The sequence below is a fragment of the Pogoniulus pusillus genome, chromosome 22, assembly GCF_015220805.1.
Source record: "Pogoniulus pusillus isolate bPogPus1 chromosome 22, bPogPus1.pri, whole genome shotgun sequence".
Lineage (NCBI taxonomy): Eukaryota > Metazoa > Chordata > Aves > Piciformes > Lybiidae > Pogoniulus > Pogoniulus pusillus.
In genome coordinates this window covers 10,751,189-10,820,223 of record NC_087285.1, presented here as the reverse complement: position 1 = coordinate 10,820,223, position 69,035 = coordinate 10,751,189, and the positions used below count along the sequence as shown (strand labels likewise).

At 48.2% G+C, this 69,035-nt stretch overlaps 2 long non-coding RNA genes across 2 annotated transcripts; one reads left to right on the top strand and one right to left on the bottom strand.

Annotated features, from left to right (window-relative positions):
* The first annotated feature begins 10,032 nt into the window (after positions 1 to 10,032).
* LOC135184993 (uncharacterized) lies at positions 10,033 to 25,881 on the top strand. Its single transcript, XR_010306314.1, has 4 exons — positions 10,033 to 10,101; positions 10,250 to 10,414; positions 11,486 to 11,682; positions 25,829 to 25,881. It is a non-coding gene; the product is annotated as an uncharacterized LOC135184993 (long non-coding RNA).
* An 8,651-nt stretch (positions 25,882 to 34,532) lies between these two features.
* LOC135184992 (uncharacterized) lies at positions 34,533 to 37,174 on the bottom strand. Its single transcript, XR_010306313.1, has 3 exons — positions 36,543 to 37,174; positions 35,788 to 35,892; positions 34,533 to 34,848 (listed from the first exon to the last, which is right to left on the bottom strand). It is a non-coding gene; the product is annotated as an uncharacterized LOC135184992 (long non-coding RNA).
* Between the last annotated feature and the right edge of the window lie 31,861 nt (positions 37,175 to 69,035).

Sequence of the window (69,035 nt, the reverse complement as noted above, 5' to 3'; positions counted from 1 at the left end):
TTGGGATGCTGTGAGGAATTGTTTGTGACTGTAGATGGCACTTTCTTCTGTGAGCTAGGGTAGAGCAAATACCCCAGCATGGAGCCAGGCTGCTGGAACCCCAGGGCCCTATCTGCAGAGGTTGTGTGAGGTGCATCCATACCATTTGGCTTCCATGAACCCCATGGATGTCCTAGTCGAACTCAAATGTGAGTAATTAATTCTGTGCTCAGGTCTGTCAGAGAATGCACTGGTGGTGAAGCACTCAAATAGCAACAAAATCCAGACCAAAGTGTTTGTAAATCCATCTGGCACAGCTTTTCTGAAGCCACACTTGTTTATTTTGGTAGCTATGATGGGATGCTGTTTTCATCTGTTTCCCCCTTTTATTCCTACTCTTAAACACATAGTAAGAGCTTTCCTAAGGGGGGAAATAGAAGTTTCCAAGAGAAGACCATTTCATAGAACCATAGTATTTTTGGGGGGTTGGAAAAGACCTCCAAGACTGACTCCAACCATCAATCTAACACCACCATGGCTTTCAAACCAACACAGAAGGTTAGGGGCTGGAAGGGACCTCTAAAAATCATCCAGTCCAACTCCCCTGCCAGAGCAGGATGACCGATACCAGATCACCCAGGAATGCATCCAGATGGGTCTTGAATATTTCCAGAGCGGGAGACTCCAATGTCCCAAACCATGTCCCAAGCTCATTTCCTTGTCAAGATGCTCTCCACCCTTGAAAAATGGATGCATTGTTGGTAAATCCCCAGTTTTTAAGGCAAAATTTGGACTCCAGCTGCTTAGTCTCCCGAGCAGGGCAGCTGGTTTAAAAAGACATCTCTGTGGTAGCACAGGGAGAAAACCAAGCTGATAACTCCTGGCAGATTGATGGCTTCTGCCTTCCTCTCAATCTTTATAGATTAACATGTCTATTTTCTCTCCATGGGTAGGTTTGTTAGCTCGGTGTCACCTCACCTCAGCTGGATGGGAAGTGCATTTCTGCCAGAGCTGGGGGGCATCTAACCGCTCGCTTGTCACCAAGAATAATGGAGAGGACAGGTAAGAGAATTTCAGCTGCATTAAGGGTTGGGAGAGGGCTGCATACACTTTGGTAGCAGTACACCCAGGGTGAGGGAGCTGAGAGCTTCTTGTTACCTATCTGCTAAAAATACTTGTAATGGTCTTTTTTTTTTTCTCCTCTTCTTTAGCTGTGATTTTCCTCTGTTTCACTACTAAATGAGAGCACCTTGGGATGCTCCAAGATAAGCAAACTTCAACAACCACTTTGGTTCGACCCATGGGAATCACAGAATCCTAAAATGGTTTGAGTTGGATAAGACCTTAATGATCAGCCAGTTCCAATCCCCATGCCATGGGCAGGGACACTTTCCATTAGACCAGGCATCCAACCTGGCTTTGAACACTGCTAGGTTTGGATCCTCCACAGATACTCTGGGCAATCTCTTCCAGTGCCTCAGCACCAAGGGCAACAAGTAGGGTGCATGAGAGCCCTTGGATCACAGGCAGTGGTTTGCTTAGAGCCATCCCAAATTGCTGGTTCTCCACTTCTCCCCTCTTGTAAACAGAAACCAGTGCTGAGCACTGGGGAGATGCCTTTGGGCACAGTCAGTACTGGGCAACATTTTCAGTCATGAAGATATTTCATCTGGGTGACAGCCAATCAAAGACTGTCACAGAATCACAAAACCATCCAGGTTGGAAAAGCCCCTCAGGATCACCAAGACCAAGCTATAACCCTTCTCTACAAGATTCACTTTAAACCATATCCCTAAGCAATACCTCCACATTTCCACACCTATTGCAGCACCTGGTCTCTAGAAGCCACCTCCTAGTCTTGATCCTGTGATGAGACTTTGTTAGTTAACTCTTGTTAACAGAGGCATCAAAGGATCTTTTCCTGCTGTGCTGCTGCTTTGCCAGATGCTCTCCATTTCTGTGTGTTTGGTTCCTCCTTTGCAAGCACAGCTCTTTGTAACCACTTTTGCTACACCTCATCTCACTGATCTCACCGTGCCTCTGCCATCATCAAGAGCAGGTTGAATTCAGATCTTGTTCTCCAGAGCTTTTTAAACTGCTCCCAGCTTTTGTCATCTACAAACTACCTCAGTATCTTCTCTTCTCCATCTCCTGAGCACAAGCACCCCATGGATCTCCTCTTGTGTTTACAGGGGACACTCATAACTGCTTCTTGCCTGGAGATTTTCAACACACATCAGACTCATATGATATTAATTTTCTTTAGGCTGTGCTTGTTTAGTTCTCCTAGTGAGGCCATGGTATGGAATTGTGCATGCAGCTGTTCTCATGGGACACAATATCTTGTACTGCCTTTGTGATGATGGCATTTGCCCTGTTGTCATTTGTCTCCTTTGTGCCTTCCCTCCCTCCCTCCTGTGCTCTCCCCTTCCCTGACTTTTAGTTTTATTTTACTTTTATTATTTATTCCTGAGAAATTTATAAACTTCTATTGGCTGTCTCTTGGGTCACCATCTAATCTTTGAGGTGATGACAGCTTGATTGATGAATAATAGATTCCAATATCTTTCAGCTGCCAAAGGGAGCTATGATGTCTAAATGCATCCCTTAAGCTAGAAGCAGGGTTTGTCCTCCTCCAGGAGTTGGGTGTTAATCAGACTGCTTGTCTTTGCATTATTGAAATCTTCTTTTCATTGGAATATTCAACAGAAACGACTGGAAAGAAGCTATTTATGTTGGAATAGTGTGGAGATTAGAGGCTGAGGTTTTGGGTGCTGCAGAAATCCTACAAGTAATATTTCTTGCTCTGGAAAACTTCATTATTAAGCAGAGAACAGAGAAGGAGATGATTTGAAGTGCTGAGAAATAGATCATCAGTGCAAGGGAGATTAGAAGTCAGCCTGTGTGAAATCCAGAACAAAACTTGGCCACTGCCCTGATGGTGTTTCTTTGATGGACTGTGGAAAATGGAGGAAAAATGAAACTGCTCCCTGGAAAACATTTCAAAATGAAGGATAAGATGAAAAGTGATTTTATCATTTCAAAGATGGGGATTTAAAAGAAGTCACTAAAATCCCAATAACTCTGGAAGGTGATTGTCTGGGGTTGTGCTGTATTTATGCTCTGGGTGCAGGAAGGAGCCACTGATGCTCTTGCCTCATAATGCTAGCAAAAAACTCCTTGGCAAAAGCTGAATTTCATCTTCTTCCATTGCTGTGGCTACAAACACAGGGTGCTTATGAATCACTTCTCATTGATAGAAGGAATTTATTTGTCCATTTATTTCACCAGAGTGTCTGTTGAAATTGAAGTCCTTGATTAATGATCTGCAGGAGGTAATGCCAAGGAAACCTGCTTTTAGCTCAGGGAAACTCTGCAAGGATGTGGTGTGATGAGAATCACCCCAAGCAGGGCTAGGGATAGAAACTACCCCAGCACAGCTGGCAGGACTTGGTGGAGGGGACAAAGAGCACTCACTGCTGAGCCAAAACGTTGCTTCTGCCACAGGCTGGTCTGGAAAAGTGTTGGGTGAAGTTGTTCAACCACTTTATTGACAGAATAGTCAGAAAGTTATTCTTCTTGAAGCACAAACAGCTCCAGCTTGGGTAGCTCATTATTACCATTGTTTCCCAGAGGCTTCTCTCTCTAAAGAAATAAAGGAGGTAGTACAGTGCAAAACACTTAGCAGTATTAATCTGGAACAGGGTAGATTTAAGCTGGACATTGGGAGGAAATTCAGGAGGGTGCTGGAGCCTTGGAGCAGACTGCTCAGATAGTTTGTGGAGTCTCCTTCTGTGGATGCATTCCTGTGCGACCTGCCCTGGGTGATCCTGCTTTGGCAAGGGCTTTGGACTGGATGATCTTCAGAGGTACCTTTCATCCCCTAACATTCTCTGATTCTGTGATCTGAAAATAGATTGCTGCTTGCACTGATAGTTGAAAATGTACCCTGCTCAAGCCCACTTGGGTCTGCCTGCAAGAAGATCCTTGCAGCTCAGCTCTCAATGTGTCCCTCAGGCGTGGGCTCCAGCATGCAGCCTCTCGCTGCAGCTGAAGGCAAGAGACTGACCCAGAAAGCAGAGACACAGCTATGGAAAATGTGTACATTGTCCAAAAAGATGCTAAAGTCTCACCTTTGAAGGCTGAGTGAGGGAGTCTGTCTGCAAACTTACCTGCTGGAGGACAGGGCTGGGGAAGTCTGAGACGGAGGCACCAGCACTGGTATCAGGCATTCAAACTACTTCCCAGGAGGAACTTCCACTGCAGCATTTCTGGCTCTAGAAACTCCCTTTCCACACTGCCACCCTTTCTGCAGAGTCTTTCTTTCACTTGAAAAGCCAATTAGCTATTGAAAAAGTCTTCAAGCTAAAAATGTATTTAGTCCTGTTTAAGAGGCTTGCTGGAAATTGTTCACTAGGTCCTGGGCCAGCTGAGTCCTTTGGGCTCCTTCCTTTGCCTTGAGCAGGAATCCAAGCAAATCTTTGGTCAGAAAACTAACTGGAATCAACACTGAGACTTCATCCTGGAGCATGGTGAGCATGTGAACGTCTTAACTGCAATTTTGGCTCTTTTACATCATCAGAACTGATGAAGCGTTTTATGGGAGAAAAGAGAAAAACCAACAAATCAGGGAGTGTTCCCCCAGGCTGCTGGTACGTGTGGTGTGACAAAATGCTGCTATTCATCTCAGCTGGGGATAAGTAATGGGCTCAGAGCAGGAGAAAAAAGTCCATGCAAACAAACCCCAACCACTGGGAAACAGAACCGTCTGGAACATCAAAGGCACAAGCAGCTGTTGCATGGATTGTGTCTAATGGCCCACATTATTGCCGAGCACTGCACAAAGCCTGGCGTGCAGTTGCCTCTCTATGTTAAAAACACGACCCGAAGGTGTGTGGAGCATGGAACAAGCTGCTTATTTACAGGTCTGCAGCCAGGGGCTGGCTGCAGGGGTGGGGACGGCTCTACAGAGCAGGCACTGCAGGAGGGCTGGCCGGGAGAGCTGCTGATGGGAGGCTGCAGGAGCTTTTGGTTGAGCATGTATAATTAATTTAATCTTAAATCAATTCACAGTATCAATAATGAAGCACCTCTTAATGGGCTTTCCACTGGTCAGGTGTCAAGGCAGATTGTGTAGTATGGAGAGAAAGGAAAGGAACAACTTCCCTTGTTGCAGAGCATCAATAAATCATTCTCTTGTTTCCTTCTGCACCAAGACTTCTGAAGGTAAGTTCCTTCTGATTCAACCTCTGCTTGAGTTTCACGGCAGCCTCATCCTCTGAAGAGGAAGCTCCTAATGTCTGTGCTGCTTTGAACTTGCAGTGACAGAACAGAGGGTGACTTCTGGGAAGGAAACCAGCTGAGATTGAAGATGATTCCTTATGCCAGGTCTGAGCTGAGCAGCTACCAGAAGAGGCTGCTGGGAGTTAATTGCATCTCCAAACTGTGGTGAGCCCTCAGTGCTGCTTTGAGCTTTTTATTGAACTATGTGGCTAGTTCTAGAGGTTCTCTTTGAAGACGAGGAGAAGATTCTTTGGTGAGAAGAGCCTGGAGCTCTTAAGCAAGCTGTCTAGAGAGATGGTGGATTCTCCTCTGGAGAGCTTCCGAAGCCACCTGGCCATTGTGATGCTGGGCAAGCTCTGTGGGTGCCCCTGCTTTAGAAAGGGGGTTGAACTGGCTGATCTCCAGAGGTCCCTTCCAACCCCTACTATGCTGGGGTTCTGTTAAAGCTACAGAAGTGCACCCTGGAAAGGTTCAGGGCCTTCACTGAATCTTGCTTGTTGGATATGACACCAGTGCATTGTTCTGATTGGGAGGATCTCCCCTAAGTAGTGCATCCAATATTTCACATCATCTTTTGAGGTACCAATAAATCAGAGAATCGTAGAATGCCTTAAGTTGGAAGGGACCTCAAAGATCATCCAGTTCCAATCCCCTGCCATAGGCAGAGACACCTCCCATAATGACCCTTGACATCTGTTGAGTTGCTCTTAGTGGAAAGCTTCTCTGTTCACCATGACTGCAACCAGCACAGATGATTGCCCCTAGCAGCTGTGGAGGCTCCAACCCTGGTAGTGTTCAAAACCAGATTGGATGGAGCCTTGAGCAAACTAGTTTAGTAAGAGGTGTCTCTCATAACAGAAGGCTTGGAACTAAATAATCTTCAAGTCCCTTCCAACCCAAACCAGTCTGGGATTCTACATCACAGGAGAGGGAAAAACATCCCACAACATTCTTGGGCATTTCAGCTTGAGGATGATGATTTGTTTTTTGTCTATATGGGGTGGTTTCTGGTCTGGATTACAGCTGTCACTCGAGAAATCACACTAAATCTCCTCCTTTTGGTCAGTGCCCAGACCTGGATGGAGGTTGGTGGTGTCACCTGAGATACCTCATGCACCCTTTCAGTTCAGCTTTCATTTCAAGGCTGCGGACTTCTGCTGCTCCTTCCGCTTCGTATTCATTCATCATTTACATGTGGTACCTCTGCACAGCTTGTCATGTGTTATTCAGCTCAGCCACACAAACACTGCCAAAGCTAAAATTCAGAGGGCTTTTTTTCTCAGAACTAGCAACTGGGAGCTGTTTCTTGTCACGCTTCAAGAGAGTGAGAAGCAGCAGTGGCTCAGAAGCTGTGGGTTGTAGCTCTCCCATTCCTCATCTGTCCTGGAGATTTCAGAAAGTTTTCTTGCTCCTCTTGGATTGAAACCATGAGCTTTTGGAGATTTGCTTGGAAAAACAAACCAAAAGTGGTGTTTGATGCAGAGCTGGTAACAATGTGAGGCCATAGACATGCTTCTGTAAATGGATTGGATCTGGGGATTAGCAGTGGCCAGCCTGGGTAGAAGGAGAGCTGTATGAACCTGGGGACCAAATGGTGGAGATGTGACCTGGATCTGGACTTTTCCCGTTGTCTTCTGTTGCTCAGTGAGAATGAGCTGGGTGCTTTGCTGCCCTGTCGTCTGTAGCTGGTGATGCAGATGACAGTGAAGACCTTTATTGATCTGTGTCTGCTGTTCTCACCAATAAGCAGGTATCTTTTTGAATTGCATGTTCTCCTCCTGCTCAGATGGAAAGTGATTGTGATTGAAAGCCCTCGTGACCTCTAAACACCATAGTTTTGATCACTTTATAGATACACAGAATGGTTTGGGTTGGAAGAGACCTTAAGCATTGTCTAGTTCCAAATCCCTGCCATGAGCAGGGACACCTTCCACCAGACCAGGTCCCATCCAGCCTGCCCTTGAACACCTCCAGGGAGGGGGCATCCACAATCTCCCTGGGAAACCTGTTCCAGTGTCTCCCCAACCTCACTGTGAATAAATTCTTCCTAATCTCCAGCCTTCTCTCTGGGCTGGCAGAGTCAAACCTGACTCTGGATCCGTTTCTGCTCTCCTGCATGAGCTGCAGCACAGTGCTGCCTCCAGAGCAGTTGCTCAGTGTAGTTTGGGTTTGTCTAGGGCAGCATTGTCACTGCCCAACCAAGTGTGGTGTTTCCAGTCCCAACTATGTTGATTTGGGGTGCACCTATGGTGTTCTGCTTGCTCCCATGGTATCTGGAGAAGCAAGCCTCCATCCAGTGTTCTGCCTGAGCAGGAAAGTTTGTCTACACAGGTCTCAGAGGTGTTCTGTCAGGGGATGCTTTGGAGACCTGCAATAATTTAAACTGTCTTTTCAGAGCTGACACCAAATCCAAGGTAATAAATCATTTCAGGAAGCCCATTAGCTGTTAATTGCAAGACATGTGAGTGGTCAGCCTCAGAGGGGCCTGGTAGGATACAAGATCCTGCAGCTGAAGGGAAGCTTTCCCTGCAGCAGAGGCAGAGCAACTGCCAAAGTGGGGCTAGGGCAGCTGTCCAGCTCAGACACCAGCCCACACTGGAGGAATCATGGTGACACTGATGGTGCTGGAATCCAGGGACAGGTCTGGTCTAAAAAAGGATTGGAGAGAAGCCTGAGCTGGCTGCAGAGGCTGCTGTGGTGCTGTAGTTCCCCATCTCGGTGAGGCTCCTACAAGACTGGCTGGAGGGAAAAGTCATTTTGCTTCTTTGGAAGAGACGAAGGGAAGGAAGGTAGGGAGTGATGGTGACAAAAGGTGAGTGGCCAGTGTTTTCCATGAGCTCCAAACATCCCAGCTCCTCCCTGCATCACCCTGATCTGGGATTCCAGTTCTGCATTTGCAGTTGAAATTGGTGCCAAGGACAAGGAGGAGAAAGAGGAGTAAAGGGGTTGCCCTATGCCCAGAGCACAGGCTGGCAGCACCAGGTGCTTGCTTTCCAAACCAGGAACTAGAACAAGTTGCTCAAGGCTACATCCAACCTGGCCTTGAACACTTTCAGGGAGGGGACATCCACAACCTCCCTGGGCAACCTCTTCCAGTGTCTCACCACCTTGACTGGGAAAAATTTCTTCCTAATGTCCAGTCTCAGTCTCCCTTCTTTCAGTTCAAGGCCATTTCTTCTCATCCTGTCACTACAAGCTCTTGTAAAAGTCCCTCCCCTGCTCTCCTGTGGCCCCCTTCAGGTACTATAAAGCTGTTTCAAGGTCTCTCTGAAGCCTTCTCTTTTCCAGGCTGAACAGCCCTAACTGTCTCAGCCTGTTCTCACAGCGGAGGTTCTCCAGCCTTCTGATCATCTTTGTAGCCTCCTCTAGACCCTCTCCAAGAGTTCCATGTTATCCAGAGTATCTGGAGATGGCACATAGTGGAGCTGTTGGCTCCTTCCCAGAAGAGCTGGGACCACAGCTTGATGCCAAGCTGCTCTGCAAAGCACAGAGAAGCCAAGACAGAAGTTGTAGGGGGTTAAAAGAAAAAGGCATTTAGGTTTTTTTGCCTTGGAGGAGTAAAATAAACATGGGAAGGTTTCCCAGGAGAAGAGCTTGCTCTGGGTCTGTGTCACACTGCAGAGGGTGCAGCTCTGGTGTTTGCAGAAACATGTCATTCAGGAGCTGCTGCCTCTGAGCAGGCTGCCAGGAGTACACCAAGAGAATCTATCCCCAACTGGTGAAGAATGTAACCCTTTCTTGACATTTTATGCTCAAGAAAGATCAAACCAGGGGAGATGGTAGTCAGCTGTTTGATTATCAGCAGAACTGATACTCCAGCCACAAAGTGAGCATCACTGAGGAAGCCATTTATGATGTTTCTACAGCAGAATTGAGGGCAGCTTTGCTGCACAGGAGTGGGTAATGGTTTCTTTAAGGTGTCCACGTTGCTATGGCAACACAACAGGGATGGGCTGGAGAGCTGGTCCATACTATCCCCGGGTAAGTAAACTCCTGCAATGCAGGACTCTGCCTGGAGATCATAGAATCACAGAATGAGAGTGGTTGGAAGGGACCTCTGGAGAACTCAGAGTCCAATCCCCCTGCCAAAGCAGGGTCACCTAAGGCAGCTCACACAGGAACACATCCAGATGGGTCTTGATGGTCTCTAGAGAGGGAGACTCCACAACCTCTCTGGAAGTAAGATGTCTTTCCCTAGTCCTCATTTAATTTAGTGCAGCCATTTAATAAAGGTAATTATGAGAATAACCAACTGGGCAAGGTCCAGCTAGATGAACTGTGGGTGCTTGCTACTTGTGGTGTTGAGCTGATGAAGAATTTGCAGCTACTTATTGGTAAGAAGCTTGCAGGTGCAGCACTTTTCAATACAAAGCACATCCAGCCTCCTCACAGCCATTGGAACCTGGAGCTCAAATAATTGCACCAATGGTGAGCATGGGGTAAGGACACACATGGCTGTAAGGACACACGTGGGTATGAGTAAGGATACATGAGTGTGAATAAGGACAAAGACAGAGGCAAGGAGGAAGGAGGAGGGTGAGTGAAAGACCTGCCTGGGATTCCTTGGGAGGGCTCAAGGCCAGCTGGCATTTGGTCACCTCATTTCCCAGCTAGTGAAGAAGACTCCAGAAAGTGGAGACCTTTATGCATAAGGCCAAGAAGAAAGACAAGACAGCTGGCAGCAAGAACTTAACACATGCCTGCTGCCTCCTTGCTGTGGACTGAACTGTGAGACATCTCCATGTGAAAGGTTTCATCTTCCCTGGCTGGTTGGATACCCATCGAATGTCCTTCTGGCTTCTCTCTCCGACTCACCTGGCTGCCCAGGCTCTGCCACAGGTATTTAAATCAAGCATTTGTAACTTCCAATCAGGACAATAAACCCCACTTGTTCTTGGAATCATCTCAGCATTTACACTGCTAAATGCCCATTGCTAACCTGGTGATTACAGATTGTTTTTCCTCGCACTGGATTTTCTTCATGCAGAAATGTGGCTGATGTCCTGATTGCACTTCCCTAAACAGCCTCTTGGAGATGATTATTGAGCACACGGGCTGGGCTTTTCCAGAGGGTTACAAAATGAAGCCAGACGTTTTGGAGCAAGATGCCTGTTAGGGACTTGATTTCAGCCTTTCCTGATGTGCTCCCAAGGTGAGTTCTGGTGATGTGGGATACTCAGGGCTCTGTGTTTGATCCATCTTAAACCCCTCCCAGTCCATGTTGCAGCTCAAAGATGCTGAAGTGCCAGGGGCTGGTGAAAGTAGTGCTAGATCTGATGTATTCTTTGAGGCACAGACGTGATGAGGTGGTTGTGTTTGCCATCCTTTGGTACTTGCCTGACTAAACACAAAGCAAGACCTGGCAGAAACAAGAGACCCAATCCTGACTCCTTTACAGATCTTCTCACTCTGCCTGAGTGGCAGCACTGCAACCTTGGAATGCAATGTGATTGTCCTTACCTCGAAGAGCAGAGGTGATCCCATCTCTAGCTGGGAGAAAACACTACATTGAGGCTGGCCTTTGGGTGATATTTTCAGGCCAGGAGATGCACAGTAATTAAGAGGTGGCAGGGAGTAGCCCTCCTTATCCACACATCTCTATGTGCCTCATGAAAGTGACAGAATAAGAGGACACAGTCTCAAACAGTGCCAGGGCAGGTTTAGGCTGGATGTTAGGAAGTTCTTCACAGAAGAAGTGAATTGGCATTGGAATGGGCTGCCCAGGGAGGTGGTGGAGTCATCGTCCCTGGAGGGGTTTAAAAAGAGGCTGGATGAGGCACTTTGTGCCTTGGTTTAGTCAATTAGATGGGTTAGGCAATAGGTTGGATTTGATGATCTCAGAGGTCTTTTCCAATCTGGTTAATTCTGTGATTCTGGTAAGTGTAGGAGATGTGTTGTCACTTCCTGATAGAGAAATGGATTGGCAGAGCTGGGAAGGTCACTGGCCACCTTCAGTTGTGTTTTGCCTGCTTGGTGGGAAGCAACCAAGCAACAAACTGTGGGACGTTGTCTTCTGCCCAACCTTTTGCTGCTCAGAGCTGAGCCCGAGCAGGAGCAACAGGAGTGCTGCTTGGAGGCAGGGTCATGGCCAGACAAAACATAGGTGGGAGAGTAGTGAGGAGACCTATGAGGTGCCAGTGTGCTCAGTCCTGTGTCATCAATGGAACATTAGTTTCTTTCAAGTGTTTGTTTTTTCACTGCTCCTTCCTCCCTCCCCTCCTAGGGTATGAGAACATGAAAAGTGATGAAACCTGAGAGATCTTCTACGTGCCCTTTGTGATGAGAAAACTGGATAAAGATCTGGGCTGCAGAGAGTATCAGGAGGGTTATGAAGATGATAAGAGGACTGGAACATCTCTCTGATGAGGAAAGACTGAGAGAACTGGGACCTTTTTAGTCCAGAGAAGAGCAGACTGAGAGGTGAGCTCATCAATGCTGATCAGTACTTCAAGGGTGGGTGTCAGGAGGATGGGACTAGGTTCTGTTCAGTGGTGTCCAGCGACAAGATAAGGGGCAACAGGCACAAATTTGAACATGAGAAGTTCCATCTAAACGTGAGGGGGAGCTTCTTTAATTGAAGGGTGGTGGAGCACTGGAGTAGGCTTCCCAGAGAGGTGGAGTCTCCATCTCTGGAGACATTCAAACCTCACCTGGACACCTTTCTATGTGACCTTCTCTAGGAGACTGTGTCATGTCGGGGAAGGGGGTTGCACTTGATGATCTCTAGAGGTCCCCTCTAGCCCCTACCATTCTGTGAGTACATCTCCCCATGTATTTGGGAGAACAAACCCAAACTCTTGGTTCTTCCCAGCAATGGTGCTTAGGTGCAGGAGCTGCACAACTTGTGTTTGATCTCCTCTGACACAGGCCTGTGGAGAGCTGCTCTGGGAAGAGATGAGCAGCACAAACCATGACTAATATGAAATAACTAATTGGAGCAAACCTCTGGAGAGAGAGGCATGGATTAGAGATAAGAGAAGCACAAATCTTTCTGTTTGTTCTTTTGAAATGAAAGACTGCTCTTGTTGAAGCATCTCCTCATTGCTATGCCAGGAGAGTGTGGGCAGGTTCTCTCCCCCCCTTCTCTTCGCAAACATTTAACAGGGTGACCTTTCAAGTTGCTTAATGGATTTGTCAAATACCTAAATATCACTCGTTTCTTTCAATAAAAACCTTGCTCCTGCTCTGCCTTGCCTGATGGAGAGAAGATTCTCCAGCCCTCAATCTGAGGCTGGGCTCATGAGGAGCACAATTGGATGTGAGGTGCAGCATTGCTAGGAAAAAGGCAGCGGAATGGAAGAACTCAACCACAAACCACAACAAAAAGAGGGAATAACTGCAGTTATTTTGGAGCAATGAGAAAGCCAGGAAGAGAAATCTCTTTCCCTCTCCCATTTTAAGCACAAAGTCCAGTTGTGTTCAGCCTGGCTTAACTTCAAACTCTTGTTTTCCATACCTAAGGAGCTTTCTGACTGGAAACACAGTGAAAGAAAACCAAATCCACAACCATTTTTCATTTCTGTGTGCAGCCAGATCTGCACAGGAAGTTGAACAAGGCTGAAATTCTGTTGCTTTACCTCTTTCCCAGCAACAACAGCCATTTCTGTCATAGAATCATAGAACTGCTTGGGTTGGAAAATCCCTTTAAGATTGTTGAGTCCAACTTTCAACCTAAGACCAGAGTCTGGAATGGAAGGCAAAAAATGGAAGGGAACAAAGCTCCTTGAGTGCCTGCCAGTGATGTCTGCTTGCTCCCAGACACTGCTTCTTCCACCTTATTTCCTTAGAAAAATGACTGTTATTTTCCCCTCTGGTTTCATGAAACCAATTTGCATCTGAGATGCATCTTCTGGGAGCTCAGCAGTGATGATACCAGCATTGCCTCTCTGACCAGAGCACCATGTGTTTCCTTTTGGGTCTGTTTGCTGCCCTCAAAACACTCCCAGACAGTCTCACTTGCTGAGGAGAAGAGAGAAAGAACCAGAAAGGGGCTAGCACACAAATGCTGACACCCATAGGAAAGAGAAAAAGTGGTAAATGCTTTGGTGCGTGAAGAGGAAGATAAAGATGTATTTGGGGAAGCAATGTGGCAGTTGCAATGCTTGTTAGCATCTTTATCTGCCTTTCCTTACATTCTTGGTCTGAAGTCAGAGTCTGTTGTTCAGTATCACTATTCTTCTCCAAAACACAACCTCTGTCTGCCTTTTCAAGTGCCTTTAATCCAAGATGCCAAAGAATTGTGGTGGGGTTTTCCAAAGCACCTGAAAATTAGGTACCTCATTTCCTCCCTCACAGAGTTAGCAAGGGCCAGGCCCAGGTCATGCACAGCAAACCTGGGGCTTCTCACATAAGAAGTGGCTGGGTTTGGTTTTCAAGGCAAACTACTCCATGTTTAGGGGTGCTGGGTGGATTTGGTGGTGTTTGCCTGGATCTGTTGTCTGCTAAGACAGGCTGGAAACAGGGTGTAAATAAACTGCAGCAGTTCTTCCTGCAGTTCCTGGCCACGCTGCTCTCAGGACTAAGACCCATAAGACCAGATGCTGAGGACTCTGGTGTTAGTCCAGGGACTTAGTCATGTTCTTCATAGAAATCATAGACTCATACACGTGTTTGATTCTGTCATCACTTTCAATATCAGCCCAATGCCACCATGGGCACCAAACCACATTTCCTGAACACCACCAGGAATGATGACGCCACCGCCTTTCTGGGCAGCCTGTTTCAATGCCTGATCACACTTGCAGTACAGAAATTGTTCCTAATCTCCAACCTGAGCCTTCCCTGCCACAATTTCAGGCCATTTCCCTCTCATTCTGTCACCTGATATTAGGGCAGATAGACCAACTCTTACCACGCTCCAGGGGCAGCCTCTTTTCAGGGAGCAATGAGGTCTCCCCCCAGCCTTCTCAGCTGCTTCTTACCAGCCCTGTTCTCCAGACCATTCACCAGTTCTGTTGCACTTCTCTGGACACACTCCAGTCCCTCAATGTCCTTCTTGGAGCGAGGGACCCAGAACTGAACCCAGGATTCAACATGTGGCCTCACCAGTGCCTGGTACAGGTGCAAGATCACTTACCTGCTCTTGTTGGTCACAGATTGCTGATCCAGGCCTGGATGATGGTAGCTTTCATGACCACCTGGGCACATGCTAGGTCATGTTCAAATGTCTGCCAACCAGCATCCTCAGGTCCTTTTCCCACCTTGCAGCTTCCCAGACTTCTTGGATGAAGCTCAGCATGCAAGCAGAGTGCTCCAAGAGTGGTCTTGCAGTTGCACAGCCCATTTCCTGCACCTTCATAGAATCATGCAATGGTCTGAGTTGGAAGGAACCTCCAGTAGCAAGCAGGGGTATCCTCAAGTAAATCAGGTTTCCCAGAGGCCCATTGAGTCCCACCTTGAATATCTCCAGGGGTGGGTGTCTCATCTCTCTTCATGCTGCCCAGGAAGGTTTGAGAGCCTGTTGAACAATTGGAATATAGCTCAATGCATTGGAATTACAGGAGCAAATGATGATAAATCACTTTTTGTGCCCACACAGGGAAGGTTTTACAATGATCATTAGCCCTTGGAAGGTCTTCTGCTTCCTGTGGTGGTCTAATGGTTGCACTTGGAGCTCCCAGATAAATCATGGGCTGAGCTATGGGAGGGCCTTGTCAGGGGCAGCCTGGGGAAAGATTCCTCACAGGTACTGTTGGCATTTTGTTAAACCCTGCAGAAGGAATAAATATCACTCCAGTGCTGAAGAATTACCATGGAGGACTGCTGGGTGTTAATAGCCACCAACAGCAGGTAGGACTTCTGAGAGTGTTGTTGCTTTCCTCCTAGAGATGCCAACAATCAGAGCACAGAGATTTGTCGCCTTTGGTTCACTCACTTCAGCCTCTCCTTATCAGCATCGTTTGTCACTGGCAGGGTTTCTCTCTGCATTTGTTAGGAGCCAGCATCACAGTTTTACATTTGTAATCTGTGGGTTCTCTCTTCCAATTTGCCTCCTGCTGCAGCTCATTACTGCAGGTTGTGTGTTTGCAGGAGCAATGCAAGGTAAAAGCTGTGCTCCAGAGCTCCCCTCCCAGCCTGGCAGCCTCAGACCTGTTGAGGTTGGAAGAGACCTTTGAGACCATCAAGTCAAAACGCTTGCTAGAGCTCACAATCCCCACACTGCTGCTAAACCATTGCCACTAAACCACATCCCTTAGCACATCCACAGGGCTTTTAAACACCTCCAGGGATGATGACTTCACCACTTCCCTGGGCAGCCTCTTCTGGTGCCTGAGAACCTGTTTTGTAGTGTGCAGCATCATCCCTGTCCTGCTGTGCCCTTGTTTCTGCTTCTGTCTTGCTGTAGATCATCTGAGGGCAGGGGTGTCTGGAGGATGTTGTCTATCCATACATTCATGTGATCACTGCTGGACCAGCCCTCATAACTCAGCCTCATGCTGCCTGGAGGCAAGAGCAGCTTCACCATGTGTGCAAAACTGCCTCTAGCCTGGAACTTCACATCCCAGAAACTCTGAGCTGCTGTCCTGGTGGGCTGAGTGAAAAGCTGTTCCTGTGAAAACCAAGACAAAGCCTGTGGAGTGTGTCACTTAAAAATACTGGTGTGCCTGGCTTGACAACTGCTCCTCTCCTCCTGAAGGACATGGGTCTGCAGGAGGAGACCCTGAAGATGATCAGAGGGTATATGGAGCACCTCTGCTATGAGGACAGGCTGAGAGAGTTGGGGTTGTTCAGCCTGGATAAGAGAAGGCTCCAGGGAGACCTTAGAACTGCATTTCAATATCTGAAAGAGGACCTAGAGAAAGGACTGTTTGGAAGGGCCTGTGGTGATAGGATGAGGGGCAATGGTTTGAAACTGGAGCAGGGGAAATTTAGGTTGGACATCGGGAGGGAGTTCTTCACAATGAGGGTAGTGAGACACTGGGACAGGCTGTCCAGGGATATCACTGAGGTCTCATGCCTGGAGGCATTCAAGGTGAGATCTGATGTGGTCCTGGGCAGCCTGCTCTAGTTGGAAGTGTCCCAGCTGAGTGCAGGGGAGATGGACAAGAGGACTTTTGAGAGTGCCTTCCAACCTGATGCATTCTGTGATCTTTTGCTCTTACCAGCTGCCTCATGCAGGCACTGAGGCCAAAACAGCTGCTGGCCCTGGCCCTATGTGGACCTGCTCAGGGACATCAATGGGTTTGTGTTTCTGTAACAGCAAAATCAAAGCAGAGAGACAGCCACCTATGGATAGGCACACTCCGAGAGCAGATCATTATTTTGGAGGCTCCTGTGTTTCCATAAAAGATTTGCCAGGAGCTTTAAATCTGCTTGAGTTTAGAAGTTTGCTTCATTGAAGAAAAATCCCTGAAAACCTTCCTGGAAAGGAAGAAATTCTGCTTTCAGATGAAGCATCTTGGTAATTTGAAATTGCTTCACTTTGAAACTAATTTCCTTGTGGTTTTGCAAGAGCCAGGATTCACAGAACTATCCAAGTGGCAATTAATTTTCTCCAAACCCAAACATTTCAATGCTCTGGAAAGCCTAAACAGGGTTGTTTTTTTTCTTGCATACCTTCAAAACAATCCCTTTGAGGTGTTCTTTTCCTCCTGAAGCTCATTTTCTTTTGCCTTTTCTCTTTCTCACTCCCTCTACCTTTGTGCTCAGGGTGAGTCTTACAAGTGCCAGCCCCATCAGACAGCTGATCTCCCCGCTCAGGAAATACTGATTGTGTTATGGATCTCATCTTCAGCTTTGGGACACATTTCAGGTTGTGCTCTTTTTATAGTGCTGGATTTTTAGGATATTTTCAGTTTTTTCTTGTTCCCATTCTGAACAATCCAGTTCCTTCCCTAAAATATCTACATTTCTCCATGCATCTTGTATGAGGCTTCTGTACAAGTTCCTTGTGTGAGGACCTTCCACACAGTTCAGCTGCTTTCAAAACGTTTGTTTGTGTTTTGGCATGTTTTAGACTTCTGCATAGAAACCAAGAAGGTAACAGGACTAAAAGCAGTGAGTGAAAACCAATGCAGCAGAGATTAAACTACAGAATTTTCTCCCATGTGGCAGAGTTTTAGCATCTGAGGCTGCAGCATGCAGACGGCTGCTGGGCAGCAGGGCTGTGCACAGCTCACTCTTCCCCAAGCAGTGCCAGGCTGTCAGAGTGCTGGGATGTCCTCTTCATACATCCCTCCAGGGATGGAGGTGCATGGGAAGAGTGGATGGAGTGCAGTGAAGATTCCAGTGATGGTTGCTTCTTTCCTAGCTTTGCATCAGGTTCAACTCTTCCCTAAAACCTGACCCTTCCACTCCAGACTCCCTGACACGTTTCCTTGTGAGAAGCTCCTCTAATCGAGCTGTTGCTGTTGCCAGCAGGACACTTCAGTGCTGTGTTTGCTTGGAAACTCTTAAAACCCCACTGAGCACATCTGTTCTGTGATGTTTACTTCCAACACAAAGCCCTTTTGGTTTTCTTTTTTGTCCTAAGGATATATTTTGCTCAGTGTCCTTAGTGCTGCTGAGGAGGGACATGCTTTTGCTCTGCCATTGTGCAGCTTTGGGAAGCTGGTAGAGGCACAGGCAGTCTCCTCTGGAACAAGTTGCCCAGGGATGTAGTGGAGGCCCCATCCCTGGAGATAGTTCTAAGATCAGACTTGATGTGGCCCTGGGCAGCCTGCTGTAGATGGAGGTGTTAGTGCCAAGTGCAGGGGGGCTGAACAATAAGAACTTTGAGGGTCCCTTCCAGACCAGTGCAATCTGTGGTGGATCTCTGGGAGGATGCAGGACTCTTCTGTGATGTACTGGGGGTGGTGGTATCAGAGCACACCCTTAATGCAGGGCTGTATTGCTCTAGCCCCTTGGTCCTCAGGGCAGGTCACCCAAGGACAGCAAGGAGCCACAGTCACTTCCTCTTGGCTCAAGGACATTCCAGAAGATAATAGGTGGGGGAAAATAACAGCTGATCCTGAGGCTGAAACTGGAAGCTGCCTCTGAATATAAATTAGCCTGTGACCTCAAACTGTCCTGTTTTCTATCTGCTTGTCAGCATCTCTCCTTGCCCAGTCCAGCCTTTGTTTTCCTTTTGTCCTGCTTTCATGTTGTAGTCTTTTGTTTGCCCTGCCACTGCCCGTACCCTGTGCCAACAAGAGCAGCTTGTCTCAGAACAGGTGCTCTTCATTGTGCCCTATTGAGATGTTAAAGTCCCACCTGAGCTGCCATGAGATGGCTCCAGGTTTCCTTCAGTTACCACTGAGCATGAACAATCTCTTCTCTTTAGTCTGCCCAGGGAGGTGGTGAAGTCACTGCCCAGGGAGGTGTTCAAGGAATGTGTGCACAGGGCACCTGGCTTAGTGGCCATGGTGGTGCTGAGTTGATGGTTGGACTCAGTGATCTTGGAGGTCTTTTCCAACCCAAAGAACTCTGTGATTCTACTGACATCCAACACATTGCTTCTTCCACACACCAAGCATGCAGGAGTCCTGCTCTCTGCTGAAAGCTGAAGCCTTGGCTGAAAGGTCTTGGTGGGACACATGTACAGTTTAGTGGTCATGGTAGCTGGGTTACAGTTGGGCTTGATGACCTAAAAGGTCTTTTCCAACCATGATGATACTATGAAGGACCCAGCAGCACTTGTGCTTGCAGTCACTGCTCCCTAAGGCTGTGGGAAGACTTTGGTGTATATGAACAAATCACTTGGGAAGGTGTTGGAGAGGTACCACAAAACCAGCCCCCAAATGCCCAGCTGCCCAGTGCTGTTTGCCAGGGTGTGGAATTGTACAAGTCTGAGGTTTAAAAAGCAGGATTGTTGCAAAAGGAGGTGGGCATTTGGTGCCCACCCATAGTGGTGCTGGCTGTTTAACAGCAGGAGCCCAGCTCCCCCACTCCTGTCACTGGGGATCAGGAGGGCTCTCTATGAAGGCTTTGCACTGCTGCAGTCCCAGAAGAGTGTCAGGGCAATCAAACAGTCCCAAGGGCTTTGCTTAATAGGAGTGTACAGTTTATTTGTCACATTGTGGGTTTGCTGTGATCTAGGTCAGTGCTTATGACACCAAATTCTCCTTCCAGAGCTGTTTGGCAAGCTCTGAAAGACCCCACAAAATCCACACTTGCTAGGCTTTTCAGACTGCTGGGTGGTAGAACCTCCTTATCTGGATTTTGGTGCTCAGCTTCTCAGGGCACAAGGGTTGGATTTATTTTGCTGGCTTCTACTCTTTATCCGTTGCTTTGTAAAGTTGAGAGCAATGAAGTCTGGGCATTTCCCCTAAGTGTCACTGCATGTGCACTGCATTGTGCAAATCCAGAGGCTGCAGGCAGAGCTGCAGTCAACAAGCCCAGGCTGAAGGAGTAAGGAAGACTACTGAAGGGAGGAATAGATGAAGGGAGCTGTTCAAAAAAAGCCTGGAAGAGGCACTTAGTGCCATGGTCTAGTTGATTGGACACGGCTGGGTGATAGGTTGGACTGGATGAGCTTGGAGGTCTCTTCCAACCTGGTTGATTCTATGATTCCATGATTCATGGGATAAACTGACTGGCTGAGGAGGACCTTTTTTCTTTTCCCCTCGTTTCTTTCCACCCCTTTTCCTCTCTTTTCCCTCTTTTTTTTCCATTTCCCTCTTTATCTATTTTCCTTTTCCCTTTGCTTTTGCTTTTCCCTTATTTTTTTCCCTGCTTCCCTCATAATTTTGTTTTGTTTCCTTCTTTTTCCTTTTCCTTCTGTTTTTACCTCCTTTCCCCCTCCTCCTGCTTTTTTTTGCTGCATTGAATCAGTTTGCCATGCTAAATGATTGAATTTTCTGTCACTGCAACACTCCACCCTCTGAAAGTAGGACTTTGCCTTTCCCCCCCCTCAGTCTGGGCTCAGAGCTTCTCTCTGGTGTGCCCATGTGTGAGGTTTATCCTCGCCTGCTGTCAGATGGATCTGATGTGACACAACAAACCCAGGGTGACCACGTCCTTTGAATACTTGGCAAGCCACATTTAGTGGTGCTTGGTGAGGAGAGCATGGAGTAAAATGTGCTTTCTCCATCAAGACTGGCTGTGGCCACCAGTTTGTCAGGTTGTGTTTCTCAGTGCCGCGTCACATTAGGCTGTGCTGGGGGATGGTGCTGAGCTGCACTTCCACAGCATCACTTCAGAGCCTCAGAGGAGTTATTTTTACCAAAACCCAGAGTGGTGCCAAGCCTCTGAGGCTGCATGGGTGGGGTTGCTGCCAGGCTGCTCTCAGTGCACATTGAGGATGCTCTGCAGCAGGCTTCAGCTCTTTCTAGTGATTCTATAGTCAGATATTGGAACAGGCTGCCCAGGGAACACCACTATCCCTTGAGGTGTTCAAGAAACCTGTGAACATGGCACTCTGGGACGTGATTTAGGGGCCATGATAGTGTTGGATTGATGGTTGGAATGAATGCTCTCAGAGGTCTCTTCCAACCCAAACAATTCTGATTCTATGGCTTGCAGGAGGTGCAGCTCTGGCCAAAGTGACTCCTCAGCCAAAGCAGTTTGTCTGCAGTCCATGGGTGCTGGCAGTCCTGGTGCAGCTCCTGGCTGCAGCAGTGTATTTATTGTTGCTTTCTGTGCACATTTGCTTAATGTTTACCCCAAGCTTTAGTGGCAACCAGCTCCAGTCTCTCATTTCACAGAATCACAGAAGCATTTTGGTTTGAAAAGCCCTCTAAGATCAGTGAATTCAACCATCAACACAGCACCCTTATGGCCATTAAACCATGTCCCCAAGTGCCATGTCCACATGTTTCTTGAATGAACACCTCCAGGGATGGTGACTCTGCCACCTCCCTGGGCAGCCTGTTCCAATGCCTGACCACTTTTGTAGCAAAGAAACTGTTCCTAATCTCCAACCTACACCTCCCCTGGGACAATTTCAAGCTATTTCTCCTTGTCCCATCAAGCCAAGCTGACAAGACTTTTAAGACTTCTCTATTTCTTTTCTAGTATTTCTGCACTTTCTTTGCTAATAAGTGCTATGAATATAATGAATAACTAAAAGTAAGCTGCAGCTCTCAAAAGAAAGGACTATAGCAGAGGTGGGGACCATAGCAGAGGCTGCAGAGGGACTGTTTCCAAAGACCTGCAGTGACAAGGTGAGTGGCAGTGGTCTGAAAAGAGAGAAGAGGGGATTTAGGGTCAATCATAGAATCAGTCAGGGTTGGAAGGGACCACAAGGATCATCTAGTTCCAACCCCCTGCCATGGACAGGGACACCCTATCCTAGATCAGGCTGGCCAGAGCCTCATCCAGCCTGGCCTTAAATACCTCCAGAGATATGTCCTCAACTACCTCCCTGTGCAACCCATTCCAGGCTCTCACCACTCTCATGCTGAACAACTTCCTCCTCACCTCCAGTCTGAGTCTCCCCACCTCCAGCTTTGCTCCATTCCCTCTAGTCCTGTCACTCCCTGATAGCCCAAAAAGTCCTTCTCCATTTGGATGCTAGGAGCAAGTTCTCTACCATGAGGGTGCTGGAACACTGCAACAGGTTGCCCAGAGAGATAGTTGAGGCCCTATCTGTGGAGATATTCAAGGTCAGGCTGGACAAGGCTCTGAGCAACCTGATCCAGTGGAAGATGTCCCTGCTGACTGCAGGGAGGTTGGACTGGATGCCCTTTGGAGGTCCCTTCTAACCCAAACCATTCTATAGCTCTCTGATTCTATGTTTCCTGCTTGCTTTCTTTAGGTGAGAGTACTGAAGCTTCCCCATCTCTCCACCTCCTGCATGGAAAGAGGTTAAAGAATCACGGAGAGGGTTTAGGAGGCGGTGCAGCAGGTGCCTGCACTGCCGTTGTGCTTTCACAGCTGAGCTGTTGTTCCAGCAGCTTGCACTTTGTGCAAACCAATTAAAATGACTAAGTGTGCTCTGATCTAATATTCCAGTCGCTTTTTGGCACGTAATCATTCATCATGAGCACACAAGAACCCAGGATTCAATTAATCAGCTCTTACAATGAGCCCATCTCTTGCTGCTAGGTTTCTTTTTTTTTTTGTCCTAATACATTTTTTTTTCCTTTGAATAAAAATGTAATTGTCAGTGCAAAATATCAAACCAGAGCCACATAACAAATAGCTATGGATTTGTAATTAAACCCAATAAAGCCTAAGATGCAGTATAAAAGGCAGAGAGATGAAATTCAATTAAAACTTATTATGAGAAATACAATGCCAGCAAGTTTTTTTCTTGGGGGGGGGTGGGGGGTGGGGGGTGTGTGTGTGCTGATAGGGAGGGGAGCAGAGAGCAGCATACTCTGGACTGGAAGGGAAGAGAGTTATTGGTTGTGATAATGAAATCTGAGGTATGATTCAAAGGGTGGGGAGTAAATAGCTAATGGCAAGAAGAGACAGTGACACATGAGGAGGGCCCCGGAATGGCCCCATTATCTCCTGCTGTAATCAGAGGCAGGTTATGGTTATTTCCCCTCCTGTCTACAGGATGCACTTGACTCTGAAGAAACAAGTTATTAATTCTTGTTACCCGGGACAGCAGCTGATATTGCCTGCATTTGTTTTTAGGAGAGGAGAAAGTTCCATTTCAGAAGAGCCTGGGCTCTTTAGCACAAGAGTGGCTCGGAGAGTGCTCGTTTAGCGGTGGCTGATGGAGGAGCTGCTGAAGCAGGCTTGGAGAAGACATCAAAGGCATGAAGGGTAGGTCTGAACTAAAGCAGGGGAGGTTTAGGATCACAGGTTTATAGAGTAGTTTGGTGGGAAGGAAACTTAAAAATCAACCAGTTCCAAGCCCCTGCTTTGGGCAGGGACACCCTCCTCTAGAGCAGGTATAGAATCATAGAATCAGACAGGGTTGGAAGGGACCACAAGCATCATCTAGTTCCAACCCCCCTGCCATGGGCAGGGACACCCTACCCTAGATCAGGCTGCCCACAGCCCCACCCAGCCTGGCCTTAGACACCTCCAGAGATGGGGCCTGAACCACATCCCTGTGCCACCCATTCCAGGCTCTCACCCTCTCGTGCTGAACAACTTCCTCCTCATGTCCAGTCTGAACCTACTCACCTCCAGCTTTGCTCCATTCCCCTTAGTTCTGTCACTCCCTGATATCCTGAAAAGTCCCTCCCCAGCTTTTTTGTAGCCCCTTCAGATACTGGAAGGCCACAAGAAGGTCACCTTGGAGCCTCCTCTTCTCCAGACTGAACAGTCCCAGCTCCTCCAGTCTGTCCTCGTAGGAGAGGTGCTCCAGCCCTCTGATCAGCCCGGTGGCTCTGGACACACTCCAGCATGTCCATATCCCTCTTGTGATGGAGGCTCCAGAACTGGGCACAGTAGTCCAGTTGGGATCTCACCAGAGCGGAGCAGAGGAGGAGAATCACCTCCCTCGCCCTGCTGGTCACACTTCTGATGCAGCCCAGGTAGCAACCTGGGCTTGAACACCTCTTGAACATCCCTGGGCAACCTGTTCCAGTGTCTCACCGCCCTCATCTAAAGATTTTCTTCCTAACTTCCAATCTAAATCTCCCCTCTTCTGGATTAAATCACTGTTGGACATCAGCAGGAAGTTCTTCTCAGTAAGTGGTAAAATGCTGCTCTGGCTGCTTGTGAAGAGTATTTTGCACACAGAAATAGAAATGGCTGTGGGGTTGGTTTGTTTTCTTTCACTTTGTTTCTAGTCAGAAAGCTCCTTACATATGGAAAATAAGTGTTTGAAGTTAACCCAGGCTGAACACAACTGGACTTTGTGCTTAAAATGGGAAAAAAAAAGAAAGAGCTTTCTCTTCCTGGCTCTCTCATTGTTCCAAAATAACTGTAATTATTCCCTCCTCTTTTATTGTTTGTTCCTCAGTTCTCCCATTGTGCACCATGTAATTTTCTTAACTAGCAGAGAGAATCAAACACGTCTGGCCCTTCATTTCGTCCTGACCCCAATCTCCTTTCACATTTGATTACAGGCACGTCTGCACAGTGCCTGCTCTGCCTCTCTGCTGCATTGATGGGCTGTTGAGTAACACCCAACTGCTTTGTGTGTCCTTCTGATCCTTGCTAATGGCTGGCACCAGTTCTGCAGTTCTGTCTTCTTCTTCATCTGACTGCAAACCTGGTGTGGGTCAGCCCCAGCATAGCTGAGAATGGGAGAAGAAGATGGAGCAGACAGGTGCTAACCAAGTGAAGATCTTCCCTCCCTCTTATTGATGCTTGTTATATCACCTCCATGTCCAAAGACATGGAAATGGATATCCTCCATTTCCATGTCTTTGTATCTCATCTCCTATAGTTTAGAATGGATATTAGGAACAATTTATTTCTAGCAAGAAACATTGGGACAGGCTGCCCAGAGAGGTGGTGCAGTCCCCATCCCTGGAGGTGTCCAAGAAGCATGTAGATGTGGAGCTTCAGGACATAGTCTAGCAACCATAGTAATTGGCTTATGTGTGAATTAGGTGATCTTAGAGATCTTTTTCAGCCTTTATGATTCTGTGCTCCCAGCCAATGTCCAGGAGGTTTACCTGCAGCCTCAACCACCCACCAGGACCAGAGGTCATCTCATTCTTCCAGTGTGGAAGGAGGCTGCAGGACATCCATCTCCTGAATCAGTAGTATCTTCTGATTGTGTACAACCTGCTCCCTGTTTTCCTCCAAGGCCAGGTCTGAGTTGAGTGTCCCTATGGTCACAGAGGCTGGAACACAACTGGGACAAAACTTCCTGCAGAGATCCTTGCTGCAGAGCCTGGGGGAAGCTGAGGTGTTCCAGAGAGAAAAGCTCACTCTTGTGTTCAACAAAGTACTTTGCAGCAGTGTCCAAACCATTGTGACCAAAAATTTCCACCCATTGAGAATGTGGCACCTAGCTGGCCTGTTGTCACCAAGCAATGCACAGCTGGGAGTGCTGGGATGGTTGGAACCAGCAAGGAGAAGGCAAATCTGATCCTTCTGCATTTCCTCTCTGTTGGTTTGGCTGAGGGACTTAGATGAGCTTTGGCAAATGGCATCCTTCACCTGCTCAGAAATGGATGAGCTTTCTCCATTTTGTTTCCATCACTGCCAGCATGGATGGACAACCTCCATAGCAGCTCCTTGGTGACTGGTTGGAGGCTCAGTGTTTCAGCTCAAGGGTGCTACCCCTCAGGGTGCTTTAGGATGTGCTGTTCTGCAGCCCTGGTTTCACAGGCTTTCCTCTGGGGTCTGTCCTGGGTTTAAATCAGCCAGCAGCTGAGCTAAACCCATGACAGTGTCTCAGGCAAGCATCATCTCCCAGCCCTTACCCCCTCACTGCTTGTTCCTCATGATGGTGAATACTTCAGGAGCCATGGAGTGGAGAAACCTTGACTTATGTGCATCATGAAGATGCTGCAACAGGTGTTGATGGGTTAAGTACCAAAGTCCTCTGTGACTAAAACTGGAGCTGTGTTTTCAAACTAGCTCTTGTGTGCCTGTAAGTGTCTGAAGTGGTTTTGAGCTCTTCAGGAAACACAGCCACTTATGGTGTGTCCTTCAAGCAGCATGAGAGAATTAAGGTTCACAGACACCTATGAACAGCTCCAGTTTGTTCCTGTTGGGAGGATTAAGCTCCTAGAAAAACCTTGATTATAATTCAGATACAGTATAATTACTCTTTCTTTTCCAGCTCTTGTTAGCAACTACTGCACCAAAGCAACAGCAGAATGTGGTGAAGAGACAAAAGGCAGCTGGCATCAGAGAGGGAAGGTTCATAGATTCATGAAATGGTTTGTATTGGAAGGGGCCTTGCAGATCATCTAGGTCCAACCCCCTGCTGTGGGTGGGGACACTGAGTTCGTGTGTCTGACTTTGGGATGGAAGGAATGCACTGTTTGGGTGAAAAAATGACTGTTTGCTTTCCATCTGAAGAACACAAAATTACCCAACTGCCAAGGGTGCTTATTTCATGGAAATTAAACAGTAAATAACAACATTGTCTGGCACAGACACAGCAGCCAGTGCTGGTAAATTTTGGGTAGGAATGGAATCACAACTTTCAGTTCTTTGCTTATTTCAACCATTCACAAAATGCACCAGGTTGGAGGGGACCCTCAAAGGTCTTCTTGTCCAACCCCCAGGGCACTCAGCAGGGACACCTCCAACTAGAGCAGGCTGCTCAGGGCCACAGCAAATCTCATCTTGAATGTCTCCAGGGACAGGATTTCAACCACATCCCTGGGCAACCTGTACCAGTATTTTACCACTCTCACTGTGCAGAACTTCTTCCTTATGTCCAACCTAAATCTGCCCTGCTCCAATTTCAAACCATTGCCTCTCATCCTCCACAGCCTTCCTGTAGATCCTCTTTCAGATATTGAAATGCAGTTCTAAGGTCTTCCTGGAGCCTTCTCTTCTCCAGGCTGAACATCCAAGCTCTATCCCAGCCTGTCCCCACAGTGAAGCTACTCCAACCCTCTGATCATCTTTGTGCCTTCTTCTGGGCCTGCATCCAGCAGGTGGGACCTATGCTGGCTTCAAGCCTGGCAAGCAACTCTGAGAGTCCCCATCCCTGCACAGCACAGGTTCCTGAAATGGGGCAGAATTATGCATGCTGGTTGCTTGCTGGAATTAGCTGCTTATGTTGATATTAACATGCAAATAAAGCACCCTCCCATAACACAGAGAGATGGAAATGCCTGCTCACTCAGCTCACTTTTATGGTGTAATTGATTTGTGCAGGGTGTGTGTGGTGCTGGCTCTGATTGCCTTCCCCACGCTGCAGAAATCCACAGCAATCACCCTGATAACAAACCATTTAACCACATTCAATTAAATTACTGCTAATTCTGAAATAGCCCAATATTGCACATGGGTTAGCTTCATTTTTATGCAAATTCTACCCCTGATTTAGCAAAGCCTTAATTGTTTAACAGCAGATTAGGCTAAATTATTTCGATTGAATTTTACGGGGATTTTTACTTCTGCCTTCAAGGAACCCATCCACAAAGATCTTATACATAGATTGATGAGGTGGTTTGGGTTGGAGGGGACCTTAAAGATCATCTAGTTCCAAACACCTTGCCATGGGCAGGGACACCTCTCACTAAACCAGTTTGCTCAAGGCCTTGTCCAATCTGACCTTGAACCCCTCCAGGGAGGTGGCAAACATGACCTCCCATAGCAACCTGTTCCAGTGTCTCATCACCCTCACTGTAAGGAACTTCTTCCTCATCTCCAGTCTAAATGTTCCCTCTTCCAGCTCAAAGCCATTGTCCCTCATCTTGTCAATGCAAGCCCTTGTGAAAATTCCCTCCCCAGCTCTCCTGTGGCCCCTTTGGGTACTGGAAGGCTTCTCTAAAGCCTTTCTGCAGCCTTCTCCAGCCCCATCTCCTTCAGCCTGCCCATGTAGATCAGCCCTCTGATCATCTTTGTAGCCTCCTCTGGACCCTCTCCAACAGTTCCATGTCACTTTTATGCTGGGGACACCAGAATTGAATGCAGTGTTCCAGTGAGGTCTCAACAGAGCAGAGCAGGGGGGCAGAATTCCCTCCTCGTCCTCCCTGCTTTGAATATAGCCCAGCACACAGCTGCCTTCTGGGCTGCCAGTGACCACTGCTGGCTCATGGTGAGTTTGTCAACTGACACCCCAAATCCTTCTCCTCTAGGCTTCTCTCAAGCCATTCCTCACCCATCTGGGTTTGTGCTTGGGATTGCCCTGACCCACCTGTAGGACTGTCAGGCAGTTAGGGGAGTTCTTGTGCTGAATCATTCAGCAGCATTTACAGAACCAATTCAAAGCTGAGGGCCAAATCCTGCTCAGAGCTGCAGCCCTCCCAGAGCAGAGGGAGAGAGGAGCTGCATCAGGAATCCCCCCAGTTCAGATGAGCAATACCACAAGGACTACATGATTTTGAAGGTCCCTTCCTACCCAAATCATTTGATGGTTCTGTGAATAGTCATGGAAGGCAGCTGGCACTAGGTGTGACCTGAGGAGAGCAGGAGGGAGCAGGATACTGCCAGGAAGGCTAAGGGAGGTTTCTACAGCTCATGGTGGAGGTGTGCGGAGGTGCAGGAGGTTTGGGTGCTGTTGGACTGAGGCAAGTTGTGCTGTTTGAGGTTTGTTTCCTTTAAACATTAATGTTTCTGTTTTAAAGACTTGTTTAGATAGCAGAACAAAGTTATTTTTAGCTCCATTTAGGAGCATGTTGTTGAGCCACTCCAGCTTCCCAGATCCATTAAGGAGCTTTCTCGGGAGGCCGTTGCCTCTCAGTGCTCCCTGAAGATGTTCCTGAGAGCCTCTGGTAGCTCATAAAGCTCTGGAAATGAGATGAGGAGGCTGTGATTCATGGCTGCTATCTTAAATGCATCCAAAAGTGATTAGTGGTGACGGCTAATTGGGATAGATTTCAGCAAAGAGCTTCAGGAACCTTTCCTGAACTTAGGGCTGAAGGATCTGTGCAATCTCAGGTCCTAAAGATCCTTCTGATTTATCCAATGTGCAGAGTAACTCTTGAGCTTGCTGGCTGCAAGCAGCTGGATGAGGGGAAAGTGCTGGGAGGAATATGTAAACAGTGTTTTGAAGGAGGGGAGGGGAGGGAAGGCAAAGGGGGGGGAGAGGAAGGAAGGAAGGAGAGGGAGGGAAGGAAGGGAGGGAAGAAGAGAAGGGAGGGAGGGAAGGAAGGGAAGGGAGGGAGGGAAGGAAGGAACAGTTTTGAAAAGGAAGGAAGAAAGGAAGGAAGGGAGGGAGGGAGAGAGGGAGGGAAGGGAAGGAAGGAACAGTTTTGAAAAGGAAGGGAGAAAGGAAGGGAAGGGAGGGAGGGAAGGAAGGAATAGTTTTGAAAAGGAAGGAGGGAAGAAAGGGAGGGAGGGAGGGAGGGAGGGAGGGAAGGAAGGAAGGAAGGAAGGAAGGAAGGGAAGGAAGGAACAGCTTTGAAGTCTGGCAGATGAAGTCATGCTAAGCTGGGAGGTTGGTCTAGATGATCTCCCAGGAGGTGTTCAGGGAATGTGTGGACATGGCACCTGGGGATGTGGTTTAATAGCCAGGATGGTTTAGGTTGAAGGCTGGACTTGATGATCCTAAAGTCTCTGTCCCAGGTTGAGAACTATGGGGTTAAAAAAGCCTTCTGAGGACTAGAAGATTGCTATTCAATCCCATAGTTCTGCTACCCCTTATGAACCCAGGGCAAGGCCAGCTCGTTCTGCTTTCCTGCTGCTCCTGCCCTGTGCCGCTTTGTGCCACAAACACATAAGCAGGAGGCCTGTGGATGGTGGAGGCACTGGAGGGGGGGGGGGGGGGAAGGATTGGAGCACAGGGGGTCATAGATTTAGTTTTGGGCAGGGGGAAAATTCAGCGTGACTACTGTGTCTGCTTCTGTAATTTCCTCTCTGTACCTCTCTCCAAATACAATTCTGTGTTTTCTTCCCTCAGTTCCATTCCTGTCATCTCTCTCTGAAAACCATGACAGGCTCTTTCACCCAAAAGCAGGTGTATCATGTCTGGAGGTCCCTTCCACCCCTTCCCATTCTGTGCTTCTGTGCTAATAGCTCAACACTTCCAAAGACAACGAAGCTAAGAGGTGGTTATTTTTCCCTCAAGGAAGCAAGACCCAGTTGGGTTTGTTTTAGCTTTGCACACAAGATGCAGGAATGTGTAGGGCTTGTTAAAGGAGGCAAATGACTCATTGGGAGGATTTACTTGAGTAATTGCTGAGAGGAGACCTCAGCCCAATGCTTCGTTAATCAGAAGGTGCCATGGACTGTATCTGGATAGCTTTAAGGGTCTCCTGTAACCTTTAGAGGTTAGTCCAGTTCTAATTGCTGCTTAATTTCATTATCCATCATCGTGGTCGTTGAGCTGTGGTGGTGATGTGTAGCTGGAGCTGCATCCAGCCCTGAGTGCTCTGTGCTCCATTTGCCTGCTGCCACCCATAAATCCACCCAATAAACCCCTGCTGACCTCTGCCTGTTGCTTGCCAAAGACTGAGTGATGGGAGGTGATGGGGACTGTTGTATTTCAGCTGCTTCTTTCCCAGGAGAGCTGTGATTGCCCCTTTGGAAACATCTTCTGTGCTTTGGAAACCTCTTCTGAGCTTCTTGCTTTGTGCTTTGTAGTTTTGATGCTTTTCTGGGCAGTATCTCAGAGGGGACAAGACCATCTGGGTCTTGGATTATGAGCAGCCTCCTCCAGCTGGGAAAGGCTGAGGAGTCAGCAGATAACAACACTGGGTTTCATGGGGCTGCTCCTTGCTCTCAGCAGGGAGGTTTGGTGGGAACGGTTGCACAGCTGGAGGTTAACATTAATTTCACAGTCTGCCCAGCCTGGTGATGGAGACAGAGACAAGTTATGAGATCTCCACGGGAGACTGGGTGAAGTGCAGGTGCTGAATACCTGCAGCAGGTGATGGCTCACAGGAGTCCTATCACAGAGGGTTGTAAATAGCTTTTGGAAGCTTATATATTTTTGCAACAAGGTGTGTGTGTGGGGTGCCTCTTCTCCTTGGTGACAAGGGGATAGAACAAGAGGAAATGGCCTTGAGTGGTACCAGGGGAGGTTTAGGTTGGAGACTGGAAGAAACTTTTTCACTGAAAGGGTTCTCAAAGTCTGGAAAAAGCTGCCCAGGGTGGTGATGGAGTCACCATCACTGGAGGTGTTCAGGCAATGAGTAGATTGGCACTCTGGGACATGGTCTAGTTAGTGGTCACAGAGATGTTGGGTTGAAGGTTGGGCTCAATCTTGGAGCTCTTTTCCAATCTTAATGATTTTGTGGTGATGGTGCTGGGAGATGAGAGCTCTGTTCAGGGTGGCTGTAGCTTGTGTGTGCCCAGCATACATTTATTGGAGCTGGGGACCTGAGCACGGGTGACACTGGGAGGCTCCAGGGGCTTGGCCCCTGGGGATGGGTGTTGAGAGAATTTCCTTTTGCAGAGAAGTGTGGCTGCACAGGAAAAATTGGGACACACCTTGTGCTGCCAGTGGTATGATCACAAAGAATCAGTGAAGAACCCCAACTGCCTGTAGGATGCCAGTGGTGCCACCAGAATGAAAAGAAAGTGCAGGGACAAGTGGCTCAGAGCTTGTGGACATTTCACTCTTATCACAAAGACAGCACTGAGTGAAATGCATTTATTCATGTAGGCTTGGGCACCAGCAGTGGAGTGTGGCTGAGGAAAGGCCACCAAGGGAAGAAATTCCAATGTATGCAAATAGAAGCTACCTCAGGAGGAGTTCCTGAAAGCTCCCTTCTTAAAATAGATGTGAAAATATGGCAGTGGTTTGCAACTGGGCAAAGCTTCCCCGGCAGGCTTGGCATTATCAGCTGCACCTGAGCAAAGCTGGCATTCTTCAGATTAAGAACTGGCTGCCAATGGCTCCATGTCCAAGTGGAGGCCAGTGACAAGCAGAGTCCTTTGGGGATCAGTCCTGGGACCAGTCTTGTTCAACATCTTTGTCAGTGCCATGGACAGAGGCATTGAGTGCAGCCTCAGCAAGTTTGCTGATGACACCAAGCTGTGTGGTGCAGCAGACAGGCTGGAGGGCAGGGATCCATCCAGAGGAACCTGGACAGGCTGGAGAGGTGGGCACAAGCCAAGCTCAGGAGGTTCAACAAGACCAAGTGCAGTGTCCTGCATTTGGGTCTAGGCAATCCCAAGCACAAACGCAGGCTGGGCAGTGACTGGCTGGACAGTAGCCCTGAGGAGAGGGACTTAGGGGTGCTGCTGGATGAGAAGCTCAACATGAGCCAGCAGTGTGCACTTGCAGCCCAAAAAGCCACAAGAGCCTGGGCTGCATCAGGAGAAGTGTGGCCAGCAGGTCGAGGGAGGTGATTCTCCTCCTCTACTCCACTCTGGTGAGATCCCAAGTGCAGTACTGTGCCCAGTTCTGGAGCCCCCATTACAAGAGGGATGTGGACATGATGGAGTATGTCCAGTGAAGGGCCACTGGGTTGATCAGAGGGCTGGAACAGCTCTGCTATGAGGACAGACTGAAAGAGTTGGGGCTGTTCAGTCTGGAGAAGAGGAGGCTCCAAGGTGACCTTCTTGTGGCCTTCCAGTATCTGAAGGGAGCTACAAAAAAGCTGGGGAGGGACTTTTCAGGATATCAGGGAGTGACAGGACTAGGGGGAATGGAGCAAAGCTGGAGGTGAGTAGGTTCAGGGTGTCCCTGCCCATGGCAGAGGAGTTGGAACTGGATGATCCTTGTAGTCCTTTCCAACCCTGACTGATTCTATGATTCTGCAAAGGTAATTAACAAGTAAGATGTCAGCACAAAAAGAAATGGGGCTTGGAGAACGTGATGGATGCAGAAATAAATGTGGATTTTTGTGCTGCTGTTCTTTATCTGCTTGAGAAGCTGTGGAAAGCTGCTGGCTTCCAGGCTCATCTCTAATACTAGTCCAGAATATCTGAGCTAAGTGGTGAGGGCCAAAGATGTCCTCAGAAAGAAAGGAGCTTGTGAAGCAGACTGGGAGAGTGGCTCAGCTTTTGCTCTGAGAATGAGTAAAAAAGTTCTTGGTTTTGCTGAGCTTTTTGTTTCAATCTTCTTTTTGTTTTTCCTTTGTGAGTTTTTTTTTTGGGGGGGGGGGGAATTTTTGTTGGGGTTTTTTTTTTTTTTTTTTTGAAAGCACTAATTGGAAAATTAAGAACATTCAACTCCCACACACCAATTTGTCATGTTCTGCTTTGCCAGAGCAGTTGAAATCAAGGATTTCATCATCTCGCTGTGCTGCGCAGTTGGTTTGAAGCACAGACATCTGCCTCTGGCAGAAATGTGCTATGTGGTAAAATCCACAGCTGTAAATCAAGGACACCCAGCAAAGCAGCAGCAGGCACTTGTGTACACAGAAATACAGCTGCCTGGGCTTCTGCTGCAACAAGGTGATGTGCTTAGAAGGATGGAGGTCATCTGCTCTGGTAAGACCTCACCTGGAGTGCTGGGGCCATCTATGTGATCCCCAGCACAGGATGCGTGGTGGATGTGCTGGAGTGAGTACAGAGAGGCCACAAAGATGATCAGAGGGCTGGGGAACCTCTGCCATGAGGACAGGCTGGGGGAGTTGGAGCTGTTCAGGATAGAGAACAGAAAGTCCAAAGAGACCTTAGAGCTGCATTTCCATGTCTGGAGGGGACCTACAGGAAGGCTGGGAGGGGGAGGACTGTTCAGAAGGGCCTGTGGTGATAGGATGAGGGGCAGTGGCACTTGGTGCCATGGTCTAGCCTTGAGCTCTGTGGTAAAGGGTTGGACTTGATGATCTGTGAGGTCTCTTCCAACCCTGATGATACTGTGATACTGTGACAGTGGAGCAAGGCAGATTTTGGTTGGACTTTAAGAGGAAGCTCTTCACAGTGAGGGTGGTGAAACAGTGGAACAGGTTGCCCAGGGATGTGGTTGAGGTCCTGTTTCTGAAGACATTCAAGATAAGATTTGATGTGGCCTTGGGCAGCCTGCTCTAGTTGGAAGTATCCCTGCTGACTGCCCTGGGGGTTGGACAAGATGACCTTTGAGGTTCCCTTCAAGCCCAACATGCTTTGTCATTCTGTGGATGTTATTGCACTGAATTTACTGGAAGCAATAAAACTTTCTCTCTACATAGCCTTGCTGAGGCCACATCTGGAGTTTGGTGCCAAGTTTTGGATTCCCCAGTTCAAGAGGGACAGGGATCTACTGGATAGAGTCCAATGGGGGTTAGAAGAAGGCTGAAGGGACTGGAATAATTGTCTGATGAGGAAAGGCTGAGAGCCCTGAGGCTGCTGGGCCTGGAGAAAAGCAGCCTGAGAGGCTGCCTATAAATATCTGAAGGCAGGGTGTCAAGAAGGAGCCAGATTCTTGTCAGCAGTGCCCAGTGACAGGACAAAGGGCAGTGGGCACAAACTGGACTCCAAGAGGCTCCATATGAACAGAAGGAGAAAATTCTTTGTTGTGAGGGTGCTGGAGCCCTGGAGCAGGCTGCCCAGAGAGGTTGTGGAGTCTCCTTTTCTGGAGACCTTCCAGACCCACCTGGCCATTGTGAGCCTGGGCAAGCTGCTGTGGGTTGGAGGAAGGTTGGACTGGATGATCTCCAGAGGTTCCTTCCAACTCCACCATTCTATGAACCCACAAATGTGCCTTTGACTGCAGAAAGTAGCCAGGTTAAGTAAACATCATTTCCCCCCACCTCCACTGCCTCTATTTTCCCTTTCAAGCAGAAGTTTCAATTTACCAACACCAACGTTGGTCTTTTTCAGAGATTTCCTCCCCCCTTTCTCTAACTGAGCATCGCTTTGCTCTTCACATCTGGCACAAAGTGTTCCATCTAACCCTCAGAGCCTGGAAATCTTCTGGAGGCGTGAAGGTCATTAATTTTAATTAAATGGAACTTTTCTTTTTCTACACTTGCTAGAAGATGAGGATTAGTCTCAATGAGTTTCATTAAATAAACAGAGCAAATTAGAATTTATAATACAACTCTGAGCAGAGCCGAAATCAGCTCAATCAAGTGGCAGTTAGCTAGGGCCAGCCTTGGTGTGCTGAAGCTCGAGGTGCTTTGTGAAGGTCTGCAGGACCTCTTAGTGAGGGAGAAGAACAGGCAGGATCTGCTGATGACTTTGGCAACTGGGTTGGGACGAGATGGGCTTTGCTGTATCCTGGAGAAACGTTATCACTGCAAGGAGCTAAGCTGCTCTTTGCTACTACTCCTTGCATGGACACAGTGGTGGCTAGAAGAACCAGTCCTGGGGATGGGAGAAACCAGGTCAGAGTGGGAAGTCCTGAAAACCTTCTGAAGGAAATGGTCTACACAGACACAGGCTGAAGGGCAGGTCTTGCTGTACTCAATTTTGGTATCTTTTTGAAGCATCAGCCCCAAGTTTGATTCCAGCTGAGTGAAACTCTCCTTCTGGTGCACACACTTGCTCCAGCCTGGGCTGAAGGTGGTCCTGAGGACATGCTTGGTGCCCTGCACTTGGTCATGGTCATGTTCTGAAATGCACTGGGTTTCATTAGAAAAGTGATGGACAGCAGGACACTGCTAGAACATGAACTCGTTAGCTTTGGTAATGCTGCTTCAGTGTGAAGTTTACCCAGCCAGATCCTGGGGGTGACAGTGAGGTGACCTGCAGCTGGTTTGCACTCAGCATGTTTTAGGAGTTGACAGCTCCTGAAGACCCTGACTGCTGGTTTCCTGACCTGATTCCTAGCACAAGACAGGTTTTGTCTCTGCTGCAAATATTCAGCACAGATTTTCTTCCATCCATGTGCAAGTGTGCTCTCATCCCAGGCATGTTCAGGTCTTGCTAGTGAGGTGAGGAGAGGACTGACAACACCTGGGCTCTTATAGCTAAAGGGGGAGGCTCGGTGCTTTACCCACCTCCCATGTCCGTGGGGCTGTGTACAGCGTGCAGACAGACTCAGGTGTCTGAAGCCTGCAGGAAACTGGTGTCTGACTGTCCTGACGGTACTTAAAGCTCTTTCTTTGAACACCCACCACCACCAAGCCTTCTCTGTCCCCTCCCAGACTGTCCCTGCTCAGGGCAAGCAGAGGCTGGGCTGGTGCTGTGTGATTCAGATGCTCCCTTTCCCACAGGCACTGAGCAGCTGCACTGCATAGTTCTCGGTGTGGTTCGAGTTGTTCCTCTCCAGACTCACACTCAATTTAAGCTAAAGGGTCTTACCTCTCCTCCCGTTGTTCTGCATGGTTTCCATCACTCCACCACTCCCTGGTTTCTCTGCCTAATGGATTCTCTTGCACATCTTTTGTCTGCTGAGGTTTTTGATGGCTGTGAAAAATCAAAGCATTTAAACATCTGAGTCCGGATGAGCACTACAGAAGCTACTCTTCCAGTAAAGGCTGCGTCTCAGTTGCCAACTATCCTTTTACCTCCCACTGGCAGAGGGGAGCTTCTCTAAGTATTTCTTTTTCCACTTTGTGTCTGGCATATTTGGTTGCTGTGATTAATAAAATCTTGGACTGTACCCAAATTCTGCCCCTCTGGGAATTCTTAAGTATCCTTCCTGGGAAAAGGTCTGGCAGCACTGAAATGGTTGCTCTGGCAGGTGGCTGTGAGGACAGGTAGCAAACATTTTGTCAGCATGGAAAGATCATATAGAATCCCAGCATGGCAGGGTTGGAAGGCACCTCTGGAGACCATCCAGTCCAACCACCTTGCCAAAGCAGGGGCATTCACAGCAGCCTGCCCAGGATCTCACTGGCCAAGTGGCTCTGGAAGCTCTCCAGAGAAGGAGACTCCACAACCCCTCTGGACAGCCTGTTCACCCTGGCAGTCAGGAAGTTTCTCCTCGCATTCAGGTGAAACCTCTGTTCTAGTTTGTATCCATTGCTCCTTGTCTTGTTGCTGTGACCCAGCAAAGAGACACTTGACACCCACCCCTCAGGTATTCATAGACTGATCAGAGCCCTTCTCAATACCTCAGACTAAACAACCCCAGGTGTCTCAGCCTCTCTTCATAGGGAGATGCTCAAGTCCCCCCAGTCATCCTCTTGGCTCTCTGTTGAACTCTCTCCAGCAGGTCTCTGCCTCTCTCAAACTGGGGAGCCCAAAACACAGCATTCCAGGTGTGGTCTCACCAGGGCAGAATACAGGGGGAGAAGAACCTTCCTTGACCTACTGGCCACACTTCTCCTGATGTCCAGCATGCCATTGCTGACACATGCAGAACTTGTGGAAAGACCTCATGCTTTGTGTATAGATACATTTATAATTCACATTTGTTTTTCTTTTCCATTTTTATTTCTTAGTTTTCCTCTTTATCTCCTCATTTTTTCCTCTTTGGTGTGACTCACTCTTCTCCAGCCAACAGAGTGAGCTGGTGAAGATGTCTGGCTAGCACTAAGCAGAAATGACAAAGGGTTGCTCATGAAAAGGCTGGCTTCAGTGCATACACTACACTCCAATCTGCCTTTTTTATCTCCCTTCTCCCACATCTCTCCTTTCCTTTCTTCTCCTATTTTCCTCCATCTTCCTCCTTTTCCTCCTATCTTCTTCCTTGCTTCTCCATTTCCTTGCTTTTCTCCCATCTTCCTCTTTTCATCTCCATCCAGCCACCTCCCTCCCTCCCTCCCTCCCTCCCTCCCTTGAGCAGCATCTCCCCTTTCTTACCATACCTGTCCCTTTCCCACCCTGCACTGCCTTTTTCTATTCTCCCCCCAAACTCAGAGCACCTGAGTGCTGTTGGAGTCTCCTCCCACCCCAGGTGTGACCACTTTGCTCTCCCCGCCTGCTGCCCTATTTAACTGGCCCCAGGAGAGGCAGAGGCCCCAAGTTTGCCCAACTGGGCAGAGGGATCCTCCTCCTGGTGTCACTGGTGAGTCCCTATGGTGTGCACTGGGTGAATGGGAGTGGAATCCAAAGGCCGGGGGGCCTGGTGGCCCCCCGGCTCGTTAGGGTAGAACCTTGATTATTGCTCTCAAAGCATCCACAGGTGTTGGCTGGGCCTGCCTTACTTAGCCTGAGCTCCTTTCTGTTTAGCTGCTTTCTGCTCACTTGTAGAGCATTTCTTGGAGATGATACTGATTTCAGAGCATCTGCAGTTACAAACTTGCTGCTGTGCACCCTGAGGTGCCAGACATTTGAGATTTCAGGTCATGGAATCCACCAGCTTGGAAGGCACCTCTAAGATCATCCAGTCCAACCTAGCACCTGGTCCTGTCCAGTCAGCTAGATGGTTTGGCCTGGAACCCCTGGGACCACCAACGTGTGAGTGAGATGGTTCAGCTGGGAGGGAAGAGAACTAGTTCCTTGAAAAGGAAGAGACTTCTAGACAATGTGGTTGGGAATCAGCAGGTTTGGGAACTAGAAGACTGTAGAGTGTTGATGTCAGTTTTTTGTGCTTCACAGAATCATGGAAGCATTCCATTTGGAAAAGACCCTCGGGATCACCAAGTCCAACTGTTATCTCTGCTCTGCAACATTCACCTTTAACCTGTATCCTCAAGCACCACATCCCAATGATTTTTAACACATCCAGGATTGGTAACTCCACCACCTCCCTGGGCAGCACATTCCAATGCCTGACCACTCTTGCTGGGGAGAAAAGGTTTCCTAATGGCCAGTCTAAACCTACCCAGCTTGAGGCCATTCCCTCTTGTTCTATCACTATTTGCCTGTGAGAAGAGACCAGCAGCAGCCCCTCCACTACATCCTTTCAGCAATGAGGTCTCCCCTCAGTCTCTTTCACACTAACCATCCCCAGCTCCCTCAGTTGCTTTTCATAAGGTCTATTCTCCAGGCCCTTCCCCAGCTTTGTTGCCCTCCTCTGCACTTGCTCCAGCACCTCCACATCCCTCTTGTAATGAGATGTCCAAAACTGAACACAAGGTGTGGCCTCGCCAGAGCAGAGTACAAGGAGACAATCACCTCCCTCCTACTGCTGGATACAGCATTTCTAACCCAAGCTAAGATGCTGTTGCCTTTCCTTGCCACCTGGGCACATTGCTTGCTCATATTGGTTGTCTATTATAGCCCCCGAATCCCTTTCTGCCAGCAACCTTCCAGTCACACTTCCCCAAGCCTGTAGCGTTGTTTGGGGTTGTTGTAGCCCAATTGCAGGACCTGGCATTTGGCCTTATTGAAGCTCATGCCAGTGATCTTGGCCCATCCATCTAATCTATCCAAGTCCCTCTGGAAAGCCTCCCTGCCCTCCTTCAGATCAGCATTGTCACTCACTGCTCCAAGCCCCTCAACATCTTTGTAGCCTCCACTGCACTCTCTCCAGTAGTTCCCTGTCTCTCTTGGACTGAGGAGCCCAGAATGGCTTCTGAGCTTCCAGAAATGTCCTCACTGGGTCATAGCAGAGGGAGAGGAGAACCTCCCTTGACTTGCTGGTCACACTCTTCACACATGCCAGGAGACCACTGGCTTCTGTGGCCATGAGGGCACGTTGCTGTCTTGTGATGAGCATGGTGCCCACCAGCACTCCCAGATCCTTCTCTGCAGAGCTGATTTCCAGCAGGTCAATCCCAAACCAAAAATGATACAGAAAAAGAGCTGAGGCAAAGCTGAAGCAGTGTTAGCAGCGAATGCTTGTTGCTTTACTTCCTTAGGTTTGAAAAATGTCTGTAATTTCATCTGTTTCCAAGTAGGGTCTGATATTACCTCGAGAAGAACCACGCTGGTACATCTCGAACAGCTCAATGTCATGATGGAATTTTTTTTGGCCATGACATTGCTGTTCCTGGAAGATAAATGGGCCCCTCAGCACCTTTGCAGTGGGTGACATCCAAGGCAACATCTGTAATTCTGCACCCTCCTCTGGCCTGGCTTCCAAAGCGCTGAACCAGCTCCCAGGGTTGTATCAGCAGCTTGATATTTATATCTTGGCAGGGAGCTTGTGTTTGCTGCTATCATTTGTCTCTGAAGAACAATATCTGTAGTACATGAAAATGCATTTTCTACCCTTCTCCTTCGCCCCCGTCACTGATGTTAGCTGGAGCCATCTCACAGGCAGCTTTTTTCCCTGCTTGTTCTTTCTGAACACCATCTATTGCTACAATTTCTTTTTTTCATTAAAATGGAAAAAAAAAAAAGAGTGAAATTATTGTGGGCTTGCAGCTGAGCTAAAGGTGAAATGGTTGTTTGGAGCTGGAGCCTTCAGACTAATGTGCATGGGCTCCGCCTTGGGTTGGAAAGGGCTGACCTCCAAAACGCAATGCAACAGGCACCGTGCAGCCCCTGAGGGGTAAAAAGAGGTGGTGGGCCTCCATTCCATGGTCACCAAAACTGATGTCAGCTGAAACCAGACCTCCTGCAGCATCTGCTGCCCCAGGCAGCTTGACTCTGCCTTGGGAGTGGCTGTTCCTGCCCAGCAGGGGATGGGGAGGTGCTGGGGTGCCAGCCAGCAGGAGATCATAGATTCACAGAATGGTTTGGGTTGGTAAGGACCTTAAAGACCATCTAGCTGCAACCTCCCTGCTTCAGGCAGGGACACTTACTACTAGTCCAGGTTGCTCAAGGCATTATCTAACCTGGCCTTAAACATTTCCATGCTCAGTGTCTCCATAAGTTCTCTGGATCTGGAGCAACACTGAACTTTGGGAAAGCCCAAACCTGATGGGGAGGTGCTGGGGTTCTGTCCAGCAGGGGATGGTGAGATGTTCCCTGGGGCTGGGATGTGTGGTGCCAGGATGGCTGAGACTTGGAGCGTACAAAGAGCACTGAAGCTCCCAGAAGTAGCCTGAGTCATGTAAACCTGACACAAGAGCAGTGACTGTGAAAGGCTCCAATGAATGATGGTGACCAGGGCTGACTTTTGAAGCAATTTTGGTTTCCTTTTTTTTTAAGGTCATTTGGACTAGAATCCAATTATGTTGTGTTAATTTGCTTTTTGCCTGCCTTTAACTTGGCCTGAACTCTTGATTTGCTGCATGAACTCCTGCCTCATCTGACATGAAAACATCAATTGCTTCACAAAGCAGTTAATGAGCAACAGTCACCTATCAATAATCAGTAATTATGCCATGCTAAAAATTCAGGTTCATTTCCCTCCAACTGAAAGTTTAAGCTGGAGAAGCTTAAAATGTATCACAAATGATAAAAAGGGAAATTGGGACAGAATTCATGGGATGATAGAATTGCTTTGGTTGGAAAAGACCTTCAAGATCACCCAGTCTGACCATTCTCTGGCTCTACCATGGCTGGCACTAAACCATGTCCTTCAGCATCCCACCTCTGCCTCTTTGAAACATATCTGTGCATGGGGATTGGGTAGCCTCTCTGGGCAGCCTGTTCCAGTCTTTGAGAACCCTTTCAGTGGAGAGGTTTCTTCTCATCTCCAGCCTCAACCTCCCCTGATGTAACTTGAAGCCATTTCGTTTATCCTAACACATAGAATCATAGAATCAACCGGGTTGGAAGAGACCTCCAAGATCATCCAGTTCAACCTAGCACCCAGCCCTATCCAGTCAACTAGACCATGGCACTAAGTGCCTCAGCCAGTCTTTTCTTGAAGACCTCCAGGGACAGTGCCTCCACCACCTCCCTGGGCAGCCCATTCCAATGCCAATCACTCTCTCTGTGAAGAACTTCCTCCTAATATCCAGCCTATACCTACCCCGGCACAACTTGAGACTGTGTCCCCTTGTTCTATTGGTGGTTACCTGGGAGAAGAGGCCACCCCCCACCTGGCTACAATGTCCTTTCAGGTAGTTGTAGACAGTAATAAGATCACCCCTGAGCCTCCTCTTCTCCAGGCTAAACAGGCCCAGCTCCCTCAACCTCTCCCCATAGGGTTTGTGTTCCAGGCCCCTCACCAGCTTTGTTGCCCTTCATTTGAGAGAAGATACAAACCCCCACCCCACTCTAACCTTGCTTCAGGGAGTTGAGAGCAATGAGCTCTCCCTTCAGCTTCCTCTTCTCTGGACCAAACACCCTCAGTTTCCTCAGCCTCATCTAGTTGGAGGCACCTCTGGTGACTGCAGGTCAGGGGTGTTGGGCAAGATGACCTTTGAGGGTCCCTTCCAAGCCAATGAAATCTGGGCATCTGTTTCCTTGCTGGGCTGACCTTTCACTGAATCACAGAATGGTAGGGGTTGTGAGGGAGCTCTGGAGATCAAGCCCAACATCACCATTGCCAAGATGGGTTCACCTAAAGAAGGTCACACAAACACATCCAGGCAAGTTTTGAATGTTTCCAGAGATAAAGACTCTGCCAAGGGGTGGTTTATCTGTCAGGAGCTGCATGCACCAGGAGAAGCAAAGCCCTGGAAGGCTGCAAATGTGTCTTGAAACCGAGAGGCAGGTGGAGGGCAAAGGAATCTGAGACTGATGGAAGAAAGGTGGCTTGGCTCAGGTCTGTAGTGTGTCATGCTGGCACATGCTGGGGGTAACAATGCAGCTTTTAATGCTGGGATCATCAAATAATGACTTGCCCTGCAATCCTGGTGTTTAGATGTGGAGAACTGAATGCAGCAACCTGGGTGCTGTCTCAACAGTGTCATTTGAAGAGGAATTGCAGGGTCTTGGCATCTTGAAAATGCTTTTAGCTCAGGCAGATTGGCCCTGGGTGTGAGTCTATTGACTCACAAGGGTTATTATCAAGAGCACCCAAAGGCTGGGTATTGCAGGGACCACAACAAAGGTGATTAAGGAGCTTGAAGAACCTAGAAGGAAAGATTAAAAGAACAAAATGTTTCAATTGGATAAACAGAGAGTAAGTGGCTGTGATAATCAGCTGCTAGTGCATGAAGGAGTACCAAGAGGAGAACAGCAGTTCAGAATGGATTTAGCTGGTGGGAGCAAGTACAAGGCATGAACGAGGCCTTTCTTTTACAGTTTGGGGTGGATTAAAGTGTCTCTATCGCCTCTTTAGACACCAAAGTCCAATTTATTCTTCTTTCCTTTCCTGCATTCCCCTGGCTGTCTCTGGGTGAGTCTTTTTAAAGGTACCTGACTCCGCTTGGGCAGTGAAGCATTTTGGGCATATGCAATGTTTGAAGATCCACACAGAATCCAGGACAGGCTGAGGATGCTGGAGTTGCTCAGGCTGGAGAAGAGAGGCTCTGGACTGATCTTAGAGCAGCGTTTCAGTACCTGAAACAGGCCTCAGGAGAGCTGGGGAGAGACCTTCCATAAGGGTTTGCAGTGACAGGACAAGAGGCAATGGCTTTAAGCTGGAAGAGGGGACACTTGGACTGGAGATCAGGAAGAAATTTTCCAGTGAGGGTGGTGAGACATGGGAACAGGATGCCCAGGGAGGTTGTGGATGCCCCCTCCCTGGAGCTGTTCAAGGCCAGATTGGGGGCTTTGAGCAACCTGGTCAAGTGGGACATGTCCCTGCCCGGGGCAGGGAGTTGGAACTAGATGACCTCTAAGGTCCCTTCCAACCCAAACCAATCTGAGAGAATCCAGATTAGGAGGTGGTTTACTGCTTGGGGAGGGAGCATGTGGCAAAGGGAAGGTATTACAGTGTCAGAGCATGTGGGACTCCTTGTTCTTGTCTAATCATTGCCCCTGCCACAGAATTTACTGAATATTAGCCTCTGAGGTCAGGGAGCTTAAATAAATCAAATCTCCACCCCCAGGGGGATGATTGTATTCTATTTTGCTATCATCAGTTTGGAGAACGAGCTTCTCCTGCAGCCTCAAATTGGGTCTTCAAGCGGTGGAGCAGTTAATGGGATTTTGCAGGTGCTGTGGAGTCTCTGAACCTCTCCGCGCTGTTGTTTGACATGCAAAGTCTGATGGGGGCTTTTTATTAGCTGGGTTGCATGTCTGGCACATCTCCCTGCTAGGGCTGAGGATAGACATCTTAAAAGCAAATGGTAATCGAAATTCTGAGCAGAGGAGATGAGAATTAGCTGCCTGCCTGGTGCTTTGCTGTTTATCTCCAAATGTCAGCGCTCGGCACTGAAAGTTTTGATAGGAAGGCATCTGCTCTTCCAGGCTGGAGAATTAGCAGAGGAGAGAATTAGGGTGTAGGGAGGGAGAGGGCTAATTGAATCCTGCTGCAGTGACAATAGGCTCGTGGCAGTAGGAAAGAAGTAACAAGTGTGAGGAGCAGCAGGAGGGGCCCAGGCTGGTTGGCAAAGAAGCCTTGCCTTGCCAAATGCCTGGAGATGAGGGATTTAGGCACCTTTGCTCAGAGCAGGGAAGGCATCTGGCTGAGGCTGTTGAGGATGTGAGCTCACGCTCCTCTTCTGCTCTTCAGCTCCAAGCTGCTCCCCCAAACAGTCTGGCTACAAGTGGATGTTTGAAGAGCGGGGCACTGAGGTCACACTGGCGCTTGCTGTACCTTTCACCTTGCCTTATGCCAGACTTTACTTGCTGGTGCATTCTCACAGGTGAGATTTAGTGGTGCTCTCATCATCCTCACATGGGGGAGTCACAACTGCTGAAAGTTCAGCTGCATTTCTGGAAAATGGTTCAGCATATTTCATCTGGTGCACTCACAGGTATGGGCTTTGCTCATCTTGTGGCACTTTGAGCTCCTGCCTCAGGTGGTCCCTTAGCTACTTGCAGTGACAGAAACTGGGCACGTGAGCTCTGTGTCTTCCTTTTGCTTCAGAAGCCACCAAAATCCCCCTGGAGCAGCTGTCTGCACACGGGTAGCTCTGCTCTTCTTGCTTTATCCTCTCAGGGAAGGTGATGATTTGAATCCTGAAGTAGCTGCCTGGTTGCTTTCAGCTCCCACTGGAGTGAAAAAGCGGCATGGGTGTAATGAGCTGCGTTCTTGGAGTGACAGAAGAGGCTGTAGTTGAGAGTGTGCTACATGATTTTGTGAGATGTGGGACATCAAGCCATGAGCAGCAGGTTAACAGTGCTCTTGATAGGATCTCTGGAAGTGGGCTGAAGGCACAATCATTCCTGCAATGACTCTAATTCAGCAGGACCCTTTGCGTGCTTCAAGACCTTTATGTTCTTTGCAGCAAGGCTCATAAAATCCTGTTTTCTGCCTTTGTTTTCCTTCTGCTAATGCTCAAGTCAAGAGTCAAATACACATAGGCATTGTTTTTCAGCTAAGCAGCATGATTTTCTCTTCTTTGAGCTGTCCCTCAACTGTGCATGCTGGTTAAGGCTTTGCAGTAACTTCTATGTTCTTTGGTTAAAGTACTTGACCCACACACCACCAGCTGCTGTCACACAGACACTAAGGTAGGAATTGAGTTCATTTGTACCTTCTCCATCAAAAGTACATAAAACTCTATAGGCTGAAGTCTTCTCCCAGGTCTGTCCCCCTTGCATATCTGGTGGTGTGAACAGAGTTTGTTTTGGGACTGAGGTGATAGCAGAATTGGGATGGAAAAGTTGGCATCCACAACATTCCAACATGGTGGAGGCTGGAAGGCACCCCTGGAAATCCAGCCCAACACTCCTGTTCAAACAGAGTCACTCACACAGCTTGCCCAAGATGACAATGTCCAGGCAAGGTTGGAAGCTCTCCAGAGAAGGAGACTCTACAACCTCTACAGGCAGCCTGCTCCAGGGCTCCACCAAGAGAATGTTTTCCTCTTGGTCAGATGGTACCTCTTGGGTTCCAGCTTGTGCCCTGAACCACTTGTCCTGTCACTAGGCACCACCAAGAAGAATCTGGCCACACGCTCTTGTGCCACCATCCTTTATCTCTTGCTGAGCACTGAGAAGATCCCCTCTCAGGCTGCTCCCAACTATATTGTGCTGTCAGAAAGTGGCACTGGGCTTCTGCTCTTTTAACCCAAAGCCAGGACCTCGTGTTGAACAATGCAGCAGAGTCCTTAAATGGGCTAGAGCAAGGTGTGGACTGTGTCAGAATTCTGCAGGGCCTGTGGTGCCAAGCTGTGAGGGTGCACACAGCATGGCAGCTGCCTGTCACTCTTCTGTGGAAGCTGATGTGGAAGGTGCAGCTCCAGCCTTGCTTGCCCAGTGCTTTTCACAGCCTCTTATCACTGTTATCACCTGGTCTCTCTCCTGGTGGTTTTCCAGTCCTCACTCCCAGCAGGGGGGTTTATTTTAGATACCTGTCTGACACTGGTGCTCTCTCCCAGCCCTTGCCACCCCTGGCACCCACAGCAGCTGTGCTATTTTTACCAGCAGCTGAGAAAATGCCAGCACAGCACTGGAAGTTGGAACATTCCGACTGTGCAGCTGTGTCTGCTCAAGCCTGCAGTGCCTCACGCAGCTCCAGCTCTCTCTGTTCCTCTCTGCCTTTATTACATTATTTAAACCACACATCTTCTGACCTCAAACCATCATCTCTCTGTTCACTCGAGGCAGTAGTGGTACTCTGAGCCTCACTGGAGAGTCGGATGATGGGAGATGTCTCGCTCATCTCTCCTCTCCCAGTGCTGATGGAATTTCCAGTGCACAGGACACCTTTCAAGTGCTTTTTGTGCTGAGCAGCTCATGTTCAACCTCCTCAGCATCCCCTGCATGTTATTCAGATATTCTTCTGTGTCGTCTGCTCATTCTGTCCCTCTCAGCTACCTGTGGCTGATAGTGAAGAGGTGAATCTCACCATTGCCGCTTGTCTGTGCCACACACAGCTTGGCACAGAGCTGCCTTGGTGTCTCTCTGCCTCCCACCATCTGTTGGAGAATGCTGTGCTCTTCACTTGTTCTACTGTTGATGGTTCTGCTGGTGCTCAGCATTCTGGTCAGAGCTCTCAAGGGAGCATTTGATGCTCCCTCCACTTTCCTCTCGCCTTCTTTACTACCAATCTTCCCCTCTTGGAAACAAAAATGGAAAGACCAAGAAGAAAACAGCCTTTTCCTCTGCAATCTCTTCAGCCTGTGGCATGGGATGAAAATTTACCCAAAAGAATATGATTTGGTAGTGAGGTTGGGTAAGGCTTTTATGGTCGTGTGACAAGCAGAAAGGGCTGGCTTGGAGCTGCTTGGGAGTGTGTTAAGAACAGTGTGACCTGCAGGTCAAGGGAGTTCTCTCCCTCTGCGCTACCACACTGAGGCCACATCTGCAGTATTGGGTCCAGTTCTGAGCTCCCCAGTTCAAGAGAGACAGGAAATTACTGGCGAGAGTTCAGTGCAGGCTACAAAGATGCTGAGGGGCCTGGAGCATCTCTGTGAGGAGGAAAGGCTGAGAGCCCTGGGGCAGCTGAGCCTGCAGAAGGGCAGCCTGAGAAGGGATCTGCTGAATGCTCAGCAAGAGCTAAAGGACATGAAGGGGGCAAGAGGATGTGGCCAGACTCTTGTCAGTGGTGCCCAGGGACAGAACAAGGGTCAATGGACACAAACTGGAATCCAGGAGCTTCCATATAAACATGAGGAGAAACCTCCTTGATGTGAAGTTGCTGGAGCCCTGGAGCAGGCTGCCCAGAGAGGTTGTGGTGTCTCTTTCTCTGGCGAGATTCCAACCCCATTTGGGCACTGTGATGCTGGGCAAGCTGCTGTGGGTACCCCTGCTTGAGCAGGAGAGTTGGACTGTGTGGTCTCAAGAGGTCCCTTCCATGCTGGCATCCTGTGAAGCCTGGCTTTTAAAAATAAGGTGCTTCAGTGGGAATTGAACTATCTTCTGGCAACACTTTTCCTAACTCACCTCCAGGAGAAGCTTTTCCACACAAATTCTTAAAACTGCAGGAGACCTGAGAGCAAAAAAAAAAGCTACCTGAGGTTTTGTGCCCTGCAGGATGGATGCCACTGAGTGATCTGTGTGTCCCTGCGCAGTGCCCTCCAGAGAGATGACACCTGAAACCTTTTGGGTTATGTTTCAATTTTCATGCCACTTTGATGTTGGTTTTTACAACCGAGAACACATCTCAAGGACATCTTCTCCGCCTGGCACCTGGAGCCCAGCATGGACTTGTCCCAGGAGGAAAGGGACCCAGCTGGTCAGGATTTTTTTGGGAGGTTATATGTACAAAAAGTTATTTTTGTCATTGTTCTTAAGGTTATCTGTGCAAGAGATATTTTTGCCTCTTTAAAACATTCCTTTGTTTCTATTCTGCTCCATCTGTAAGCACTACGTGGAATAGAGACTCAGGCAGTGCTTGCTCCTCAGAGCTTGCAGTCTGAAGAAGAAAAATCAGCCCTTCCTCCCAGAAATGGATTTGTAAGGCTATAATATAGGAAATCCACTTTTTATTAACAGCAGACTATAAAATCAGTGTCAAACTCTTCTGTTGCCAACACTGCTAGTGGTGATGTTTAGTGTTTCAGTTCATTGAGGTGTTAAATGGTGGACTGGAAGGGAGAGGGAACCAAAGGGGTTCTTTTTGTTTGTCCTTGTCCCATTATCCATCTCTCTTAATCCTTCTGTGTCATCCTGTGGTAGAGCTTTTCAAGAAGACTTTGCTTGTCATGGTGATCAATAGCTGGAGAAGAGCAGCCTGAGAAGGGATCTGCTCAGTGCTCAGCAAGAGCTAAAGGATGAGGAGCAAAAGAATGAGGTCAGACTCTTGTCAGTGGTGCCCAGACGCAGGATAGGAGGCAATGGACACAAACCAGGAGTCCAGGAGGCTCCATCTGAACAGGAGGTGGAACTTGTTTGGTCTGAGGGTGCTGGAGCCCTGGAGCAGGCTGCCTAGAGAGGTTGTGGAGTCTCCTCCTCTGGGGAGTTTCCAGTCCCACCTGGCCATTGTGGTGCTGGGCAAGCTGCTGCAGCTGCCCCTGCTTGAGCAGGAGGGGTGGGCTCAATAATATCCAGAGGTCCCTTCCAACCCCACCGTGCTGGGATTCTGGGATTGCCTGGGATGCTGAGCAAGCGCTGAGAGCAGGCTGCTGTGGCTGCAATCTTCCAGGAGGGGCATTGTGCTCTGAGGGATGGAAGGGAGCTACAAATGGTGTTATCTCCTCAGTAATCAGACGTAAACCTGATGAGAAATTCGGCAATAGATTAAATTATGAGTCAAGGGTCTAACCTGCAGAGTGGAGTTGTCTTGAGGCTGATTTATGACAGCTCTCAGACGAGGGAGTTCTAAACAGAAAGGGTGAAAAGCTGCCGGGTTCTCTCCACGCGCGCCGCAGATGAGGATTGATGTGTGGTAGCTAATTAATTAATGTAGCTAAGGAACTGGGGGAGAGGTGATGTGGGCTGGGAAGAAGCTCTTCTGAAGAAATAAGACTAAAAGCTCTCTTTGCCAAAAGAAGGGAGTAAGAGAAAAGGTTAGGATGAAAAGCTTTGTGTTGGCAGTGTTCATAGCAGGAATTTCTCACCCAAAGTGTAAAAGCAGCCCTGTGCTGTTCTCGTCTCTGGGGAGCAGTGACCTTGTCCAGCAGGAGCAAAGGAGCTGCTCACACAGCTCCTAGCAGGTGTAAATTCAAAGGAACTTTTGCACAAGTGCTGTGTAAAGCAGGAGGCTTCAGGTCCCTCACGGCATGAATGGGTTTAGTTTGTCAGCTCACACAGTGGGAGCTGTGCTGACCTTTCCCTGTCCATATGGTGTCATCTGTCTGCGTCTCCATCCTGCCTCATACTGGCCCTACTGCTGGTGACAATGGGGAGAGCTTCAATACTGACTGCAAATTAACACTGCCTACCCTAGGGTCTTCTATCATTTTGAGGTTTGGGCAGCAGGGTTTGAGGTTTGATCTTCCACTGTGGGGAATGACCTCCTCAGGAGCTAAGATCTGCTGCACAACACAGAGAGGGAAAAGAATCCACTTTAGGATTTTCACAGATTTCATTTGGTTGGAAGGGGCTCTCAGAGGTCACCTTGTTCAACCCCCTGCAGTCAGCAACAGACACCTCCAACTAGAGCACGATGCACAGGGCCACATCGAGTCACATCTTGAATGTCTCCAGGGATTGGGCCTCAACCACATCCCCTGGGTAACCTGGTCCAGTATTTCACCACTCTCATTGCAGAGAGCAATGAAGTATCCCCTGCTTCAGTTTCAAACCATTGTCCCTCATCCTATCACTACAGGCCTTTCTAAACAGTCTCTTCCCAGCCTTCTGGTATGTCCCCTTCAGGTATTGAAATGCAGCTCTAAGGTCTCCCTGGAGCCTTCTCTTTTCCAGGTTGAGCAGCCCCAGGTGTCTCAGCCTGTCCCTATAGGGAGGTGCTCCAGCCCTCTGATCATCTGCATGTCCCTCTCTGGACTTACTCCAGCAATTTGTTCTCCTTGTATTGAGAACTCTAGATCTGGACAGAGTACCCCAGGTGAGGTCTCACCCGAGCAGAGCAGAGGGGCAGAATCTCCTTTCTCCATCTGCTGGCCAGGCTGCTTTTGATCCAGCCCAGGATGCCATTAGCCTTCTGTTCTTCAAGTGCCCATTGCTGTCTCGTTTCCAGCTTCTGATCCATCAGCACCCTCACATGTGGCTCTCTGGTGCAAGGGGAGGAGCGGCAGTCTCCTGTCTCCCACAAGCACCAACTCGTTGCTGCATCACAAGTTCAGATCCCTTTTATTATGACTTTCTCCCCCCGCCCTGCTTTGGCAGCAGCATGAAAGGCTGGGAGAGAAAAAAGCTGAATGCTGCTCTCCTCCCCCCCCTCGCCTGCCTTCAGATACATCTTTCAGGAGTGATTTGTTTCGGTACAAATCCTGGGTTTTACACCTTTTTATTAAACAAAACCTCCAAATAAATTTGAGCTGCTTCCCTGCCTGCCTAATCCTCGTGTTTTCCCACAGATAAATCTTGTATAATTAGCTGAGGCTCAGGAGCCTGCAGTGCCTGATGAGAATGAAATGGAGCAGCAGCGGCCACGGGCATGGGGTCCAGCACATTTCACCTCTCTTGGGGTGGGTGCCAAGCACTGCTGAGGGCAGCCTCCACCAGCCAGCTTTTTAACCCCTTCAGCCCATCACAAAAGCTTTGCTTTGGCTGGTGAAGAGTGTGCTAGGATTGGTGGGTTCTGAGAACAGGTGAAATCCTGAGTTTCCATGCTTTGTCCTGGCCTTTCTGCTCATCCCCCTCTGTATACAGCTCCTAGGAAAATAAATACCTGCACAGAGAAAATCCAATCTCACTACCTTGGGTATGGAGATCATAGGATCATAGAATCAACCAGGTTGGAAGAGACCTCCAAACTCATCCAGTCCAACCTAGCACCCAGCCCTGTCCAATCAACCAGACCATGGCACTAAGTGCCTCATCCAGTCTTGTCTTGAACACCTCCTGGGACGGTGACTCCACCACCTCCCTGGGCAGCCCATTCTTTTGGCTTCCCTCTTCTGGCTACAAATGCAATGGAAACTCAGAGGCAGGCTGGAGCCCAGGCCATGACCCTGCATGCCACCACCTCTCTGCCTGCAGAAAAAAAACCAGACATTTTTGCTCATGGTTCCTTTTTTTTTTCCCCTGTGAAAATTTAGAGCAATATTGGAGATAAGCAGTGAATTGGCTGTTTTATCATCAGGAAACTCCCTCAACTTAGGAATTTTTCCTGAGATACACTCTGGCTTTGGTCTTGTGAGGCATGGGCCACTAACAGCTATGGGCTCCATCCCAACATCCAAAACAGACCTTGAGCAGACTTTGCGCTGTTGCTGTGAGCTCTGTTTAGTCATTTGCTGGGTTGTGTTCTCTTCGGGTTCTTTTAAATGCTTTGTGGTTAGAGTGATGTTTTATCTCTCAAGTTAATACTTAGCACACAATTGATGGGTTTTCATTTCAAATCACAGAGGTAAGATGTGAATCATTCATAAATTCATTCAGCTGTGGATGGTGGGGAGCAATTACAGGGGCTTTGTGCAGCGCAGGGAACGCTTGGCTCCACAGTTTGTTGTATTTCATGTAGACAGGGACTTCTTTTACCTCTGGTAGAAAAAACCTGCATTGGTTTTCAGTTGATTCACACACACACACACACACATATATATATATATATATAATTTCTTTTCTCCCTCAAAGCCATTTGAGAGCAGGCAGAGAAGCCTTTCCCTGCTGTGTGACTGAACTGATGGCGTTAACAGCAGCAGGGCTGGCAGGATGAGTTATTTATTTTTTTGTTGTTGTTCAAGGGTGAGCTTTCTGTTGAATTATGTTGCAGCACAAAGCAGGGTGTGGAGTTAACCTGTTCAGCTGGTGGCTCTGCCCTTGCTCAGCTCCGGGGCTCCGTGCAGCAGCGCTGCAGGATGGATGAGTGCAGAGCGTTATCCATCAGACCTCTCGGGTATTTCACTTGCTGGTGCCGTGTATTGCTCCTTGTACAGCAGTTTACAACCAGCAGCCTTATGTTCTGCTTGCTGTCCAAGCTCTGTGCAGGTGCTCCTGTCTCACTGCTGAATTATCCCATCTCTTGGGAAGTTCCTCCTGCAGGGGTGGGTAATTGGTGTCTAAGCCTTCGTTTTTCTTGCTGGTTTCTTCCACAATCACAGATTTATGGAATGCATCAGGTTGGAAGGGACCCTTAAAAGTCACCTTATCCAACAACCCTGCAGGGAGCAGGGATGTCTTCAGCTAGATCAGGTTGCTCAGGGCTCCATCAAATTTGACCTTGAATACCTCCAGGGATGGGGCCTCAAGCCCATCTCTGGGCAATCTGTTTCAGCATTTTTTTCAGCTCAGACACTCCTTGTCCTTGCTTTATGCAAAGACAGGGGTTGGTAATTAGTATCTAAACCTTAGTTTCTCTTGCTGGTTTCTTCCACCATCAGACAGTCCTTGTCCCCTGCTTCAAAGCAGGGAGATGTGCAGCCGTACTTAGAGGAAGTAAGAGAAAAGAGGCATGGGTAGGACTGGTTTTAAACTGCAGAAGTACCCTGATGCAAACACACATCAAAGCATTTGGGCATCAAACCAGCCTGGTGCAGAGTTCATGAGAACATTTCCACTTCAAACTGCACAAGCTTAGTATTTTCCTGGGATATTTTTGTTTTGTGACACATATACCCAGGCATCTACAAAAGAGAAGGACTTGAGAAGCAAATATATCACTTTTTTATTGAGCAGGAAAGATCATATCAGACTTTCTCCTTTGTTTGGTAACCCTGAAGTCTCCGTGAAGAACATCTTCACAGGCTCACTACTGGCATATCCCAGCGTCTCAGCAGTGACCTACCCATTTGGCCTCCTAAGGGGCACAGAGAACTTTGTCTTCCCCAATAGCTCAGCACAGAAGTGGGAGAGAAGAGGCAAGAAGCAAGAATACAAATCTGCCTTGGGAGCTTGGGGCAAAGAGCAAACAGGAACCAGTTTTCTTCTTTCTAAGGGCAGCTGCTAAAACATTCCCAAAGCTCCTGCTGTCTGTGCACAGAGAGGCTTTTGCTCACTTCCCGTGCTGGAGGGCTTAAAAACATTCTATGCATCAGCTTCAACTCTGAGTTGCCAAGGAAAAGGCCCAGATCAAAAATGTATTTCTTGGGAAGGAAATGGAGAGGGTGTGCAGCTGAACCAGCTGAGTTGGACTGAGCTTCCATTCTGGTGTTCTTGGGAAGGAAAAGGAGAGGGTGTGCAGCTGAACCAGCTGAGCTGGGCTGAGCTTCCATTCTGGTGTTCTTGGGAAGGAAAAAGGAGAGGGTGTGCAGCTGAACCAGCTGAGTTGGACTGAGCTTCCATTCTGGTGTTCTTGGGAAGGAAAAAGGAGAGGGTGTGCAGCTGAACCAGCTGAGCTGGGCTGAACTTCCATTCTGGTGTTCTGTCGCTCTGGATATGAGACCTTGGGCTTCACAGACATACAGAGGAGAAAGAAAGTAATATATTAAGAACATGTTAGGTGGATAAAACCATTAGCTGAAACTTTCACAGGTGTTTTTAGACCTTCTCCTCCTTTCCTCAAACATGAAGATGAAGGATGAGGGCAGGATAATATTTATACCCTCTTAATCATTCCTTTGGGTTTGATTTTGTTTCTCTGCTGCAAAGGTCACAGCTTTTGCCTAGGAGTTCAGAGAATAAGCTTAGGAGTACCTTGAGCATGAGTGAAAACCAGATAATTGAACCATTTGGAAACCAGGTTGTTGAACCATTCTTCACCTGTAGCTGTCTCTGTGGTTTGGGGTAATCTGGTTAACCACTCTGCCAGTATGAACTGCTCCTTCCTTTCCATCTTTGCCACTCCTCTGAAGCTCTGCACTTCCAGAAGCTTAGGATTTTTAGGAGAACAGAAACTTGAAGCAAAGCTGTTGTGGAATGAGGGGTTTTCTTGTTTAGTGCACATAAGCAGATGACTTGTGTTCCCTTAGGCATTTATGTAAGGATTTCTGCCTGCTAATGCCCACCACTTTTCCTTTGCCAAAGTGATCCCTCCTGATTATTCCACCGTGATGTTCCTCAAGCAGTTGAGGAACAGCAGTGGGAGAAGAAGGGGTTGCTCAGTCTTTAGAATGAACAGAAAGCAACTGTATTCCAGCAATAATTGGTTTCTGCACAAGGAGATAAGCTGCCAAAATAACAAGGCTGTGATTTGAAATGCTGGCTGGCCTCCTATGAGAAGCTGTTGAGCTAACCCTTAGCTGGAGCTGGGGTGGGGGGAAGAAGAAAAAGAACTATTGCAGTATCGCAGGAGAGTAATGGTGCTGTGACAGCTTACATCAGTTGAGCATCTGACCCTGTCCCATTCAGAGTGTGAAGAAGCAGTGGTGCTGAATTCTGAGAAGCCCAGAACCTGTTGTTTTGAAATACCTCTATGAAACCTTCCCCAGTTTGTGCATCACCACAGCGAGACCTTGGTGGTGTCTCAGAAACAGACAAGCGCAGCCCCGCAGTGCTCCCATGCTGCACTACCCTGAGCTGCAAGGCTGTGGGATGGAGTTGGCTGAGCAGTGGATGATTAGGGAGGCAAATCAGAACTGTAATTAGCTGTGCACATGCCAATGTTCCCAGAAACTGGACCTTCTGCCAGGACAGGCTGAGGGAACTGGGCTTGTTTTAGCCAGGAAAGAGCTTTAGGGGATCCAACAGCAGCCTTCCAGTAACTGGGAAGAGGTCAGAGTTAATGGGGCCAGGCTTCCTGCTTGGATGCATCAGGAGGTGTTGGGGCTTGAGCAGAACTGGAGTGAAGAGAACAGGCAGAGTAACTGAACAGACTTAGGCCATACTGATAAGGAGGCACAGCTGCAGAAAAGTGGTTGATTCTATGATTCTATGTCTGTGTGCACTATGATAGGAGCACCTGAAAGGCACCTGTGAGAAGGCTGGAGAGGGATTTTTGACAAGGGCTGGTAGTGCTGGGACAAAGGGCAATGGTTTGAAACTGGAAGAGGACAGATTTAGGCTGAGGATTAAGAAGAAACACTTGACAGTGAGGGTGGTGAAACACTGGCACAGGTTGCCCAAGGAGGTTGTGGATGCTCCCTCCCTGGAGGTGTTCAAGGCCAGGTTGGACAATCGTGAGCAACCTGATTCAGTGGAAGCTGTCTCTGCCCACGGCAGGGAGTTGAAACTGCTTGGTCTTTAAGGTCCCTTCCAACCATCGTGAGATGGAGCAGGAGCTGGGTGTGAGAGGTTAAAAGATGCCACTGAACACAAGTGTGGAAATCTTCAGGGCCCAAGGCTGCCCAAGAGCTCTGCACACAGAAATCCATGTGCATTCAGTGTAAATATGACCTAACTGTGTGTTCAGCAGATCAGCACAGCATCTCCCTGAGGCACAACCTCCTTGCTGATGGGGACTCTGCTGGCCTCCAGACCAAGCTGGGTGGCTGCTCTCAGTGTAACCACCAGGAACTTTCCAGCCAGGCTGCTGCCTTTTGATAATCAGTTAAACTGCTCTTAGATCAGGCACTGAACTCCCAAGGATCCTCATTTGAGCAAAGGATGCCCTGATGCTTTGAAACACCCTTGTGCATGACCTGGCACGATGCAGGAGCTGGATGCTTCATCTCCCTGCCCGGTCCTCCCTGCGAGAGCAGATGTCCACTGAGCAGGCTGGCATCACTCACCAAGGCATCAGAGACATTCCAGCCTAATTGAAATGATGTTGAAAAAAAGCCCAGTGAAAGGCACAGGCTGGGAGGGAAGAGCTTTATTTAACACAAAAACCTCTGCATAAAAATGAGTTGAAAATACTCAGCCATGCGTGGAGCAGAAATAAAGAGAATTTGTGTTTTGCTCCCCTGCTCATACACAGCTGCTGGCAGGAATTGAGCGTGCCAGTCCCGGGGGGGAAGGGAAGCAGCTCACCTGCCAGCATCCAGGCATTAGCTGGGGGAGTATTATGAGTGTCTGGAGAAAATGCAGCCAGGCTGAGGTTTGGTTTTTTTGGGAGGGGAGGGGCTCAGAAATGAAGGACTGCAAAGAGAGTGACTGAAATGATTGAAAGCCTAAATTCAAAGGCTGTGGCTGTCCCAGAACATTCGTAGGTATTTACACTAACAGCTATGTGAGGCTGAGGAAATGGATGTCTGTGCTCACTGTGCCGGCAGGTGAGACAAGGCACAGGGGACTTGAGAAGCTGTGCAGCTGATATTTCTCTAGCTTCATCCTCTCCTGTCCCCATCCAATGACAAGCACTCTGCCAATGGCTGCTTCCCTGAGCTCCAGCTTCCTACATGTACCATCAGTTTAAGTAAGTGATGATGAGATCTCATTGATGACGTTGGGGAGCAGCAGCTTTGAAATAAGCAGTTACAAGGAGGATGCTGAACCTCTGCAGGGTGCTGGGCAGACTCTTACACTGGTTGTTTCCACTTGAAGGAGAGTGGAATTTCCTGATGTTTTCAGCCTCTGCCAACTAGCTGCAGAAAATATTCTTTGTTCTGTTCCTTCCATGTATTTTTCTAGCAGAAATCTGCAACTTTGATTTATACCAGGAGTTCTCCTCCCCCTCTGCTCTCCCCCAGGGAGGTCACATCTGCAATAATAGGTCCAGTTCTGGGTTCCCCATACTGAGAGAGACAGGGAACTACAGGAGAGAGTCTAGTGGAGGCTCTAAAGATAACGAGAGGCCTGGAGCATCTCTGTGAGGAGAAAAGTGGGGCTGTTGAGCAGCCTGGGAGGGGATCTGCTCAATACTCATCAAGAGCTAAAGGGTGAGGGGCAAGCAGATGGGGACAGACTCTTTTCAGTGGTGCCCAGTTACAGGGCAAGGGTCGACTTGCAATCACAAACAGGAACCCAGGAGGCTCCAGCTGAACAGGAGGAGAAACTTGCTTGGTGTGAGGGTTCTGGAGCCTTGGTGCAAGCTGTCCAGAAAGGCTGTGGGGTCTGCTTCCCTGGAGAGATTCCAAAACCGACTGAATATTGTGATCCTGGGCAAACTGCTTTGGCAGGTGTGTTGGACTGGATGATCTCCAGAGGTCTCTTCCAACCCTGCCATGCTGGGGTTCTGTGAGAGGGGCTGCTCTGTCCCTCAAACCAGGGTGTACTCCTTGGCTGATAACACTCCTGGGCTATGTTCCAAAACTGTGACCACTCACTGAAATTTGGTGGTCTATCCCCTTCAAAGCATGGTGTGAAGATGGAGTTCAGCTCAGCTCCACCAACACCTAAACGCTGTTTGCTCTTTGAATAAAATAAAGACTAAATACAATGTGGGGCATTCATCAACACTGCCTTGCAGGAGGGAAAGAAGCATTTCAGCTTGTGGTCCAGAGTCTAAAGAAACCAAGAGGTGACTCCATCACTCTCCTTCCACCATTGTCCTACCAACAAACCACTCCTGACAGGAAGATGCATGGATGCCAAGCTGCAGCACAACTGCTCCTCCAGCACAGGAGATGGATACAGGTATGAGTAGCAATAACCTGTTAATGAGTTATTGATTTTTTTAATTAAACTTTACTAGTATCATATTTTCAATCTAAATGACTGCATCATTAAAGTAATTAATGGCTTGGTGATAACGAAGGCTGCCTGAAACTGCAATTAACTGGCAGCCCATGGTCCTGCACTTACACACTGTGGGCAGAGATGGAGCCTCGGTGGTGATACTGTGCCTGTGATTGAGGAAGAGAAGGAGAAACCCCAAATCCAAGCATGCAAAGGGTCAGACCTTTGGTTCAAGGCAGGCTCCAGAGCTGAGCCCTGGTGGCTCATAACTGGGTGGATGAAGCTTCTCCTCATGGCTCCAAGGCCCCTTGCTCTGGGGTTGTTTTGGTTACTGCTGCTCTCACCCCCGGGATGGGAGCAGGGCTACAGCTCTGGTTGGTGATGCTTATCCAGCCCTTTCATAGCTCCCACATCTTAACTCCATCTAACCCCTCAGGTGCTGTTTCCAGCCTGAGCTGGCTTTTGCAGTGGGATCCATGTGTGACAAACAGGAGAAAGGGAAGATTTAGACTACAGATTGGGAAGAAATTATTTCCAGTGAGGGTGGTGAGACACTGGAACAGGTTGCCCAGGGAGGCTGTGGATCCCCCCTCCCTGGGGGCATTTAAGGACAGTTTGGATGGGACCTTGAGCAACCTGGTCTAGGGAGATGTGTCCTGCCCATGGCAAGGGGTTGGAACTAGATGATCTTTAAGGTCCTTTCCGACTCAATAGCAGTCTATAAATCTGTGAATCATTCCATTAATCCCATCCTGAGGGGGCTGGCAGCTCACAGGAGACAGATCATCAGGTGACTTCAGGGGTGGGGAGAACCCCTGAATGATTGTTAGGGTTCAGATTAAGCTCCTCTTAAAAGCTCTTTTATTTCAAACGAATTGCCCCTGCTAACGACCTGATGTCCTGCTTGGGAAAAACAAAACTGTTGTCTTCTTTTCAAAGAAGTGCTTCCTTGAGGGCTAATTAAGCTGACAAATCACACTTCCAGGGACGAGCAGCATGACTGATCAGAGCGTAGGATGCTGAGGGCCCTGGAGAGGACCAGTTGCTGCTGCACACAGCTGGGAGAACACCCGTGCCCCCTCTGCATCAGGACATGGAATGAGAGAACAATAATACCTCATTAATCTTCCTAATGAACCTCTCCTAAACAAGATAATTCACAATTTTATGGTACACATGGGGTTGCTGTGCAGATTTGCTAAGCTGCCTCCCAAACTGTGCATCAAAGCCTAGAGCAGCAGAAGGCAGCTGACAGCAGTGTGTGCAGCAAGGCTCTCCGTGAGCTTCCCCTCCCTTGAGTTTTGGGTGCATCACCACAAAACCAGGGATGGGACAGGGAGGGAGATTTGGTTTTGACAATTGTTATAGAATCATAGAATCGTTTAGGGTGGAAAAAACCTTCAAGATCATTGAGTCCAATCATTAACCCCCATGCCCCTTCCCTGGAGGTGTTTGGGGGTGGGTTGGATGAGGCTTTGAGCAACCTGGTCTAGTGGAAAGCATCCTTCCACATGGCACAGCATTGGAAGTGGATGATCTTCAATGTCCCTTCCAGCCCAAACTGTTCTATGATTCTGTGAACCCTCTGCTACCAAGCCCATCCCTATGCCATGTCCCCAGGAACCACATCTACTCAGCTTCTAAACAGCTCCAGGGATGGTGACTCCACCACCCCCTCTGGCAGCCTGTTCCAACATCTGACAACCATTTCAGTGGAAAATGTTTTTCTACTCTTCAGCCTAAATTTCCCTTGGATAGAGGATTCAGGCAAGGTAGCACAAACTGGCAAAGGAAATGTTTTGTGCCAGGGGCTGGGCATCTGTGCCAGTGCTGTGCACCTCCAAAAAGCCTTTTCAATCTTGGCCTCAGCAATCCTTCACCACCTCTGGAAAGTGAGAGCAGAAGGGACAGAAACTGTCCTGCCCATGCTGCACATCTTCTAGAGAAGAGGAAGATGGTGCCTTACACTCTCCTAAGGTAGAAGGGGCAGCAGGGTGTTTGAGTCTGAAATCAATTACTTGGGCTGCAGCAGTTAATCTCACCCCATCTCAGTAATCTCCTTATGGTCACAATTAAAGATTGAGGTCCTGACCCTTAGCAATATTTGTATTTTTAATGTTTGCTCCATAGAGATTACAATGATCTGGGAAGATGGGGATTTGAGGGTGTTTGGTCCCTAACAGGAAGATGCTTTAACACAGCATGGAAGTTCCCTGAATTTAACCCTTCTATGAGCTTTCACTAAGTCCCAAATCTGCAGAGTTTTGGAGCCCGTCTAGGGCTTCTCTTTTGTGGCTGAGTTTTAGAAGAATCAAAATCCCCAATCCAGCAAGCCCTGAAGCATCCATGGGTGGTTATGGTACTAAGTAAATAATATTGTTCACACAAACATCCTTAAGAAGTCATCAGACCACATCTGTATGGGACTTTCCCATCCCTAGATGAAATATAAACCTTCATCACTGGAGACTCTGATGTGTATGAATAGAACTGGCTTTGGCAGGTGCCTGAGATACTAAGGATGAACCTGAGTGCCATGGTGAGATAGGTGAATGTGAAGCCTTGAGAGTCACAGCTCCTTGGGGTGCAGGCTGCAGGCTGCAGCTCTGGGACAGCCTTACCCCTGATCCATCACAGATGGTGTTAAAGCAGCTCCTGACTCCCCCCATGGATTTCTCACAGTCCTTTGTACCCTTTAACCACACACATCCACTTTTGGAAAGTGAGCTATTTTACAGGCCAGCAAGTCTCACAGGAAGAAATAAGGGCAAAGCACCATCAGTTTGTGCCTCAGTTTTCTTTCTCTATCAGGAAGCTGCAGCTACCACCAGATCACCACCACGTGGACTAAATGACACCACTGTCAATATCCTCCCTTCTCCATAAGGTTTCAACCATTCTAAGATTCTCCAGTTCTTCAAAGTCTTTGACTTTAAAATCCCTTTCCCACATGCAAAGCATCCAGGTGAAGCTTTTACTGCTCCCTGTGATGCTCTGCTCCCTGGACAGGAGCCCTGCGGGGGCTGGGGCCAGTGGGAATTTCAGCCATAGGTTTGCCTTCATTTTGCAGCCCTGAAATGACACCAGTGGCCACTGCTGTCCTGGCTCCCCCCAGCACTGACCAATTATCTCTATCTTTGATTCAATATTGCTACACCCCTCCCAGCTCCACAATCTCATTATCTTCAGGCCTTGCATGGGTTGTTAATTATGCTGATTATTTATGTAGCATGCTGCACACAGACAAATTCAATCAGGCTGTTTCCAGGAGCTAAGCTCGTGGAGAGGTGACATCTTGGGTTCCTGCTGCTGGCACAAACACAATTGCTTTGCTCACTCTCATTAATGCTGTCAGTGCTGATGAAGGTCTGATGATGCTGGAGATGGAAACGTTTTCTCCAAAGAACAGGTAAAACATAAACACCAACCAAAGTTCCTCCCACCCTAGTGCTGCAGCCAAGGCTTTCCAACCCCACGATGGGATGACTGAGGTGAAGCAGCCAAAGAATCAAGCCCAGATTAATGATATTTCCTTAATTACTTCAGAAAACTGAGACAAAAGCCATGCAGAAAGGGAAACAAAAAAGAAATTGCTGAGAGGTAGATACAGAAACCTTCGGGCAAAATATGAAACCAAATCCTTCTACAACCAAAAGAACAATGAGAAAAGGTGAAGGCCAGAAGTGGAACCCAGCAGGGGGCAAGATGGAAGAGGATGAAAGAGCCACTTGAGGATAGGTTAGAAAAAACCCAGAAGTTGAACCAAAATGTAAACCTACAGCCAACAGCAGGCAAAGAAAGGAGAAGAAAAGAGCACAACTTAAAGTCATTCTTGCTGACTTACAAAGTTATGAGGAAGGTCTCTTGCTGTTTGAACAGATGGGGCTGAAATTGTTCTCTGTCAGCAGAAACATCACAGGCTGTACCTGCCCGGAAGGGACAAAGCCTGGGTGAGAGCTGGAGAAGGCAGACGTGCCACAGAGGTACTTGGTTTGGTCATGCCCCTGAGCAGCCCAACTGCAGCTGCTGTGTCTCATGCAGACACTTGATCTCTCCTTCCCTCTTCTGGTCAGCTCTTGGACAACTCTCCAGCTACTTCGGCTACCCAGAGTAGAACAACGAAGATTCTTCCTCTCAGCTCATTTCTCTGAGACTTCCCCTACGCCTGTTGAGGCATAGGAAGTCTCATGTAAACATGAGGAGGATTTTTTCCCTCCCTGTGAGGATGACAGAGCACTGAAACAGGCTGCCCACGGGGGGTATTCAAAACCCGATGGGACTTGTTCCTCTGTGATCTGGCATAGATGATCCTGCTCTGCAGGAGGATTGGACTAGATGATCTTTGAAGGTCCCTTCCAGCCCCTGACAGTCTGTGATTCTGTGATGTTTTTAGCTAAAAGGTCTCTTTACTCATCAGAAATGGAGGAACAGATTTTGCCACATGTGGGGTCAGCACTGACATTCTTGGCTGCTCCAAGAACGTTCACTGTCCCATGGGAGTCACCATACAAACATCTCTTGCAGATAAAAAACTAGCTCCATCCCTCAAGCTTTGTACCTGTGTGCTGGATACTGTGAGCTTTAACATCTTCATAGATGATCTGGATGAGGGCATGGAGTCAGTCATCAGCAAGTTTGCAGATGACACTAAGCTGGGGGCAGATGTGGCTGGGTTGGAGGGCAGAAGGGCTCTGCAGCAGGACCTTGACCACCTGGACAGATGGGCAGAGTCCAATGGGATGGGCATTTAATAGCTCCAAGTGCAGGGTGCTGCACTTTGGCCACAACAACCCCATGCAGAGATACAGGCTGGGGTCGGAGTGGCTGGAGAGCAGACAGACAGACAGGGATCTGGGGGTGCTGATTGATACCTGCCTGAACATGAGCCAGCAGTGTGCCCAGGTGGCCAAGAGAGCCAGTGGCATCCTGGCCTGCATCAGGAATGGTGTGGCCTTGAGCTCTGTGGTAAAGGGTTGGACTTGATGATCTGTGAGGTCTCTTCCAACCCTGATGATACTGTGATACTGTGATACTGTGAGCTTGAAGACAACATCCCCTGGCAAACATTTCTGGCTCTGTATATTTACATTTTCCTTGGAAATCTTTCAAATGCAGGCGTTTTAATCAGTTCTCTGGTGGAACATCAAGCACAGGTTTTGCCTAGCTTGTAAAAGTGAGCACAGAAACAGAACTTTCCCAAAATTGCCCATGCAGAAAATCTCATTAGTGCCCAGACCTCCAGAAGCACAAGGTCTCTCCTAGCTTCAGCTCTTTATTAGCTGCACAGCAATGGAATAATTAAGCAGTTCTGCTGGTTCCCTAGGAGGAGGACAAACAGGTGGCTATGGACAGAGATAAAAATGGCTGGAAAGCTTCAGTGACCAGAGAGCAATTAACCACGAATCCCCTGTTAGGTACTTCTTCGGTCTGGGGTCATTAACGTGGGTATCACAACACAAAGGGGCTGAAGACCTTAAAAGAAGAGCCATCAGCTCAGTGAGTGCTTTCACCTGGGCATGGCTGGATGCTAGAAAAGCTTGGCCGCATCTCGGTTGCTGTTTCTGCCAGCAGCTGATTCTCTCCTGTGTCTCCTGCAGAATCCAGGTGGGTTTGTGGAACAATCACAGCACGCTGTGAACAGTGGAGTGCAAAAAGGCTGAAGCTCCTTTCTCGACAGGAATTGGATGAAGTCATGTGTCAGAGAGGAGTTCACCTTCCTTTGAATGCAGGGACAAGTGTACAGCCATGACAGTCATCATCAGAGGGATGAAGCCAGGATGTTGCTGACCACTACCCTTTAAAAGAAACCACAGCATGCCTTGACCTAAGCTTGTCAACACACTTCTGCATCCACCACAGTGAATCATAGAATGGTCTGGGCAGGAAGGGACCTCTAAATGTCATCTAGTCTGACCCCCTGAGTCCTACAGAACATAGCCCATGCCATCCATCACCCACTGCATCAGAAAGAAGTCTCAATCTAAGCTCTGGCAGAGCCATCAACCACCATGTGTCCAAATAAGCTCCTACAGCCAGTGAAGGGCAGAAGCTCCTGCTCACCTATGGGCCAACCTTTCCCAGTTAGCAGCTGCCCCATTGCCAGTTCCTCACTTATCATTCTCAGGAGATCTCTCCCCAGCAAACATGCCATGGAAGCAAGCAGGTGAATTTCAAGCCTGTATTTCCTGGAGGACAAGCAGACCTTGCTCTAAGCATTAACTTTTAAAAGCAGAGGAAAACCCAGCACTTTTTGCTGTATAAAAATGGTCATCTCTAGGAGAAAGCTGAGTAAAGTCACGGTGGGACAGAACAAGTTTGTGGGAGCAAGCAGGCAGAAGGCAAACCCCAACCTGAAGGAAATGGCAGACTAAAAGAAGTACAGGACTCACAAGAGGTGGGTCAGCTGCTCACCCCCAGGTTACTTAATCTGGGTGATGCCAGAAGCAGATACCAGGTGATAGAGAATAGCTCTTTGGTGGGATATGATGCTCAGGTACCTGCACATTTCCCCAAGCAGCCCTAATTAGGCCCCCATTGGTCACCCAGTGTTTCAGACTAGCAGGGAGAAAGGTACACCCAGTCTGCTCCTCGGGCACAGATTGTCTCTGCTGTTGGATTGTGCCTGCTGGAGTGGGCTCTGCAAACCTCTGATGTTTCTCCATGCAGGAGAGCACCAACTTTGTGAGGTGACAACTGAGAAGGAGTCTAACAGCATGAATATCTGTTATGGATTTTCATTAGGTGCCTGCTCATTCTGCCTGTGCCAGTTTTCAATTACTAAAGCAGGCTTCAAAAAAAAAAAACAGGAGAGCATCACTTCAGGGGTAATGAAATTTCATGAGGAGAAAGAATATTGGCTTGAAAGGTCTAAACCCACTGAGATGCTGCTTTCAGAGCAGCCGTGACTCATCTGCTGTGTGGCAAGCCAGGTTATGATTTCCAATCACAGCTTTTGACAACCCTGATGATGTTGATTATATTTTGCTACATTTCTGCAATTTTCTTGTATTAGATTATCTCTTTTTTAAGTAGAGAGATACAGGAGATGGGTTTGCCTGCCTGCAAGCACATAGAGTGAGAGACTTCTGCCTAATGGCTTTTAATCCAAGCCTATGTAAATTTTAGACTGGATGATCTATGACATAATGAGATCTGTCAAGCACAAGTCCTGGCTCTGTAACCCAAATGGGAATGGACAGTCACATTACCCAGCGTGCAGCAGATAGATATTGCCATTAGAGAGGATAGGGGAGAGGTGACAGAAACATCCCATGCCATGGTGAGCAGTGGTCACATTTCATCCTAATGTGAGCCAGAATCATTTAGCACTTTAATCACAGCTGCATCTCCCCTCCTGAGAACAGAGAACTGCAAAGAGGCTGCAAAATGCCAAGTGACCTTTGTATGTCTCCTTGTGGAGAGGTGCCCAGTGCTGAGTGAAATGCATGAAAGGAGAAGGCAGAAGTGTCTGGTGACACCTAGGTGTGGTTTGTGCTCTAACATCTCACACCTAGCAGAAAGGACAAATGGTACACATAGAACCAAGGAACGATAGGGGCTGAAAAGGAACTCTGGAGAGTATCTTTGTCTGGGAGAGTGAAAAGTTTCTGTATTGGGATGTCCTTTCACAGAATCACAGAATGAGAGTGCTTGGAAGGGACCAGCAGAGATTGAAGCCAACTTCCCTACCAAGGCAGAGCCACCTAAAGAAGGTCACACAGGAACATGTTCAGGTGAGTGTGGAATCTCTCCAGAGCTGGACACTGCATCCCCTCTCTGGGCAGTCTGCTCCAGGACTCCAGCATCATACAATTTGCAAGCAATATATGTGAGCTCAAACGTAAATCTCACATAATGAGGTGTGCAGCCTGATGAGTAATCACAACTATTGCAGTGTTTTCCATGTTTGGCTCTGTTTCAGTGCATGGTGGGATTGGGGCATCAAGGGATTGCTGCCTAGCATTTCAATTCCTTCCATCAAGAAGTATTCCCTGCAGTTGGCAGACAGTCACCAGTGGTGTCCCCCAGGGTTCAGTGCTGGGCCCAGAACAAATAGGTTGGACTGGATGATCTTGGAGGTCTCTTCCAATCTGGTTGATTCTATGATTAAGTTAGAGAAGATCCTTCTCATGTTTAGGTGGAACTTCTTATGTTCAACTTTGTGCCTTTTACTCCTTGTCCTGTCATTGGACACCACTGAAAAAAGACTGTTCCCATCCTCCAGACACCCACTCTTTAGCTGTTTATAGGTGTCTGTAGATATTTACAGATCTGTAAAACTTCTCTTTTGGGGAGCCAGCCTTCCTATTCCACCTGCACTGAGAAGCTGAGCACATCATATGCAGTGTTTTCCAGTTCTCATTCCACCTCTCTCCCTTCAAACTATCCCACAGCACTGTTCCGCGTTTATCTTCTCCAGGGACTTTATCCTGCAGAAACAGTTAACAGCAAAAAAATCCTTTCACAAAACAAGTCCCAAACAGCCCTCTCAGAACGTTTGGAACAAACTAAGCCAGGATACTGAGTCCTTCTCTGCTTTTTTTCCCCTCTCTTCAGCTTGAGTTTTCCTCCTCTTGTGGCTTTTTTTCCTCTCTTCAGTCTGAGTTTTTCTCCTCTTGTTGTTTTTTTCCTCTCTTCAGTCTGAGTTTTCCTCCTCTTGTTGTTCTTTTTTCACTGTTGTCATACTCACTCCTTTATTGAAGGTTGGGCTTGATCTTAGAGGTCTTTTCCAACATTAATAGGTCCATGATGCTATGATTCTAGTGAAAGTGGAAATGCAAAAGGTGAGAGGCTGTTTGCCTGTGTCTCAGCTTCAGACTTAAAAGACTCTCATGAGTACATGGAGCTGAACGTTCAGGCTGGAGGAGAGCTTCTGGTGTGGAATGAACATCAGCTCTAGCCTCAGCCATGAGATGCTGCCTGGTCCCTGCTTGGGCAGCTATGGGAGCAGCCTCACTCTGCACTGGTGGGCAGCAGAGCCATTGAGCTAGGGCACAGATCTAAGCTTGCAAGAGCCACAGCTGAGTGCTGTACCTGAGAACTATGTCTGTCCTCTTACCCCAAATTCCTGCTTCTCTTAGGGATGAACCTGTGTGAGAGGCAGGTGCATAAAATATGACTTTGTAATAAAATATGCAGGAATCATAAAGTCCACAAATACTTAGCTCTCTCCAGAAGTGATTTGACAAGATTAAACTCCTTGTTATGCTATTCCCCAGTCCACTTAATATTTGACTAAGCATTATTAAGACTCAAAGACAACCAGAAAATAGCCCCTAATTCACTCCAGACAGAAGGAGCCTTCAGATTGACTTGTGCTTATTTCAAAGCTGCTGTCCCCCCCGACTTCATCAAAGAGATTTAATCTCTTACACCATCACTTCTTCATGCTGATGGCACATCCAGGAAGCTGGAATTCAGGGAAGGAGCCAGTGACACATAGAGTGCTTGTCATTAGATGAATGGCTTTCAAATCCTATTACTGGGCACAGGGCTCCAGCTAGGGAAAGCAAGCATTTTTCTCTCAGGGTCTCCAAAATGCATCTTTAAACCAGTAAATAAGTGTCAGCCACCCTCAGTTTAGTGTCTGAGCATATATAAATTAGCAAAAGCCCTCACAGGGAGTGAAATAGCTCAGTGTTTGAGAAGAGAGTGAAATAGCTCAGTGTTTGAGAGAGCCAACTCACCCATCCTTCTACACCTCAGCTGCTGTGTGGAAGGAAGGAGGTCATCAGGAGTAGTGCTTCAGGCAAGGTGATCCATGGAGGCCTGCACAAGAGTCCCTTTGCCTTAGGTGTGAAGATAAAACTGGCAGAACCATGCTTGGCTATAGCCATTCTCCCTTGCAGAGGACCTGGACAGGGCTGTGCAGCACCATCAGAGCCCTGGGCATTGGCATCAGTTCCACATGCTCAGTGTTTGCTGCCCCAACAGATGGAGCTCAGCCCTCAGCGCCCTCAAAGGTAACAAATTCCAGGTCCTAATACTTAAAACTCTTTGAAATTATCTTTGTGTCCAGTTTCACCTTAGACTGCCACAGCAGCTCAACTCCAGCCTTGCTTCTGCTCTTTCTGCCTTCAGCCCCTGTAAACTTCAGTGGCAGTCGAACTGATACATCACATCTCAGGCTCTGACTAAAGCCACTTTATTACTTGGAGATTCTTCATTTTTGTGTCAATCCACTTGAAAAATATTTTTTAATTTATTTTCTACCAAATAGAAATAAAAAAGTCCCTCTGGAAGCTGGGAGCAATATTTTGCTGTCTCCTAAGTGAGATGTGCCCCATGGAGCCACCACATGAAGTTAAACACATCCCATTACCTCTAACTGCTGCCACAGTGCAGGCTGTGAGCCTCTGAAGCTCCCTGTGCCATAGGCATTGATGGGTTGGCAACTCCTCAGTGGTGACCTTATCAGGGGGAAATGCCAGCAAAGCAGAGTTGTGCAGGATGGACATATTGTCACAATGCTTCCCCCCTTCTGTTAACTGGCACATTCTAATGAAATCACTTTTGCCATGAAGTTCTTGCCCTGCTGTCTCCACAAGCAGACATAATCTGTCAGATGAATAGAGCCTATCACAAAATCAATGCTGCCTTCTTCTGCTCTTAGTTTATCTCTTTCATTGATCACACCACTAAAAACTCTTGAAGCACAGCTACAAGAAAAGATCTGAACACTGAAGAAGTTCCAAATCCCTGCAGCAAAGATAACATTCCAGATCCTCAGCTGCTGGATGTCAAACTGTTGCTCTGTAAAAGCCTTAAGATTAAATAAAGTACCAAGTTCTACATTTTAGTTTAGTTTGGTTTTCAATTCAAAAACCTGCTTTACACTGGAGATTAGAATCATAGAAGCAACCAGGTTGGAAGAGACCTCCAAGATCATCCAGACCAACCTAGCACCCAGCCCTAGCCAATCATCTAGACCATAGCACTAAGTGCCTCATGCAGTCTTTTCTTGAACACCTCCAGGGACAGTGACTCCAAATTCTTTCCAGTGAGGGTGGTAAGACACTAGAACAGGTTGCCCAGGAAGGTTGTGGCTGCCCCCTCCCTGAAGTTGTTCAAGGCCAGGCTGGATGAAGGCTTGAGCAGCCTGTTCTAGTGGAAGGTGTCCCTGTCCATGGCAGGGGAGTTGGAACTAGATGATCTTTATGGCCCCTTCCAACCTGAATCACCCTTGGATTCAGTTATATCTTATTAAACACAGATATTCCACACATAATTAAGCTTAAAAACAGTTTATTATTTTATAATTAGGCAGTATCCCAAGTTCTAGAGATGGAAACAATGCTGAATAAAGCCAGGCTGACAGCCCTCACTCTGTTTATCCTTTTTTCCCAGACAAAATGTCCATTTACCATTTTATACTGGGTGCAAAAACCCAGCCAAGCACCAGCCCAACTCCAGCATGGGCTTCCACATGGGTCAGAGCACACGTGGAAAGGCACCTCCTGCTGTTCCCTCTTCAAGCCTGCAGGGTGGGGCTGAGGGGAAAGCAGTTTTTGTGCCTTCTCCCATTCAAACCCACGAGGAGGGGGGGAGAAGAAAGGAAACTGGAGTACACCAGTACATTTGGACAGCAGAAGAAACTTCTTAACTGAAGAGGCTCTCAAACATTGGAACAGGCTACCCAGGGAGGTGGTTGAATCCCCATCCCTGGAGCTGTTTAATGGGTGCAAAGACTTGGCAGAATTAGAGAATGTGTGGAGTAGGTGATCTTTAAGGTCATAGGATCACAGGATCATCATAGCATCATAGGATGTTAGGGGTTGGAAGGGACCCAAAGAGATCATCGCATCCAACCCCCTTGCTGGAGCAGGGCAGTACAATCTAGCACAGATCTTTTCCAAGCAGAACAAATCTATTCTATTCTA